We start from the raw sequence: 72,089 nt of genomic DNA on the forward strand, positions 1-72,089 counted from the left end.
GCAATGTTTCTCTGCTTTGATATATTTATGGTGGTTATTTCAGTTATTCGAAAAGGTATATCAAATCTATTTGTTATTATTGCTAATAGTATCATGCCTCTTGATTTGACATTTACAAGTAATGCATGACATAGAAATATTATTTCCATTCCGCCGGAGGCATCTACAAAGGATAATCTCGCTATAAAAGTCGACTCTTTAAAATATAGTCTTGAAAGCTTGTTCTTGTTTAAGATTTTGCTTTGATTGTGCTTCAACATACATTTATATGACCGTTTGATTCTCAATACTATAATAACATGTTTTACTTTGTCTTCTAATTTTTTTCAATCTCTAACGCTCTTTTTATAGAATAAATTTATGTACCCTAAGATTTTTCTTAACTTGAAAAATAATTTAACTCATATGATAAATTTAAAAAATAATTAAATTGGATTCTCTTGCTAAATAATTAATTGAAATATTTAATTATTTGGTCTTAAAATAAAAAAATAATTTATTTTATGTTGATTCAGATTTTTAATATTAGTTAATCTCTTATTTTGAAGATTTAATCTTAATTATAATTTCATCCACCATAATTTTTTTTTCAAAGAGTAAAAAGATCGATCGTACATTCCACTTTTAGATTTTATGTTTGCAGAATCATTAGTGGTATTGTCTCTTACCATCCATTTTTATTTCTATTTCTCACACATTTATAGTTTTAAATATTTTCTTAGTTATTGTTTAATAATTGGGTATATTTTTCAACATTACACAAAAGATTGATTAAAAATTATATTATTTGAGTAGGAAATAGTTCAAATATTAATATAAAAATATATTATAGGGATAGTTTTTCTCAATTTTAACGCTTTATGCAATCCATTTAATATTACTTTTATTTTCTCTTAGTATTGGATATTATGGAGTGGTAATGCATTGTCAATATGAAGGATTCTTATGAAATTGATTTTATTAAACCTTCCTACATATTTTTAATAAGAATTTAATAGATAAGATTTATTAATTTTAAAATATTAAATATTATAACATTAACATATAAGGTCTTGTAGTCCAAAATATTATGTTATTTTAGTTATGTTCTTTCCTATGAGTTCTTCTATTTAATATTTTAGGACTATTTTGGTCTATCAATATTGTATTCGTGCTTTTATAATAATATATGCTCTCCTTTTTCTAAATGAATTTGGATAATATAATACATTCTCAAATTAAATTAGTAATAGAATTATAATACGTTTTCAAATTAAATTAGTAATAGAAAATTTTAAGAAGTATTCCCTAAAAGTATTAGGATTACATGACTAAAAATATGCCTCTATCCCGAAAGTAATTATACTAATAGAAAATCTAACGTGCTCCTAAAGGTGTTAGGTTTACATGCTAACATGTAGTATTATATGTCGATGTTCTAAATTAATTATGCTAATAGAATTCCTAAAGGTAATCATGTAGGATTTCTAACTTGTAGTATTATTCAGTTATATCTTTTTATTGTGAGTTATTATGCTTAATATTATAAGGTTATTTTTGTAAACCAACATTATATTCATACTTTTATAATAATATAGATAGATAGATATAGATATAGATATAGATATATTCTCAAGCCTTTACCATATAATATTTTGTCACGACCCAAAATCCAACTAGTCGTGATGGCACCTAACCCATCCCGTTAGGTAAGCCAGTTTCCAACTAACCAATTTCAATAATAATTATTAAAGCAATTTAAGTGAATAAAGATCTTGATCTTACACAATCCCTAAGAACTGGCAGTACAAATCATGAGCTTCTAAGAATAGAGTATACAAAGCGGAAAAGAAATAAATACATAGTCTGTTTGAAACAGAGCTTTTATAATTTAAGGCTACCATAAACAAGAGGCAGCTAAAACAGGAACGCATGTACCTCTTCAAATCCCGCAACCATCGAACACAACAACAACATCAGTCAACATCTGTACGTAATGTGTAGAAGTGTAGTATCAGTACAACCGACCCCATGTACTAAGTAAGTAACAAACCTAGCCTTAGTTTGAAAGTAGTGATGAGCTTCTACCAAGGTCAGAGTCCAACTTCCATAACCAACAATAGTTCATAACAATATTAAACAAGTAATGCCAGAAGTAACTCAAAGAATAAATGCTCAGCTAAATCATGACTTCTGAAAAAGTTCTGCCTTTTAAGTACATCAATGAAAACCCAAACCGTTTACCGAAGTTATCAAAAATATGAATAAGTTTTAAAACAATAATGTTTTAAAAAATCCTTTCAATAATAAATAAAATATCTCATTTTCTTTCCCAGAAAACCAGTGTAAAATAAATGCATCACTATGCCCATCTGTCAACATGTGTGAGAAATCATGAATAATGTGATACCGTACATCATGAGAAAAACATATCTCTATGCATATATGTCATGTGTGCATGTCAATGCAATGTATCTTAGATATTGCACTCATGTACTCATACTCTCAGAGTACTCAATCTCATTGTCTCGCATTCTCTCTCATTGTGCTCAGCACACTCAATCACTCAGCGCTATACAATACCTGCTGCGGCGTGCAACCCGATCCCTGACTGCACTCACTCGGGGTATGTACAGACTCATGAGGGGCTTCTACAGCCGAAGCGCTATAAGCACGGACAACTCACGTGCTGCATGGACAACTCACATGCCATAATATAAATATCTGGATCCGCATGGCCAACTCACGTGCAAAAATAATATAAGGATCCGCACGACCAACTCACGTGCTGCACGGCCAACTCACGTGCAATAAGAAGCCAATAAGGCCTGCTGCAGGCGGGCAACCCCGATCGATAAAATATCCTCACAATCAGGCCCTCGGCCTCCCTCAGTCATCAATCTCTCCAGTCTCCCTCACGGGTTCACAATGTCATGAGAATAGCCCAACATGATGATATGATGTATCAATAAATAACAACAGAGTCTGAGATATGATATGCAATGAAATGAATATGACTGAGTATGAAATTTGAATTTAAAAAAATAATCCACAACAATATGACCTCCGTGGGTCCCAATAATACTGGCACATTAGCCTCAACATGATTTTTAATATGCTTTTCAGCTCAATTTCTTTAACACATAAAACTGCATGGAAAATGCCAAGATTATTTAACTACAAAATTTCACAGAAATAATTATGTCACAATTTTTATAGTGCACGCCCACACGCCCGTCACCTAGCATGTGCGTCACCTCCCAATGATTCACATAATACATATATTGAGGGTTTATACCCTCAGCTCCAACCATACTAATTTCACTCAAATCCGACTCCAAATCGGTATTCAAACTTGAAACATTCGTTTTGTGACATTATAGAAATTTCCTTCTATTTCTATTGAAGATTCAATAATCTTACACCAAAACTGAAGATTAATTCATGGAATATAATAAAAACGGAGCTAAGAATAATTACCCCGAGTTGTGTGGAAAATTTCCTCTCCAAAATAGCCCAAAGCGAGCTCCAAAATGTCCAAAATGAGAAACAATCTCGGAACCCTCGTTTTAAACACTGCCCAGGCATTTCTGCACTTGCGGTGCCTGGGCTCGCACCTGCGCATCCGCATTTGTGGAACAAATTGCGCGCTTGCGAAAACATCTGGCCCTCTAAAATCTCGCATCTGATTTGCCATTCTTGCATATGCAGGCTCGAAAATGCGCATTCCCCTTCGCACCTGTGGTCGCTTCACGCCAGCCCCAGTCCGCTTCTGCGCCAACACCTTCGCATCTGCGGCCTCGCAGATGCGGAAAATTCCTCGCACCTGCGAGCACTGCCTAGTTCCACACTTGGCCGCTTCTTCGACTGATCTCGCGCACATACGGCTTCGCACCTGCGATCAAAATCTTCGCAGGTGCTATCACACCAGTAGGCAACAGTTTCAGCATTTCCTTAAGTCCAAATTTGATCCGTTAACCGCCCGAAACTCACTCGAGTCCCCCGGGACCTCAACCAAATATATCAACAAGTCCATAACATAACACAGACCTACTCGAGGCCTCAAATAACACCTAACAACATCGAAATGACAAATTACATCTCAATTCAAAATCATTGAACTTTGAAACTTCAAATTCTATAACTTGCGCCGAAACACATCAAATCATGTCCGATTGACCTTAAATTTTGCACACAAGTCACATTTCACATTACAGACCTATTCCAATTTCTAGAATCGGATTCCGACCCCGACATCAAAAAGTCAACCCCCCGGTCAAACTTTCCAAAAATTTAACTTTCGGCAATTCAATCCAAATTCTACTACGGACCTCCAAATAATTTTCCGGACATGCTCCTAAGTCCAAAATCACCATACGGAACTATTGGAATCATGAAAGTTCGAATCCGAGGTCGTTTACATATAAATTCGCATCCGATCACTATTTTAACTTAAGCTTTAAACCTTGGAACTAAGTATTCCAATTCCTTCAAAAACCTCATTGGACTCGAACCAATTGCCCCGGCAATTCACACAACAACTGTAAAGTATAATTTGAGAAGTAAATGGGGAAACAGGGTTGTAATACTCAAAATGACTGGCCTGGTCGTTAGATTCTCCCCCACTTAAACATACGTTCGTCCTCGAACGTGCCAAGAGTTATTTCCAAGCCATCAAATCCCTGTTCCATCTTACCACACACGTACCCGGGGGTAAACCCACGTCACCCTATCCCACATAGGCTTGACTACACAATGCAACTGAAAATCATTAATTTAACCTTAGCCCATAAATCTTGGAGTTTAATTTCCAACCTTTAAAATTTCTTTCAAGACACAAATCTTACATTTACACACCGTAAAAGTCTGAACAAGTTGCATCGAGCTATAACTATAACCACAGATATAATCAACCAACATATTACACAACTCGTATGCTCGTAGCACCATTCCTGATCGCAGTGACTACTCCAAAACCAACCACATACTAGTATTAAACCCATATCGAACCAAACCTCATCAAAAAACCTTCGTACACTGTTGATAATAAAAGAAACACGCGAAATTTCATGACCACTTACCAGATCAACAAGGCACAGAGCCCTCTCGCCCCAACCAGAACCATTATCCCTTTCTGAGCTAACTTTCAATATTATACTCTCGAATATACCAAAATCAAACCTAATAATACCCATTCTAGGTCCAATGACCTTATATTACTAAGCACAAATGTTCCATAGACATGCCTCACCAATATAACTCAGAGCCACAACTCGTGCCATCCGTGCACCAATACGCAACAATTCAAATGTACCCAATCATGGAAAATGACTCAAATGAGAGAACTGCCTCGCCAGATTAACAAGTACCTCCACAACGAAATGCTGAAAATTCATCATATACCGTAGAACCATCACCCGATTCTAACACGAGGTTCATGTTATATACTCTGAGCCACCCTGCTCCAAATTAATAACGACGGAGAGGCAAATGACAAAAATACCACACAAAACCTGAAAGGACATAACCATTACGCTATCGATCATGCAATACACCAAGTACTCATCACATTCAAATTCCGCTATAAAGCTCAAATAGAACCGCACCATTTGTGCACATAACCAATGAATCACAACTCCTCGTAGCATAAAGGAGTAACTCACAGATCATTTGAGAACACGAATAAGTTCAACATCAACCGAATGACATATTCCTCAATAATAGCAGTATGGAGCCAAGCATTCCGGCTCGGTGTAGAATACTCATCTTAATTGGGCCTACCTATGGACCCCCAAATCAACTCGGGTTACCCACAAATAGATAAAAATCCCTCCGAAAATCCATAATGATTGAATCATAACACATTTCATCATCTGGCTAGCTCCGACCATAACTTCATAGTCCACAACCATGAAACTATCTGCTCCTGGGAACTCCAAATCTCCAAATCCATAGAACACGCGAATCCCCATATTTGATTCTATCTCCACCGCCCGAATGCCTAACATCTCTCTTATACACAATCATCCCACGAGAAACACTTTAGAAGTTCTTTCGTACCAATTGACAAAATTTGAATATCAGCAGTTTATCAACAATGTGAGTACCGCAATACTAATTTATACATCCGTAAGTCAAAATACAATGCGCCTTCTGAAGTCCGCCCCTTTCTCATACAACACCAAGTAGTAATAGTATTCATCTATTTATTTGAAACTGTCCATGCTGTCCAACATTCGTTACCTTCTCTTCAAGACTGTACTGCCACCTTGTACATGAAAATCTAGCTTTCGTACAACACATAACATCTATCTTGCCATCATGTGAAAAGCACAAGAATCTTATTATCAACTTTGAGTCACCGATAATTTACATACCATTGTTGTTAGAAACCTTTCTCTTCCTTCTTTTCAGGAGGAAATCACAATACACAACACGTTCTCCACACCGGTAGAAACCATCAAGAATACTTTGGAATCCATTTGCACATAATCAAGCCCTTAAAACTAAATTCCTCTAACTCGACCAAGCCACGCAGGTCGCCAAGTCCAGGTGTTTTGCAACAAAGCACCTGTAGAAAACCCCCACATCATAAGCACCCAAAGAACCGATCATATCCATTACCATACTGATCCAACCTACTACCCTGTTGTCCTATTATCTCTGAGTCACTTCCGAATTTGTCTTCAGATTGATACTTCTTCTTGCTAAAATACCACAATCTTTAACCACAACTTTCCCTACAAACCTTAGCATAGAACCACAACACCCTACGACCCATAAGCTGTATTCTTCTTAAGCACCTTCAAAAATACCACAACTATAACACTCACTCTGAGAATACCTTATGTGAATTTGAAATTGTTATTCTTACCTTCCTTATACAAAAATGTAGAGTCCATAGTCATATAGAGTTTCCGCAAGTCCAGTCACCATCAAACGCAAATCTTGGATTTTATCCCTACGCAAGTCCAGAAACATTCTCAATTGCTATATATAATTCTCAAACCCACTGGAATTTTCTCGGGAGTCACCCACTTTGCTCAAATCTAATTGCACCGCCCAAATGGGCCCAAAGACACGTGCCCCATTAACATCATAACACTCAAATAAGTAACTCTACTTTAACACCACATATCAAATTCATACTCCGTGCGCACTACATCATTCACCAATAACAACTCACTCATCCCGCGAATTTCATTTACTCATACATGCAATATAATCCTTACCAGGAATTTCCTTATTCGAGTCATCCTCGATCTCAACTTCTGCAAGTCATAACTAACCCACAAGTATGCCTTAGACCAAAACTAAAATTTAATATATAACCATGAAATTAAGCCGTTTGCAGCAGGCTCCCCCACTTGGCTCAAAGCCATAAATCATTTCATTCAATAAATCATAACACCCATACCGTATTACTGCCATGATACTACAGTGAGCTCAACGAAAATGTTTCTCAAGCTCATGCAACACCAACCATAAAATACCTCAATCATCCGCTAAGCATGAAATTATTTCTCTTGACATTCAATTCAATTTTCTCAACCAAATTCAAATTCAAATATCAACACATATCCTCTGCTGGTAGAAAAGAAACACTCCACTCAACATTATAAGGAACACACCTACGTAGATTACTCTGCAGGAGATAACCCACCTGCTCAGCCTCAAATTGGCATCTTTTTATACCCTTTCGTAACCTTAATTACTATACAACCACTTAATCTTTTTGAGTCCAAACTCATTAACAAGACATGAGAATTTAATTTGTCCCACAATTTAACAACGTGTAAGATCCTTCAAAATATTCATTACTCGAGACTGTTCGTCACATCAAATCGAAAATCAAGCACCCAATGGCCTTTTTCTTTACATTTCAAGGAAACACTTCTCGTTATATTCCAATCGTCTTAACATATCCCGCGGTTACATCATACCTATCACACCGTATTCCACCGCTCATCGAGCCACAAATTCCACTGTACGGTCATTACCAAACATATAAGTCCAATTGTACGAGTTACAACTGAAGCTACCGAGCTTAAGCTACGGTCTAAATCTGGCCTCAAGTCCTCCAGACTTGCACATCACCAGAACACATAATACACATCTCCAACATCGTTCATGGAATCACAAGCCGGCGATGCACAACTGATACTGAGCGCTCATATGCGCATACGAATATGTGGAAGGAATTCAAAGAGTTATATTTCAAGCTGAATCAATCTCGCACGATAAGTAAAGAAAGATGGAAAGTATATATATCCTAAATGCCCTGTAGCCTCTCGAAGATAAGTATGAACGTCATCATACTGATCTGTAAGACTCTACTAGACACTTGCTCATGACTTGTAGAACCTATGAACCTAGAGCTCTGATACCACCTTGTCACGACCCAAAATTCAACTAGTCGTGATGGCACCTAACCCATCCCGTTAGGTAAGCCAATTTTCAACTAACCAATTTCAATAATAATTATTAAAGCAATTTAAGTGAATAAAGATCCTGATCTTATACAATTCCCAAGAACTGGTAGTACAAATCATGAGTTCTAAGAATAGAGTATACAAAGCGGAAATGAAATAAATACATAGTCTGTTTGAAACAGAGCTTTTATAATTTAAGGCTACCATGAACACGAGGCAGCTAAAACAGGAACGCAGGTACCTCTTCAAATCCCGCAACCATCGAACACAGCAACAACATCAGTCAACATCTGCACGCAATATGCAGAAGTGTAGTATCAGTACAACTGACCCCATGTACTAAGTAAGTAACAAACCTAGCCTTAGGTTGAAAGTAGTGACGAGCTTCTACCAAGGTCAGAGTCCAACTTCCATAACCAACAATAGTTCATAACAATATTAAACAAGTAATGCGAGAAGTAACTCAAAGAATAAATGCTCAGCTAAATCATGACTTCTGAAAATCGTTCTGCCTTTTAAGTACATCAATGAAAACCCAAACCATTTACCGAAGTTACCAAAAATATGAATAAGTTTGAAAATAATAATTTTTCCAAAATTCCTTTCAATAATAAATAAAATATCTCATTTTCTTTCCCAGATAACCAGTGTAAAACAAATGCATCACTATGCCCATTTGTCAACATGTGTGAGAAATCATAAATAATGTGATATCGTATAGCATGAGGAAAACACATCTCTATGCATATATGTCATGTGTGTATGTCAATGCAATGTATCTCAGAGATTGCACTCATGTACTCACACTCTCAGAGTACTCAATCTTATTGTCTCGCATTCTCTCTCACTGTGCTCAACACACTCAATCACTCAGCGCTATACAATACTTGTTGCGGCGTGCATCCCGATCCCTGTTTATAGTCGACTGCGCTCACTGGGGGTGTGTACAGATTCATGAGGGGCTCCTACAGCCCAAGCGCTATAAGCACAGACAGCTCACGTGTTGCACGGACAACTCACGTGCCACAATATAAATATCTGGATCCGCACGACCAACTCACGTGATGCACAACCAACTCACATGCAATAATAATATAAGGATCCACACGGCCAACTCATGCGCTGCACGGCCAACTCACGTGCAATAAGATGCCAATAAGGCCTGCTGCAGGCGGGCAACCCCGATCCATAAAATATCCTAACAATCAGGCCCTCGGCCTCCCTCGGTCATCAATCTCTCTAGTCTCTCTCTCATGGGCTCACAATGTCATGAGAATAGCCCAAAATGATGATATGATGTATCAATAAATAACAATAGAGGCTTAGATATGATATGCAATGAAATAAATATGACTGAGTATGAATTTTCAATTTAAACAATTAATCCACAGCAATATGACCTCCATGGGTCCCAATAATACTGGCACATAGCCTCAACATGATTTTTAATATGCATTTCAGCTCAATTTCTTTAACACATAAAACTACATGGAAAATGCCAAGATTATTTAACTACAAAATTCCACAGAAATAATTATGTCACAATTTCTATAGTGCACGCCCATACGCCCGTTACCTAACATGTTTGTCACCTTCCAACGATTTACATAATACATATATTCAGGGTTCATACCTTCAGCTCCAAGATTAGAAGAGTTACTTACCTCGAACATACAAAATTCAATGTCGAGCAAGCTAAGCAATACTCCAAAAATTCCATTCTGCGCGTATCAACTTCCAAAAGGCTCGAATCTAGTCACAATAATTTGACTTAGTTCACACAATTTATAAGAATTAATTCCATATCAAAACGCTAATATTTTCCATAAAATCCGGAACTACGCCCCAAAAATCACCCATGGGGCCCACATATTGAAATCCGATGAAACTCGCAAAATTCGACATCCCATCCAATTACAAGTTCAACCATACTAATTTCACTCAAATCCGACTCCAAATCGGTATTCAAACTTGAAACATTCATTTCGTGACATTGTAGAAATTTCATTCTATTTCTCTTGAAGATTCAATAATCTTACACCAAAACTGAAGATTAATTCATGGAATATAATAACAACGAAGTTAAGAATAATTACTCCGAGTTGTGTGGAAAATTTTCTCTCCAAAATAGCCCAAAGCGAGCTCCAAAATGTCCAAAATGAGAAACAATCTCGGAACCCTCGTTTTAAACACTGCCCAGGAATTTCCGCACTTGCGGTGCCTGGGCTCGCACCTGCGCATCCGCATTTGCGAAACAAATTGCGCGCCTGCGGAAACATCTGGCCCTCTAAAATCTCGCATCTGATTTGCCATTCTCGCATCTGCAGGCTCGGAAATGCGCATTCCCCTTCGCACCTGCGGTCGCCTCACGCCAGCCCCAGTCCGTATCTGTGCCAACACCTTCGCATCTGCGGCCTCACAGATGCAGCAAATTCCTCGCACCTGCGAGCACTGCCTAGTTCCACACTTGGCCGCTTCTTCGACTGATCTCGCGCACATGCAGCTTCGCACCTGCGGTCATAATATTCGCAGGTGCGATCACACTAGTAGGCAGCAGTTCCAGCATTTCCTTAAGTCCAAATTTGATCCGTTAACCGTTCGAAACTCACCCGAGGCCCCCGGGACCTCAACCAATTGTATCAACAAGTCCCATAACAAAACACGGACCTACTCGAGACCTCAAATCACACCTAACAACATCGAAACGACGAATTACACCTCAATTCGAAATCATTGAATTTTAAAACTTCAAATTCTATAACTTGAGCCGAAACACATCAAATCACGTCCGATTGACCTCAAATTTTGCACACAAGACACATTTCACATTACAGACCTATTTCAATTTCCAGAATCGGATTCCGACTCCGACATCAAAAAGTCAACTCCCGGTCAAACTTCCCAAAAATTTAATTTTCGGCAATTCAAGCCAAATTCCATTACGGACCTCCAAATAATATTTCGGACACGCTCCTAAGTCCAAAATAACCATACAAAGCTATTGGAATCATCAAAATTCGAATCCTAGGTCGTTTACACATAAGTCCGCATCCGATCACTATTTTAACTTAAGCTTTAAACTTTGGAACTAAGGTTCCAATTCTTTCAAAATCCTCACTAGACCCGGACCAATTGCCCCGACAATTCACACAACAACTGTAAAGTACAATTTGAGAAGTAAATGGGGGAAATAGGGTTGTAATACTCAAAACGACTGACCGGGTCGTTACATCTTTTCTCTTATTTTTCAAAATTCCCTCTTCCTCAAACACTATATTTGCATATCTAGAGCTTATTAGCCGGAATTAAGAGAACATCAAGAAAGGCAAAGCAAATAAAAAGAAAATTCAAGGAAGTAAAATGTCTTCTATTTCATCTTAAAATTGAATTACATATTGTTCATTGTTCATTGCAAAACAGTCAGACGCTTCCACCTTAAAAGAAAAAGGATTACATAATCAAACTAATCGTTCTTCTTGTAGAAAGAACGTAAACGAATATCATCTGAATTATGAAAAAAGAGCCATGTTAATACAGTAATGTTTGGTTTTTTCCCTAAAAGAAAAAATTGCCTAGGTTGTGTCAACTTTGACGGATTTTTACCAAGTCACGGTACCCTATTTCCCCATTTGCTATATGTGGGATGTTACGAAAAGATACGAGATTAAAACTAATTAATGCCCTCAGGGAAATATTGGTTCTGTTAAGTGATCTTCGGTGGGGGTAGTTAGTAGAAAGTACGAAACATGAGAACAAAAATCTATTGTGATCGAGCTATTTTATGAGCTGCTCCCTGCTGCCAATATTCTCTTCCGTAAATATTAACTAAATCTGTTTCAAATATTTTGCAAATATTTACTACTTGCTTCATATTTTCAAAATTCACCTATTGATTTAATTAATTAGTTAATTGTTAATTAAGTGAGACGTCTAAGAGAAATAAATAATAATTTAAACAAATACTTTTATGATTAGTAAGACAATACATTAAAAGTCCTTTTTACACAAGTGTACACAAATCTTAAAAGACAGATAATATAAACCGGATATAATGGTTACAAGATGCAGCAATAACAGTAATAAATGAAGATTTTGTATTTCAATCTTGACGCAACAGTGTTAGGATCAAAATAATTAGGTGTCGTATGAAAGCTAATAAAGCAAAGCTTAAACGATGACAAATCAGACAACAAAAGAGAAATATACCAAAAGAGACACAAATATTTAACGTGGTTCGGTCAATTGACCTACATCCACATGCAGAGATGAACAATCCACTATATAAAAGAGAGTACAAAATATCGAGAGAACAACGTCACAGAGAGGCACACACAAGTGGCAGCTAACACTTGTCCAAAAAATTCTCCCTTAAACAAGACTCTCAAATACCTTATTGATACATTGTGGATGCTATTAAATGAGAAGGAAGGATCCTCAATTTGTAAAAGTCCAAAATCTTTTCCTCCTAGAAAAAGGACTAGCTAATATGAAAAAAATTATATTTTCTTTTTCGTAAAAGATAAAATCAATTATGGTAAATATATTGTCATTCCTTCATGAGATAGGAAAACCAAACATGGTAAGAAAATTAGGACATACACCTAACAATTCCCCCCCTTGACCTGAATTTTCCGATAAAATAAACTTGATCCACGTTCTTCACATAATCTTCAGCAAGTCGCTTTACGAAATCTCTACCATAAAGTTTGTCTCAACGTGAGTAGCACCCTGTCAAATTTTTCAAACAAAAATCATGATTACCGTCAAAGAGGTTGCGCCTAGAACTAACCGCCTAGATGAACCTGTCTTGAATATCGCTCTGATACCACTTGTTAGGATCAAAATAATCAGGTGTCATGTAGAAACTAATAAAGTAAACCTTGAACGACGATAAATCAGATAGCAAAAGAGAAATATACCAAAAGAGACAAAAATATTTAAGGTGGTTCAGTCAATTGACCTACATCCACATGCGCTGATGAGCAATTCACTATATAAAAGAGAGTATAAAATATCAAGAGAACAATCTCATAAAGAGGCACACACAAGTGGCATGCTAATACTTATCCCAAAAATTCTTCTCCTAAACAAGACTCTCAAATGCCTTATGGCTACATTGTGGATGCTACTAAATGAAAAGGAAGGATTCTCAATTTATAAAAGTCCAAAACCTTTTCCTCCTAAAAAAAGGACTAGCCAAATATGGAAGTGTTGACGGCCAATTTTGACCCTCCCTTTTAAAATTAATCTACTCATTCTTAATAATTTACAATGAATGTTTTGAAAATATTTTCTATCAATAAATACCTATTTCTACAAATTAATTTAGTATTAGTTTTTGAAATTAATCATTTGTTATTAGTATTATGTAATTACCAATATATTTACTATTTTAGGATTATTAAAATAATTTCTATGCATAAGTTCTATAATTAATTCAATAAATTACTTCTTAAAATAGTTAATTAGTTTACTATTTCAATAATTTAAAATTAATTTCCTAGTGAAGTATTTTTATAAATAATCAATTAATTACAGTAATTAGTAGTATTTGACAATTATAATTTCTACTATATTTTATTAAAAATAATTAATTTTATTTAAATTAATTTCAAAAGGGTAAAAGACTAAAAGGTTACGATTGCAATTCTTTTATTAATTACAAGGTGGCTACTATTTAAATAATTTTTAGCCCAAATACAAGGCCAAATTCGGACATGACCTAGTCCAAACACCCATCTCATTTGCCACATTGGTGATCTGCGACACCCTCTCTTAGCCAATGAGAGCGCGCCACATCACTCACCTCTCTTACTTATAGAACAAATACAAAGTCATCTGGGCCGTTCATTTTTTGATCAATGGCCCATTGTTTTCAACTCCATTTTCTCTTTAATTATTAAATACTCAGACCATTTAATCCTAACCGTTGGATTACAGGAATCCAACGGACACCGAAATTCTTCCCCAAAAATCTTTAATCCCTAATTTATCGGTTCTATCTCTCACTCTTAACCTAGAGACCAACCAGTCTAACACCCCAAACCCTAATCATTCACTCAAAGACCACTGCCGCCTCCTTTCCCCTTTCCTCTCTATTCCCTCAACTCCCATCACCCTAATCATTCAAGAAAACCTTACATAGATTCGTGCAAGGTCTTAAATCGCCCAAAAAATGTTCCTTCTGCCTTCATAACCCAGGATTCTCACTGAATCCTTACTCATTTCGCCTTTGAAATTCAAAACCCTAAATCCGAAAAACCCTAGCCTGGAGATAAAACTTTAAATCAACTTTGGCTTTTCAAATCCATGGCATGTATGGCCTTCCATTTTGTCTCTACACTACGAAGCTCATCATTCCTCTCCTTTTTCGCCTTTCGATTTCGAAAGCCCTATTTGAAGAGGTCATACAAAATGGTGAAATTTCAACTCGCGAGACCTCCTCCTTTGTCTTTTCAAATCAAAGGCGAGTCTGTGATGTTAGCTAGCCTCAATGTTGATATTCAACACCTAGAGGTCAAATGCAATGACCTCTGGGTATTGGGGTTCTGACCAGCAGTCCCTCACACCTCATCGATTAGATTCTCTCTTCTTAGGTAAATTCCTAAATGATTTTCCCTCTGTTTCTTTCTGATTTCACTCAATCTTGCTATCATCATCAATCTTTCGTCACTTTCCACTATTATTTTGAATCTGTTGAAACCCTAGAGCCTTAATGGAACTATAAATAGAGCCTTTAATGTTCTCACCAAACATACAACGAACAACACGAATCAACCACCTAACACTAAAGAGAAATACACATACACAAGCACTAATAAGTTTAGGATTCCAAGCCTTAGGTCTTCTTACTATTTTCTTTTCTTTTGCTGAGTACTATCGCTGGTCTAAAATTGGGGTTCCTGGGGTTTTAAGCAAGTGAAAAGAGTTCTCGTTTGGTCTGCTGCTCCAAAAAATGGTCAGCACATCTCTCATTCTTCTCTATTGTTCGTTCTCTTTGAATGCTACATGCATGTTAGCTAGAGTCTGCATAATTGCTATATGATGTTCAGTATGTTTAATGTTTATGTTCTGTTAGTTTATTATCTTCTTGTGATTAGTTATCTTGCTATGATATTTCATCAATGATTGATTAAATCATTAACTGATTCCTACAGATCTCAGTTCCTGAGTTTTCATTAGTCTACATGTTTAAGTTATTATATGTTCATGTTCACATGAACCTCATAGCATTTATTTGCTCTATATGAGTACCATTCTTATTGCTACTACACCTTTGTCTGTTAATGCTTTATATACACTGTCTTCACATTTCTTCCAATCGAGTCTTGTCCATATACTATCACACACAATGGCATGCGAGGGTTATCTTTTACACCCCTCTGAACCTTTTTACAAAACTCTTTAGCTTCAGAGAATGGCTTTTTCAGGTCAACTGACATAACTTCTCGCAGCCTTCAGTCCAATTCAAAAGTAGGAAACACTCCACTCTAGTAAAATAGGTCATACTGCATAAACCTTAGGTGAGTCGATCCCTGGTACCGACACATAATTAGGAAAGCCACCCTGATGTCAACGGGTTGTGCACCCAACGACAAAATTTATGTGGAATGACAAACAAACATGATAAGACACTTAAGGATCCGAAGAAAACACTTACCCGAATATCTTTCTTTTACCCACCTCAGAAAATGGAAATCAACCAAAACATCCCTGAAATCAGCATGGTAATAGGAGCACCTCATAAGTTGAAACAGTGGTGGAAGAATATTCGTCGGGAACACAGAAACGAGGTTTGGACGCACCTAGAGGCATTGACTGCATTGATAAACATCTGAGCAGACAAAGTGCTCACTCACCTGTTGATAGAATTTTGGGATCCGGCTAAGGTGATGTTCAAATTTGCCGACTGTGAGCTGGTACCGACATCAGAAGAAGTCACAAGTTTCATAGAGCTACCGTTCAAAGGAAAAAAGCCAGTATTGCCAGCTACTATTCCCGGTTATTGGTTTTTGGATGATTTGGGTTTTAACAACATCAAAAGCCTCAAAAGTATTGAGGACGGATAGGTGAGCCTCGACCAGATGTTCGACAGGTTTGGGCACCGTGAAAGCTACTAATGGTATTCAGGGGAGTTTCAATGTGACCAGGCGATGTGGGAGAGTCTCAGGCCTATCACTTTCGCAATGGAACTATTAGGATTATTGGTCTTCCCATGATGAAGGGGCCGTATCAACATTAACCTGCTACCGGTGGTCCTGGCAACCTTCCGTGGCAATCTTCAAGCTACTTTGGTGCTGATGGTGTTAGCTAAGATGTTGAGAGCTTTATCTGCATGTGCACGAGAGTATGATTTCTTTAAGGGTTGTAACTTTCTGCTTTAGATCTGGGCTACTGAACATTACTTCCAGCGAAAGGCCACCATCGACTACTTCATGGGTGTCAGCAATATGATCCGCAACCACAATGAAAGAATGAGACACTGGATCTCCCCACATGGGCAAGAAGAATGAAGGAAAACACTGACCAATCTGACAGGAGAGTGGATCAACTGGAAACTCTCTTGGTTAGGTGGAAGGTCAATCTTGAGGACTCCTTAGAAATACTTCATTGAGTTTATCGGACTGGAAAACATTTAACCATACTCACCCTTACGGGTCCTCGGACAATTTGGGATGATCCAAGACGTGCCTCTGTGGACAAGGACGACGTTGTACGAGGATGTGTACAATGTCCAGATTCCAATTCCTAAGATAAGGAGACTGCAAGAAGAGTGGAATGACCTGGTGACAATGCCTATGGGTCAAAACTCATGGTGTACTCCTGAGTGTTACATCTGGATTAACGAAGAAGAAGAACTGGCCCGCCCATGCAGATAGGGTATAGCCTGGATAGAGGACGCAGTGGTTGCTTTATAGATTTATCATGAGATCCTGCCGCATTATCTTATGACCACATCAATGTATTGTCAGGTGGTCCTATGATCCATTGAACACATGTTGTGACCGGTTGAAGAAGATGATCGGGTAGTGGAGTGCATCCAGATATAGTCCAGTAGAGAGCCAAAAGAAGATCCAGAGGAGGAGTCTAAATTCAACGATGATGATGAGGAATTTGAGGAAGACCTAGAGGAGGATCCGGAAGAGGATCCAGAAGAAGAAAAGGACATAGGAAATGACTCAGGGGATGGTTATTAGAGTTGGTTGATTTCTCCTCTTTCCTACTTTGTACCTTTACCCCTAGTTTTCTCTTTTACTTTCCAAAAGGGAAATTTGTCCAAGCCCATGCGAGTTCTATCAAATAATGATGTAACCCTTGTTCTCACTTATATCAGTCAATATTATCAATGAAAAAAAATTTCTTCGGATCTAAATGTGTCAAGTCTAAATGTATGTCAAATATCCGCGAATTAGGCCTACCTCCAGCAATGAAGGTTCCCGCAAATTCTAGGAACGCGCTAGCTATAATACACAAATTATCTGCTTTGTGTGATTTTCTGCTCGCATAAATGAAGAAACTAACTCTTGTTCCTTTTCTTTTATTTCTTCTTGATTTTCTTTTGCTTTATTATTAACCCCAAAAAGAAAATAAAGTTGGTTTTTGTCGACCAAAACTAGTGGAACCACCATACAATCTAAGGTCAAAGGGAAGGATGTCAGTCACAGAAGACCCAACTGAACAAGCTCTGGTCATAGCCGACAGCCCGAGGCGATCGGCGGAAGAAGACAAGACTAGAAATGATGAACACTTGGCCAGGATGGCCCAGGAAATGGAATCCTTAAGGAAGGAGGTACAACATATCAGAGAACTGGCGCACCTCGTTGTGACAACACTTCCTCAGTCACCTAGATTCCCTTATCTGGATTCACTTCCAGATCACTTTCCTTCCACATCAAGCCAAAACAACAACACCCTAACTTCAACTCCCACCACTCAAGTCATACCTCTAGTAATCCCCGCTAACCCACCAAATCCCCCTATTCACACTCCTTATGTACCACAATACACTCAGACATCACAGAACCTGCCTATTACCACTAATGCAACTTCCCCTCCTCGTAATGGAGTCACTGTCACCACTAACTAGCACATACCCGTGGCACATGCTGCCACCCATGAGCAGTACGTTCCCCCTGTATATGCCTTTTCTGAACTTACCTTTACAACACCTGTCACAGTCAGGGTGCCTTATGAGATTGATCAATACGCCGAGATGGAGAGAGAAGCCAAACGTAAGGAAGAAGAGTCAGTATCTGAGCAGTTGCAAGTTGAGAAGGTAAATGAAGTGTCTCCAAGTTGCCCGGGGAAGTGAAAATTTGGGCTATGAGGACGAGTGTATTCATCCAGATGTAGATATGCCAGCAGGGTGCACACCCCCAAAGTTCGATATCTTCGATGGGGCGGGGAACCCTCACGCACATTTGAGGGCATATTGTGACAAGTTATTCTGAGTGGGAAGGAACGAGAAGCTAAGGAAGAAATTATTTATAAGAAGTTTAACGGGAGAAGCACTCACCTGGTATGCCCGACATTATCCGCGAAATTGGAGAGCTTGGCAAGATATGGCAGAGGACTTCATGAATCATTTTCGATTCAATATAGAGATCACTCCTTCTCGGTTCGCACTAGTGAACCTGCAGAAAACACCATCTGAGTTGTTCCAAGAATATGCACGACGATGGAGGGCAGAGGCTGCCAGGGAACAACCTACGTTGGATGATGGTGAACTAACCAAGTATTTTATTAGAGCCCAGGAGGGAATATACTTTGAAAAGATGATGGGTCAAAAGTTCCCCGAGCTGGTCAAGATGGGAGATTTCTTAGAAGAGGGCATAAAATCTGGTAAAGTACAATCCATGGGAGCACTGCAAGCGGCTAGCAAGGCCATCTAGTCACGGTCAATCGGTAGCAGAAAGAAGAAGAAAGAGGAGGTCGCAACAGTCGCCCCTTACTACTAAACCAACCTACCTCACAGAAGCACCTCTTATTCCCCAAACAACCACTCACCACCACCCACTTACGCTCTAGTCTATAATACCCAACCATATTACCATCCTAAACCACAATACAACCCTCCTCAAGCCAACAACAACCAAAACCCTTAACAGCAATATACTCATGTCCAAACCACTATTCATCAGAACCAACCTGCTTATGCACCACATCCCCATCCCAACTTTGAAGAGAGGGGTCCTAGACCTTATACCCTGATTGCGGAGCCTCTGGTCCAATTATTCGAAAGGTTGAGAAGAGAAGGATTGATACACCCAATCGAGGGAAGGGTTCCTAAACATCCTTCCAAATATTTTGATGCCACTAAAAGATGCGTGAAATCATTCCAATGTACCTGGGCACGATACTGAAGATTGTTTCAAGTTGAAAAATGAAATTGAAACCCTGATCAAGAGCGAGTCCATTTAGTGAACTCCAGCACCACCTAATGTGAATCGAAACCCACTGCCAAATCATCGAAACTAGGGAGCTAACATGATCACATTAGACGAATAATATGACCTGAAGGGAATAATTGTCACTATAGGGAATGCAGAAGACACAATGATCCCTTCTCAAAAGGCTCTGATCATTACAGTACAACTAAATTCTATAGTGACGGTTCAAACCTATCCGCATCAACCTGCCGATGCAAATCGATACGAAGAAGATCGGGAGTACAAAACCATCCCATGGATATACCAGCAAGAGGGAAAGGCCAAAATGACATAATCTGACGCAACCCATGGTATGACTAGGTTTGGGAGATGTTACGCCCCTAAAGATGTCAATCGAGGAAACTCGGGGAGAGAACAAATTCCAAGAAGGAACGTAACAGACCCAGAAGCCGCTGAGTTTTGGAAAAGAATGTCAAGAAAAGAGTATTCTATGGAAGACCAATTGAAGAAAACTCCACCACAGATATCTATCATGGATCTATTAATGAGCTATGATAGTCATAAGGACGCCTTGTTGAAAGTACTAAGTGGGGTAAGTGTACCAAGTAACATCACTCGCTAGGCGTTGGCCGCAACAATTGGGAAAATGGCCGAAGCAATCATGATCACTTTCAGAAGAGACGAACTTCCTCTCGAAGGCGCAAGTCACAACAAGGATATCCATATCACTGTCAAATGCGGGGACAAAGTGATATCCCGAGTGCTGGTCGATGGAGGATCAGGAGTCAACATTTGTCTGCTCTCTACCTTGGGGGAGTTAGGAATTCATTTGAGAGAAGTCAAGGAAAGCCACGTAAGGGTAAGATCCTTTGATGGTTCGCAAAAGGATGTTATTGAAGAAATTTATCTAGCTTTGCAAATCGGGCCAGTCGATTTTTTGGTGTTGTTCCAAGTGATGGACATCTCCTCTTCCTACAACTTGCTACTGGGGAGGCCCTGGATACATATTTCAGGGGCCGTGCCGTCTACTTTGTACCAATTCTTAAAATTTGAGTGGGGATGCCAAGAGATTATGGTTCACGGCGACTGGGGTCCCTCTGCCTATTTGGAATATGCTGTCCCATTCATTGAAAGGCTAGACAGAGTTGCCTTCCACGATGTGGAAATCATGAAGACTACTAAGATGGAGAAGACTGAAACAATTTGGGAATACAACCGCCGTATAGATCCAAGATGGCCATGGGGGAGATGATGAAATATGGATACAGGCCAAGAACAGGGTTGGGAGCCAAGTCAGATGGAATCACAGAGCCAATTGAATATAATGGGCAGAAAGGAAAGGATGACATACGATATCAGCCTCCGGAAGGGAAAGCTCGCACCGTTAGCTCCGGGAAAAAGGTTTTTGTGCCAGAGCATATTGCAAGTCCGGGATAGAGTTTAGTGCCCAAAGATGATATTATCAACGGGATGGGAAAGTTGTTCGTTAATATGATTGAAGAATGTTGTGAAGAACTGACATCAAGACACCGACTATAAGAGATTCCAGGGGAAGAGCTATAGAATTGGACCGCCAGTCCATCTTTGGTTCGCTGGTAGTCTTGGTAGTATGGAACTGTAAAAATTTTCTTTTGAAAAGAGTACGGTCAATTGAGGCATGTGCTGTGTCTGTACCTTTTGTCATTTGCCTCTTGTGAACGCTTGAGACGTTCCCCTTTTGATGAAATAAAAAAGAATCATTTCCTAAATATTGCAACTTTGTTTTACTGCTTTATTTATACTTAGCTTTTCTTTTTAGTAATCAAACCGATAAAAAACTGCGTTCCACGATTATGACATGTAACGAAACCGTTGAGCACAATGACCCAGATTCGCGGAATATGACGAGAGTATGATGCCAGACAACCTCGCGTAGGACATCAAACATATGAAGAATCAGAAAAAGCCCAATCTCGAATAAACCAAAGTGGTCAATCTTGGAAGCGAAGAAGATGTAAAAGAAACCAGAATCAGCATTCACCTAGAAGCCGAGCACAGAAGGGAAAATGGTTAAGCTCTTCCGATAGTATGTCAACATGTTCGCATGATCCTATGATGACATGCTAGGATTAAGCACCGATATTGTATCGCATCGACTACCCACTGAACCTACCAGACCGCCGGTCAAGTACAAGCCCAGGAAGTTCAAACGTGATTTAAGTCTGAAGATAAAAGAAGAAGTGATCAAATAGATAGAAGCCAATGTAGTAAGGGTCACCAACTATCCAAACTGGTTGGAAAACACTGTCCCAGTGTCCAAGAAAGACGGAAAGATCAGAATATGTGTGGACTACCGGAATCTCAACAAAGCTAGTCCAAAGGACGATTTCCCCTGCCAAATATCCACATCCTCATCGACAATTGCGCGAAGCATGAACTGCAGTCATTTGTGGATTGTTTTGCTCGATACCATCAAATCTTAATGTATGAGGAAGACGCAGAGAAGACAACTTTCACCACGCCTTAGGGAGTGTACTGTTACAGAGTTATGCCGTTCGGTCTCAAGAACGCCAGTGCCACCCATACGAGGGCCATGACGACCCTCTTTCACGATATGATCCATAAGGATATTGAAGTGTATGTGAATGATGTCATCATAAAGTCTCGAAAGAGTTCAGAGCACTTGGACTACTTGAGGAAATTTTTCAAACGCTTGTGAAGGTACAATTTGAAGTTGAACCCAGCAAAGTGTGTGTTCGGAGTCCTCGCTGGGAAATTATTAGGTTTCATTGTAAGTAGGAAGGGTATAGAACTGGATCCATCAAAAGTCAAGGCCATCCGGGAATTACCGCCACCAAAGAGGAAGAAAGATGTCATGAGTTTCCTGGGAAGATTGAATTACATAAGTCGTTTCATAGCCTAGTCCACGGTAATATGTGAACCCATTTTCAAGCTACTAAAGAAGGATGCTACCACGAAATGGACGGTGTAGTGCCAGAAAGCCTTCGATAGATTTAAAGAATATCTTTCAAATCTGCCAGTGCTGGTTCCCCCGAACTAGGGAAACCATTATTGCTCTATTTGTTAGTATTGGACAACGCCTTCGGCTGTGTGTTGGGGCAGCATGACGAAACCGGGAGAAAGGAGCATGCTATTTACTACTTAAGCAATAAATTCACACCATGCGAGGCCAAGTATACCCTGATAAAACACACTTGTTGTGTTCTGACTTAGATTGCTCTGAAGCTAAGGTATTACATGTTGGCATACACTACGCATCTAATATCTCCGCTCAACCCGCTCAAGTACATTTTTCAGAAGCCAATGCCTACCGGGAAGCTAGCTAAATGGAAAATTTTCCTCAACGAATTTTACATTATATACATAACTCAGAAGGCTATCAAAGGACAAGCTGTAGCCGAACATCTTGTTGAGAATCTAGTGGATGGAGATAACAAACTATTTGCCAAGTATTTCCTCGATGAAGAAGTACTATTTTTCGGGGAGGATATTGAAGAATCATACCCTAGGTGGAGAATATTTTTCGATGGAGCAGCAAACTTCAAAGGAGTCGGGATTGGGGCAGTCTTGTTTTTAGAATCTAGACAACACTATCCAGCATCGAGAAAGATAAGATTTCCTTGTACTAATAATATGGCTAAATACAAAGCATGCATCCTTGGAATCAAAATGGCAGTTGACATGAACATCAAAGAACCTTTGGTCACAGGAGATTCCGATTTGTTGATACACCAAGTCCAAAGAGAAAGGTCCACCAAGAATGTCAAGATACTGCCATACCAGCGCTGTGTGAATGAACTGTGCAAGAAGTTTCCAAAGATTGAGTTCAATCACGTCTCCAGAATTCAGAGCGAGTTTGCTGACGCCCTTGCAACCATATCATCTATGATTCAGCATCTAGACAAGAACTACATCGACCCTATCGAGGTAGAGATCATAGATCAACATGCCTATTGCTTCCATGTGAATGAAGAACCAGATAGTAAACCATGGTATCACGACATCATGAAATTCCTTGCGACCCAGGAGTACCCAGAGAATGCTACTAATGCTCAAAAGCGAGCCTTCAGGAGGTTAGCAAACCACTTTTTACTCAATAGGGAGGTCTTGTACATGAGGACCCCAGACTTAGGTTTGCTGTGATGTGTAGACGCCGCTGAAGCAACCAGAATATTGGAAGAAATACATGCAGGGTTGTGCGGACCCCACATGAACAGGTTCACATTACCCAAGAAGATTTTGAGAGTTGGATAATTTTGGATGACTATGGAAAGAGACAGTATCTGCTACGTGCAGAAGTGTCACCAGTGCTAGATTCACGGAGATTTCATCCAGGTTCCACCCAATGAGTTAAATGTAATGGGTTCACCCTGGTCGTTCACTGCTTGGGGCATGGACGTGATTGGCCCCATAGAGCCTGCAACATCAAACATACATCATTTTCTTGGTAGCTATCGACTATTTCACCAAATGGGTCGAGGCATCTACTTAAAAGGTCATCACAAAGAAAGTAGTGGCGGATTTTGTCCGAAACAACATAGTCTGCAGATTTGGGATACCGGAGTCTATCATCACTGACAATGCCGCTAACCTCACCAGTGATCTCATGAGAGAAATCTGCGAGACGTTCAGAATCGTCCACCATAATTCCACAGCCTATCGACCGCAAATGAATGGGGCAGTCGAGGCAGACAACAAGAATATTAACAGGATTCTACGAAAGATAGTAGACAATCACAGACAATGGCATGAGAAGTTACCTTTCACTTTACTAGGTTATTAGACTACCATGAGAACATCCACTGGGGAAATGCCGTACATGTTGGTATACGACACTGAAGCGGTGACACCCGCAGTGGTCGAAATATCATCCTTAAGAGTCATTCAAGAGGCAAAATTGGACGATGTAGAGTAGATACGGATCAGGCAGAAACAACTCATTCTCATTGACGAGAGAAGAATGGATGCAGTATGTCATGGCCAGCTATATCAGAACAAGATGGCCAGTGCATTTAACAAAAGAGTGAAGCCTCGCTAATTCACACCGGGGCAGTTGGTTCTTAAGAAAATCTTTCCCTATCAAGATGAAGCCAAAGGAAAGTTTGCACCAAACTGGAAAGATCCTTATGTGGTTCACCGAGCACTTTAGAGTGGAGCTCTAATCTTGGTAGAAATGGATAGAAGAGTCAATACGAATCCTATCAACTCAAATACAATCAAGAGGTACTATGTTTGAAGACAAATAGAGTCAGGTTTTTTTTTGATGTAGCAGAACTATGTTCAACCTGACTTCCCACCGAGGGATACGTAGGCAACCCACGTAGGATTCGGTTTCTCTCCCCCTTTCTCTTGTAATAGAAAAACCAAATATCATTTTTGTATGTTTTTCAGGAACTACGCCTACTTGATTTCCTCAGAAAGGAATATGTAGGAAATACTCATCGGATTCAGTCGTCTTTTGTAATTGAACTACATTTTTGCCTGATTCCACTTGGATATGTAGGTTGTTTGAGATAGACTCGACCATTTTCATTCTTAATATCATCATTTTACAACTGTTGTAATCGAACTACGCTTTGACCTGATTCCATTTGGATACGTAAGCTGCCTGAGTCAGGCTCGGTCATCTTCATCATCTTTTATCATCTTCCCACGAAAGGGTTCGGTCATAACCTTAGAAAAGCCTTTGTAATGCATTAGTTCTAATTAGGATGTAGTCGAAACAACAAGTATCCGTGTTGTCAGAGGCATCATGGAAGATCGACATCAACATGACGGAGTTTTCAAGAAAATACGCTCACTTGTGGAGAACCTTTCGTAATATATCATAATCTGGAACGATTGCATTTGCCTTAAAAGAAATAAGTATTTTCAAAATGTTTTCTAGAATATATATAAATATATATATATATATGCGCATGTATGTGTGTGTGTATACAGTAATTTGTTCCATCTACCGAACTTCGTGGCGCAATTATGTCAAAGGTTGGGGCAAACCAACGCTGTGGTCGACACAAACCAACTTCCCCCATATTAAGAACTTTTCTTTGAGTGCAGGGTAAACAGGGAATAAGGAAGCACTAGGACCACACTGGGGCAAATGACGGATCTGCCACTTGCCTAAGATTATCTCTCCTCCTTTTTACCTAAAATTCTTTTGTAAAGCGAAAGCTAATTCTTGAATCCTTTATAGGTGCCTCGGAATCAGACAGCTGATACGAAAATTTGTACATAGCAAATCAGAGCATCTTGTACAAAATGGACCGTCGGTTTCATCAATGAAAGTTCTGTATATATCAAATCGTATGCTCACCTAATTGGAGCATCTGATACAAAACGGACCGTCAGCTTCATCAATGGAAGTCCTGTATATAGCGAACTGCCTGCTCAATCAATAGGAGCGCCCTGTACAAATCGAACTTCAGCTTCACCAATCAACGTCCTGTATATAGCAAACCGTTAGTTCAATCAATCAGAGTGCCTAGTACAAATCAAACGACGCCTTCGCAAACTGGAGCCTTGTATATAGCAAACTGCAAACTTCGCCAACAAAAGCAATTTGCAGCACCGCTCCATCAATCACGGACACCGGAATAGACAATCGCAAACCTAGTCACCAATGTTCTACCAACCGATGGCCACAACCTAGCTTCGCAGTCAAGAGTATCTCTTGGGCATGCTTTTGTTTCATTTTCTATTACTTTGAATGTTTTTACATTTTGTTCTTGCAGCTTTAAGCATTGTTACGATTTTAATCAATCACTCAAGTGTGGAGACTACTTTACATTTCAGTGCAAAGCTCTCCCAACAAGCAGAGAGACACTTTACAAATCAAGCTCTCCCGACAAGCGGAGACATTTCTCTGTGCAAAGCTCACTAAACAAGCGGAGACGCACTTTACTAATCAAGCTCTCCCAACAAGCGGAGACAATTTTCAAATGCTCGGACAACTGCGGAATGATACACAGTCCGACTAACAAATCAAGTTAGTATCAAGTATCCCATCATCCCAATCCCAAATAATGGCTCGCCGACAGCTAAACATCATCATTCCTGCATCATTTGCATCATATTTTAAATATTATGTATTATAATATATTAGTATGTGTGTATTTTATTTGTTTTGTAGGAACAAATACCGCAGCGTGGAACATTTTCTTAGCAACAGACCAAACTACAATGCTATGGGGACAACTAACCCAGTAGCGGGCCTAAGATCCCAATTCAAGATGATCAATGTTCTCAAAATTTCGAATCATTCAAATAAGGCCGCAAAATTCAAGCTACCATGAGTGACTAATCTTTCGTCTCTTCGTATCATCGTAATACGATACTGGGGCAATTACTGCGAGTGCTGCTTCCCCAAAGTCCCTACTCTAGAACTACTTGAGGCCTGATTCTCATTAAGTTTGAGGTATGTAAGCAATTCAAAGCTAGAATTCGGCCCAATACTCCCGAATCTTTCTAGATTCTTCCTCAATTCAATTTTGCAATTCACAATTCCCATTTTCTGTAATACCTGCCTAAAATTCGGGACAAAATTGGCTTTGGTTCAATTTCTTTGCCCAAAATCTCTTTCATCGTCTCCGGTCAAAGAGGGACAACTATTGACGATCAATTTTGACCATCCTTTTTAAATTAATTTACTTATTCTTAACAAGTTATAATGAATGTTTTGAAAATATTTTCTATCAATAAATACATATTTCTACAAATTAATTCACTATTAGTTTTTGAAATTAATCTTTTGGTATTAGTATTATGTAATTACAAATATATTTACTATTTTAGGATTTTTAAAATAATTTATATGCGTAAGTTCTATAATTAATTCAATAAATTACTTCTTAAAATAGTTCATTAGTTTACTATTTCAATAACTCAAAATTAATGTCCTAGTGAAGTATTTTTACAAATAATCAATTAATTGCAATAATTTGTAGTAATTAACAATTATAATTTTTACTACATTTTATTAAAAATAATTAAGTTTATTTAAATTAATTTCAAAAGGGTAAAAGACTAAAAGGCTATGATTGCAATTCTTTTATTAATTAGAAGGTGGCTAACATTTAAATAATTTTTAGCCCAAATACAAGGCCCAATTCGGACCTCACCCAGTCCAAACACCCATCTCATTTGCCACCAGAGTGATCCGCGACACCCTCTCTTAGCCAATGAGAGCGCGCCAAGTCACTCGCCTCTCTCACTCACAAAACAAACACAAAGTCATCGGGGTCGTTCATTTTTTGATCAATGGCCCACGATTTTCACTCCATTTTCTCTTTAATTATTAAACACTCAGACCATTTAACCCTAACCATTGGATTACAAGAATCCAACGGACACCGAAATTTTTCCCCAAAAATATTTAATCCCTGATTTATCAGGACCATTGATCTAATGATCCAACGACCCAGGTTGTATCTCTCACTCTCAACCTAGAGACCAACCGGTCTAACACCCCAAACCCTAATCATTCACTCAAAGACCATTCCCGCCTCCTATCCCCTTTCCTCTCTATTCCCTCAACTCTCATCACCCTAATCAGTCAAGAAAACATTGCACGAATTCGTGCAAGGTCTCAAATCGCCCAGAAAATGTTCCTTCTGCCTTCATTACCCAGGATTCTCGCTGAATCCTTACTCATTTCGCCTTTGAAATTCAAATCCCTAAATCCGAAAAACCCTAGCTTGGATATGAAACTTCAAATCAACCGTTGCTTTCCAAATCCATGGCATGCATGGCCTTCTATTCTGTCTCTGCACTACGAAGCTCATCGTTCCTTTCCTTTTTCGCCATTCGATTTCAAAAGCCCTATTTGAAGTGGTCATACCAAATGGTGAAATTTCAACTCGATAGAACTCCTCCTCTGTCTTTCCAAATCAAAGGCGAGTCTGGGACGTTAGCTGACCTCAATGTTGATATTCAACACCCAAAGGTCAAATGCAATGACCTATGGGTATTAGGGTTCTGACCACCGGTCCCTCGCACTTCATCGATTACCTTCTCTCTTCTTAGGTAAATCCCTAAACGATTTCCCCTCTGTTTCTTTCTGATTTCACTCAATCTTGCTATCATCATCAATCTTTCATCACTTTCCACCAAATAGAGCCTTTAATATTCTCACCAAACACACAACGAACAACACGAACCAACCACCTAACACTGAAGAGAAACACACATACACACACACACACACACACACACACACACACACAAGCACTATGAAGTTTAGGATTCCAAGCCTTAGGTCTTCTTATTGTTTTCTTTTCTTTTGCTGAGTACTATCACTGGTCTAAACATGGGGTTCCTGGTGTTTTAAGCAATTGAAAAGAGCTCTCATTTGGTCTGCTGCTCTCAAAAAGGTCAGCACATTTCTCATTATTCTCTTTTGTTTGTTCTCTTTGAATGTTACAAGCATGCTAGGATTATGAGTATTACAATTGCTATATGATGTTCAGTATGTTAATGTTTATGTTCTGTTAGTTTGATATTTATTTGTGATTAGTTGTCTTGATATGAGTCTTTAATTAATGATTGATTAAATCATTAATTGATTCCTACTGATCTCAGTTCCTGAGTTTCCAATAGTCTACATGTTTAAGTTATTATATGTTCATGTTTACATGAACCTCATAGCTTTTATTGTCCTGCAGTAACCTTTATCCTTGCCTGTTGCATCTCTCTAGTTTGTAAGTTTTTGAAGTTGAACTTATTATCTGGTAACCATGATTAAGTTAATCTGAAGGTGTTAAGTTTGTATCTTCTATCCTTTAAACCTTAAGCAGGAACTCTAAGTGTTTATATGCTATCTTCTCTACTTATGTCTGTTAGACTGTTTCTGAGTTGCCACTAGGGTCTTTTATTTTTTTAGTTGCTTATTGCTTCTATTTAACCTAATCTTGTTTGAACTAAACCTCTCCTTTCTTCTCTCAATAATCCTATTGTTCACATTTGTTAAGGTTAAGTTATCTCTCCCCATAATGTGATAATGATCCTGTTTCTTTCTCTTTGTTATAAGACTGATAATTTGTTATACTGAACTTAACTATTTTCTTGATTAATAAACACCCTCAGTTGCATGCTTACTTGGTATCATATATCTTATCTCTTTTCTTTATGGTCATCATGTATCTTTGAAAAGCTGGTATGCATTTTATCTTTTAAAGGGACCTAGTTACTCTGCCCTAGTTAAGTAATAACTTGTAAAAAAATAAGCATGATCATCTTTGTATTCATGTACTAACCCAAACTTAAGTTTGAATTGAACATGTTCTAATGCAATACCTTCCCTTTATCTGTAATTCTTTCCCCTCATGACATGCTTAATCTAATTCTATAAATGTGTAAGGTTTCCCTTGTCCACATAAGATCATTACTGCATTTTAAGTGTTTAAGTTAACTACTACATGTTCTTACTTAGTTCCTGATTATATATCTTGTCCAGAACTGCCTTAATCCTTTCTCTCTTGACAATTTAAAAACCAAATCTAATCCCTAAAGTCTCATAAGGATCCTTGCTGATGTTATCTGAACTTGATGATTTGTTAGGAGTATGATTCTGTAGAAATCCTTAGGGATTCCATGTTGTAGTCTGTAAATTGCATACCTATTAAAAGGCTTGATAATTTCCTAGATGTCTTTGACAACCTCTGTAAATGGTTAGTCATGACTGTATTGCCTGAATTTCCATACACGATTCTCTTTAAAAGTGTTAATATAGTCGTACTAACCTATGTATGTGCTGAAAGCAAAGTCAATCAGCTCACACTAGGTTTTCTATACACAAGAAACCTCTATATATGCTGAGTTGTTATTGTATAGCTTTACCTTCCCTTGGAGTATTGATTTACTCTAAATTTTGACTTTTGTAACATGTTTATGATGTTTTTGATTCTCACCTGGATGTGTTTCAGAATCAGATATTTAGAATTCATGTGATATATGTTTGTTTTGTAATCCAGTATAGACTATATGTTCTTATGTTAGGAGGGAAAGTATATATTTTATGGTAGGTAATGCTATAATATTTAATTTACATTGGAAGGGCCTCATTGGTATTTAAACCCGTAAGGAACACATGTTGTTAGTGTTTAAGGGTATTTGGGAGTGGAATTCAACTCTAGGTTGGGCTGCCCTCCTCAGCACAAGCAATACCCTGGGCCTTGAGTTCCTTGAAAACTTTGAAGTGTCGGGGGATCCAAAGGGAGTATCGACCTTGAATGGAGCTTTCTTCTTAGCCCTTAATTCATTTATGCATTTAGTTCTTTGGGGGTTTAATATTTAATGACAACGAAAGATTTTCGATGTGAATTATTTGCTAAGTAGAACCACCACATTAGTATAATTTTCCATAATATTGATTATTCTTTGTTTCAATTATTTGTCTATATTCATGTTATGTATATTTGAATATGCTGAGAATGTGGAGTATATTTCTAATGACCTTCATTATTCGTTTGGGCATGTGTACATTTGGGCCTGCTGAGTTCCTAAGGAACTCAGGCCCAAACCAGCTTTGGTGCATCTTTGAAGACGTCCAGTCTGCTATAGCCGTGCCCCTCAAATCGTTGGGCCTACCTTATTGAGGTCCAATTATCAGAGTCGAGTCCTCTCTCCCTTACCTCTTTCATTACTGCTCATTATTTCCATAGCTTAGCTTACTACTTTCATTATATTTTTCGCTTACTGCCTTTGTTGTTTTATCTAATTTTGTTCTCGTATATTTAACACTCATATATTAGATTATGTACTTTACTTTCATGCTCTAGTATTACATAAATCATAGACAAACCTTAACTAATATAGGACTTAAAAGGAAATAGCTAGTAATTAATCTTCACCTCCTGTTAATTATAATTTGCTCATCTTGTATACTCACTTTTCTTAAATATTATAAAGATCAGGCCTTTAATAAAACACAACAGCTCATTTTAAAAAGGAAATTAGGAAAGAATCGCTGAATTTTACTAACATGGAATGAAATCAATTTTCTCATAAATGCAGTAAGGTACTGCAGTCTCAAATGAATTTTCAAAGATTCGCTTCTTCAGTGTTTTTAAAACCAAGGTATATTTAAAATCACTTTCCTACAAACATCTCTTAAAATTACTCTAGCATCTATCTTTTAAAGTACTTACTTTCATGACTTAATAATTACAAGCCTTTAAATATATACCACTTTCAAACTCTCCTAACCTTCAATAACTCTTTTATAATCCTACACCCCTTCTAAGTCTTACATATACTCCTTTTAACATGTAATAATCCATGCCTTAGTAATAATTAAGCATAGTATAAATAACTGATTTATTAAAATTAGTCTAAATCTTATAGATCTACCTCAGGTATATTTTAAGGGGTGCCTAACACCTTATCCTTAGAAGAACAAAAGTCCTTACCCATAATCTCACTGGTCTGCAGACCTATAATGAATATAACTTAGTAATTAAATTGGTACCCCTAGTATAACTTTAAATATTAGGTGGCGACTCTCTTTTATCAACAACAGAGAAACCACAAGTTGAATCATGTCATGACTAGTGTAAAATAGGGTGCAACAGGAAGAATTATATTATTATTTTATAAAAGATAAAATCAATTATGGTAAATATATTTATTGAAGAAGATGAATGCGATAAGGATAAGTTCATACGAGATAAGCATCATTAGATAGCATTGTAGAGTTTGTATTCAACTCAACGTAATAGTCATATGTTTTGTAGAACTCTATGTCACTGTAGGAGTTATCTACTTAGCATACTTAGCCTAGTTTTTCAATGTACTATGACTTGTATAAATACAGTCGATTGTGGCTTTGTAATACAATGTGAAAATACTCGATTGCTCAATACAATCTTCTCTCAATCTTTTGATTTTCTACATGGTATTAGAGCTCTCGAAAGCTGCGCTGCCTACAACAGAAACCAGATCGAACGTGGCTGTAACAACACCCTCAACCTCCTTGTCTCTATCACCTGCTTCCCTGCACCATCTCATTGAATCTTGTCCAGTCAAGTTGAAGCCATCAAACTATTTAATCTGGAGGACAAAAATACTCCAATTGTTCAGATAATAAAGGTGACTAAATCTGATCAAGGAAAGCAAGCCAGACATAAGCAGTTCATCCACCCCTGATGGAATTGATAAGGAAATTGACAAAGGTGTTGATGACACTGACTGGGAGGAAAAGGATATGCTCCTGAGGAGTTGGATATCTTCTATAATGACTGAGGAAAGCATGTAGCTCATTGTGGGATGTTCAATTACTAAAGAGATGTGGGAAGTATGGAGGAAGCATATACATGCAACTAAGAATAAGAAATTCCAGCTTAAGTAGCAGTTGCGGAACATCAAGCTAGGAACCAAAAAACTTGATGAATATCTGAAGGAATTCAAAGTCATATGTGATGGTCTTTCAGCCATACACAAGCATGTTGATGAAGACAGCAAGGTGATCAACTTTGCTAGAGGACTTGGTCCAAGGTAAAAGACTTTTAGGACAGTCATGTTGGGAAAAGCTCCATATCCCACCTTAAACCAGTTTGTTAACTCTCATAGAGGATTTGACATGAGAGAGGATAAAGAAGAGGTGACTCAGTAGGGATACAACATGGATTTTATTTCTCAAAGATGAAGAGAACGTAGGGGTTACTCTAAAAAAAAAGGAAACTCAAACTTCTCCTCAAGAGGAAGAGATTTTAGACCTGCATGACAAGGCAACAACCAGACTAATCAGGCTACTCACAATACTGGAAACTCAAATCAACCAAAGAGCAAGAAAAATTATCAAATATGTGAATGGAACAATCACACAGCCTTGAAGTGCTTCTACAGGTGGGACTATTCCTACCAGACTACAAAAGACATGCCATAGGCCTTTTTTGCTGTTAATCTACAGAATACACCAGCTAAGGATGAGACTATGTATGTTGACTCTGGTGCAAGCAGTCACATAAAAAATTCAACAGGTAATCTGTTAAATCTTCAAACTTACAATGTCCCTGATAAGATAATAGTTGGCAATGGCTCAAAACTTTACATCACACATATTGGCAATACAACAAAATCTGGACTTAAAGTAAAGGAAATTTTTATTGTCTCGAAGATTAAAAAAAACTTGCTATCAGTTTGTAAGCTTGCAAAGGACAATTCTTGCATACTTGTGTTTGATGAATTTGATTATGATGTAAAGGACAAGAGCTGAGGGAGACTTCTGGTCAAGGGATCTAAGAAGAATGACCTATATGCACTGGAGGACAATAATGTTTATACTCTATCTGTATCAAAGGAGTGGAAGAATACAAATAGTATTTGGCATACTAGATTAGGACATTCTAGTTTGAAGTCTTTAAAGATTCTTAGTAGTAATAAGTGTACTGATGTCAAGTACTGGAATAAAGTTCCTACCGTTTGTGTTAGCTGTCAGTTATGGAAAGGATGTAAGCTTCCATTTGAGTTGAGAAATAAAATTAAAAAAGAGCCTTTGCTTAAAATTTATTGTGATCTTTGGGGTCCAGCACATATTGAATCATCTCAACACATGACACACTATGTGATATTTATTGATGACTGTACAAGATATACATGGTTCTATAAAAAGGAAATCTAAATTCTATGATATTTTTGGTAAGTTTTAGAAGATGGTTGAGAAATAATTCACCAAGGCTATTAAAACTTTTTAATGTGATGGAGGTGGTGAATTCAATAGAACTGAGTTTGTTGAGTATCTAGATAATTATGGGATTGCTAGACATATCTCATGTCCTCATACACCTAAGAAGAATGGAGTCTCTGAAAGGAAACATGTGCATATAGTAGAAGTAGGCATGGACTTATTTTTTCATGCAAAGTTGCCACAGTTCCTTTGGGTTGAAGCCTTCTTGATAGTTGTGTTCTTAATTAACAAAATGCCCCCATCAATGTTAAAAATAAAGTCTTCATTCTTTAAGCTCTTTGGAGAACATCCAGATTATAATAGTTTGAAAAGTATTTGAATGCAGGTGTTTTCCCTACTTGAAAGGAAAAACTAAATTCTTTCCATAGACCTATCCTAGTGTGTTTAGTGGATACAATAGCTTTCATAAAGGGTATAGGTGTTATCATCCATCTTCTAGAAGAGTGTTTGTGTCACGACCCGAAATTCCCACCTTCGTACCGTGATGGCGCCTAACATTTCACTTGCTAGGCAAGCCAACATTAGAATAATATTATCTATTTTTAAAATAATTGTTAAATTTATTAATAACAAAGAATAAATGAGGAAGTAAAGTCTGAAGCACACTCTGTAGAGGCTGCTCATGCTCCTCTCGACTGCTTGAGTAAATCAAGATATCATCAATGAATACAACTACAAAAGAATCCAAATAGGGCTTGAACACCCGATTCATCAAATCCATAAACGTTGCTGGGGCATTTGTCAACCCAAATGACATCACTAAAAATTCGTAATTCCCATATCGAGTCCGAAAAGCTGTCTTAGGGACATCTGATGCCCTAATCTTCAACTATTGGTAACCAGACCTCAAATCGATATTCGAAAATACCTTGGCACCATGAAGATGATCAAATAAGTCATCAATTCTTGGTAACTGATATTTATTTTTGATAGTAGCCTTGTTGAATTGCCGATAATCTATACACATTCGGATTGAACAATGTTTCTTCTTTAGACACTTGGTCTAATGAATCCCTGATAAAGCAAGTCTTGTAACTGCTTCTTCAATTCTTTCAACTCTGGCGGGGCCATACGGTATGGTGGAATAGAAATGGGCTGAGTGCCCGGAGCCAAATCAATACAGAAGTCAATATCTCTGTCGGGGGGCATCCCCGGCAAATCTGGAAGAAATACTTCTGGAAATTCACGAACAACTGGTATTGAGTCCATAGAAGGAACAAATCCGCACTGGGATCGCGAATATAAGCCAAATAGGATAAACACCTTTTCTCTACCATACGTCGAGCTTTCATATAAGAAATCACTCTGCTGGAGGAATGACCAAGAGTTCCTTTCCACTCTAATCGAGGTAACCCCGGCATAGCTAGGGTCACTGTCTTGGCATGACAATCCAATAAAGCATGATAAGGGGACAACCAATTCATACTCAAGATGACATCAAAATCTACCATATCAAGAAGTAGAAGATCCACACTAGTCTCAAGATTATCAATAGTAACCACACACGAACGATAGACATGATCTACTACCATAGAGTCTCCCACCGGTATAGATACACACAGAAGCACTCAGAGAATTACAAGGCACAACCAAATATGAAGCAAAATAGGAGGACACATAGGAATAAGTAGATCCTGGATCAAATAGAACTGAATGCATCTATGAAAAACTGGAATAATACATGTGATCACAACATCAGATGACTCGGCCTCAGGCCTAGCTGGAAAAGCATAAAATCGGGGCTGGGCCCCACCTCTCTGAACTGTGTCTCTAGAACGTCCTCTAACTGGCTGGCCTCCACCTCTAATGGTCTAACCTCTACCTCTAATAGCCTGACTTCTACCTCTAATGGCCTGACCTCCACCTCTAACTGCCTGACCCCTACCTCTAGCTGGCAGAGCAGGCGGTGAAGCAACCGGTGCCGATATGATGGCACAAGAATCCTGCCGAGATCTGTTACTCGCCATCCTAGGGCAATACCTCCTGATGTGACCAATGTTCCCATACTCATAACACCCATCCTGATGCCGTGGCTACTGAAGATGAAGCTGACCCAAATGGGCCAGATAACCATTGTAGTAACTCTGGAGTGGTGGTGCACTGATAGGAGCTGAATGTGCACTAAATGTTGGCTTCCCATAGTAAGGCATAATAGGACCATGACTCCCTAAAGCATTGTGAGATGCATGAAGTGCTGAATGAAACGATCTGGAAGGATGACCCCTACAAAAATTACCCTTGCCTCCAGACAAGGCACCACTGAAACCACCGAACTGACGAGGCCTATTATCAGACCTCTTCCCCCTCTCTTGTGCAAGAAACATCCCGATCCTCCTCACAACATTAGTAGCCACCTGAAAAGAAATCTCACTTCCAGTCTCCTTGCCCATCTGAAGCCTGATAGGGTGAGTGAGTCTCTCAATAAAACTACTCACTCTCTCTCCCTCAGTAGGTAGTAAAAGGAGAGTACGATGGGCCAAATCCACAAAATGGAACTCATACTTAGTAATAGTCATACTGACCTGCTGTAGACGCTCAAATTGCTTGCGAAATTCCTCTCTCAGTGTGATAGGAAGGAACTTCTCCAGGAATAGCTGAGAGAACTGCTCCTAGGTAAGTGCAGGCGATTCAACTGGTCTAGTCAATGTATAATCCCTCCACCACCTCCTGGTCCGGAGAAGGAGTAGTGGGAGTTTGTGCTCCTCCCCCAGCCTGTGAGATGGCTGATGCCACTGGAAATGTACCAATCGGGGCCATTCCCTCCATAAGAGTCACCAAACGGACTACAGCGTCCTGAAGCACTAGAGTAGCTATGAATATTTTCGGGACCAGAATTGGTCCAGTTGGTACATTATGAATTGGAACCTCCTCTTGGAGGTCTATGTGAGGTTCTACAATAGGTGCAGCTGCTCGAGCTCTGGACTGAGCTCTACCTCGGATTCTAGCACGACCTCGGCCTCGACCTCGACCTCTACCCCTGACCATAGTTGCCACGGGAGGCTCTGGTCCCTGTACATCGGTAGAGGTATTATGTGTTCTCATCATCTACGAGAGAATAAGAGTAGAATGGTTCAATTATCAATGATAGAATAAAACCGTACGACATAATAAGAAAGAAGTGATATTGTTCCTAAACTTTATAGCCTCTGAGAGATAAGTACAGACGTTTCCGTACCGATCTTTCAGACTCTACTAAGCTTGCTTGTGACTCGTGAGACCTATGCAACCTTGTGCTCTGATATCAACTGTCACAACCTGAAATTCTCACCTTCGGACCGTGATGACGCCTAACATATCACTTTCTAGGCAAGCCAACGTTAGAATAGTATTATCTATTTTTAAAATAATTTTTAAATTTATTAATAACAAAGAACAAATGAGGAGGTAAAGTCTGAAGCACACTCCGAAGATGTTGCTCATGCTCCTCTCGGCTGCTGGAGTAAATCAAGATATCATCAATGAATACAACTACAAAAGAATCCAAATAGGGCTTGAACACCCGATTCATCAAATCCATAAATGTTGTTGGGTATTTGTCAACCCAAATGACATCACTTGAAATTCGTAATGCCCATATCGAGTTTGAAAAGCTGTCTTAGGGACATCGGATGCCCTAATCTTCAACTGATGGTAACCAGACCTCAAATCAATCTTCGAAAATACCTTGGCACCCTGATGCTGATCAAATAAGTCATCAATTCTTGGCAACATATATTTATTTTTGATAGTGGCCTTGTTCAACTGTCGATAATCTATACACATTCGCATTGAACCATCTTTCTTCTTTACAAATAATATTGGTGCACCCCAGGGCGAGACATTGGGTCTAATGAATCCCTGATCAAGCAAGTCTTGTAACTGCTCCTTCAATTCATTCAACTCTGGTGGGGCCATACGGATTGGTGGAATAGAAATGGGCTGAGTGCCTGGAGCCAAATCAATACAGAAGTCAATATCTCTGTCGGGGGGCATCCCCGGCAAATCTGCAAGAAATACTTCTGGAAATTCACGAACAACTAGTACTGTGTCCATAGAAGGAACATCCGTACTGAGATCGCGAATATAAGCCAAATAGGCTAGACACCCTTTCTCTACCATACGCCGAGCTTTCATATAAGAAATAACCCTGCTGGCAAAATGACCAGGAGTTTCTTTCCACTCTAACCGAGGTAACCCTGACATAGCTAGGGTCATTATCTTGGCATGACAATCCAATATAGCATGATAAGGGGACAGTCAATCCATACCAAAGATGAAATCAAAATCTACTATATCAAGAGGTAGAAGATCCACACAAGTGTCAAGATTACCAATAGTAACCACACATGAATGATAGAAATGATCTACTACCACAGAGTCTCCTACCGGTGTAGAAACACACACAGAAGTACTTAGAGATCACAAGGCATAACCAAATATGAAGCAAAATAGGAGGACACATATGAATAAGTAGATCCTGGATCAAATAGAACTAAAGCATCTCTATGTCTAACTGTAATAATACCTGTGATCACAGCATCAGATAACTTGGCCTCAGGCCTAGCTGGAAAAGCATAAAATTGGGGCTGGGCCCCACCACTCTGAACTGCGTCTCTAGGACGACCTCTAACTGGATGGCCTCCACCTCTAACTGGATGGCCTCCACCTCTAATAGCCTGACCTCTACCTCTAATGGCCTGACTGTTTGTCTCAAGTCATGTGGTCTTTGATGAGAACACCCTACCATATATTCAACTAGATGCAACCCAAGATAGTTCAGGTGATTCTACTCATCTTTCTACCTTTTATGAGTTTTTCTCCAGGTTGCAGGATAATTCTAAATCAGATGTGGACCATTCTACTTCAGGGGAAGTGTTGAATGTACCACCAACTAGTGATCAACCCACTTTCTCTACTTTCTCTCCTGCAGCAACAACAACAAGTGAAGAACTAACAAGTGATCAACCTATTTTCTCTCATGCAGCAGCAACAACAACTCCTGTACCAATTGGCACATATGGTCACATTGTTGCAATAACTCCTAGTCTTCCCTTGACCATAACTGGCACTCTTACTGAGTTAGAGTTCAGTGGAACAAATACAATTGAAGCTTCTCCTGAACCTCAATCCATGGGAATAAGTAAAGAATCAAAGAACTTAACTCATGACATTGCACTTTCTAAACCTAATATTTTTTCAGTATATGATCCATAAGGAATTCAGCTTGAAGTTGGTTTGTCTCACTAGTTCAATCCTGAAGCTAATCAGGATGAACAAACTATACCAACACCAGAAGAACCTACTGCTAAGTCAGAACCAACACATCACACATCTAATGCACAGAATCATCACATGGTGACAAGGCTAAAATCAAAAACCATGCCAGTAAGGCACATGTGTCTGGTTGCAGCTAAGGAGCCACAAACAATGAATAGGGCACTCAATCCCCAAAATGGCTTGTAGCTATGTAAGAGGAGATAAATATACTTCATCAAAATAAGACATGGACACTGGTGCCTAAGGCAATTGGTATGAACATAGTTGGCTTTAGGTGGGTCTTCAAAACCAAGCTAAAGGCAGATGGATCCATTGACAGGTAAAAGACAAGACTAGTTGTCAAGGGACATTCACAACTTGAAGGAGTAGATTTCAAAGAAACATTCAGTCGAGTTGTTAAAACAATCACTATAAGAGTAGTTCTCTCAGTAGTTGTGAGTATCCACAGGTGCATCAAGCAACTATATGTAAAGAATGTATTTCTACATGGATATCTACATGAGGAGGTGTATATGGTCAACCACCAGATTTTAAAGATCCTAGATATCCTGACAGTGTGTGCCTTCTAAAGAAAGCACTATATAGGCTTAATCAGGCACCTAGAGCCCGGTTTGACAGGTTCAACTTACATCTGCTTCACCTTGGTTTTAAGTGTAGTAAGGCAGACTCCTCACTATTTATACTACATTGTAAAAGATACACAATCCTACTTCTTCTGTATGTTGATGATATAATTATCACTGATAGTAACACTGCATTGTTTTCATAAATCATTGGTGAACTATAGAAAAAGTTTGGTAGAAGGATCTTAGCCCCCTACATTTCTTCTTAGGCATTGAGGTCACCTACTTTAGTGGAGGCATTCATCTAAATCAGAGTAAGTATGCTGTAAAATTTCTCGCCAAGGCTAACATAGTACTTGCTAAATCAATAAGCACACCTCTAGTACAAAAAGTGTGGTTTATCGGAAGTTGTAGGTGATCTAGTGAGGGTTAAGTATTGTAGACTCCCAAGAATACTCATGTATAATGAACCATCCACTAGATCACCTACAACATGGTAATAAGTGATGTTTGGAGTTTGGTCTAAGGATCTTATCTCAATCACCATTCAGGTTATATGGTTTCTCGGATGCAGACTGGGGAGGATGCCCTACTACTAGAAGATCAACTACAGATTATAATATATATCTTGGAGTTAACTGTATATCTTGGACATCCAAGAAACAACATACAGTAGCAAGGTCTACTGCACAAGCTGAGTATAGAGAACTAGCCTCAGCGACAGCTGAAATGACATGGATAACATACATTCTCAATGACATTGGGATCCGTTTAAAGACTGCACAAATACTGTTATGTGATAACTTGAGTGCACTATATGTGAAGTCAATCCAATAATGCATGCCAGAACAAAGTATGTTGAGATGGACTATCATTTTATTAGGTAAAAAGTTGTTAGTGGTCAACTTGTTACAAGGTCTATTAGATCAAAGGACCAGCTAGCTGACATTCATACAAAGGCACTGGCTAAGAAGATGTTTGTAGTTTTTCGAAGCAAGCTAGGTGTTGTAATTCCACCTCTCACTAGCTTGAGGGGAAGTGTTGAAGAAGTTGAATGTGATAAAAATAAGTTCATACGAGATCAACATAATTAGATAGTATTGTAAAGTTTGTATTCAACTCAATGTAATAGTCATACATCTTGTACAACTCTAAGTCATTGTAGGAGTTATCTACTAATTATCATACTTAGCCTAGTTTTTCAGCTTACTATGACTTGTATAAATACAATCAATTGTGGCTTAGTACTACAATATGAAAACACTCAATTGCTCAATACAATCTTCTCTCAATCTTGTGATTTTCTACAATATTGCCCTTCGTTCAAGAGATAGAAAAATCAAATATGGTAACAAAATCAGGACAAACACCTAACAAACGGGTAGCTAGTGACTTTTATTGCTTGGACTGAATAAACTACGAGACTCTCATTTTTGCAATTAATGATTTAAATGGAAAAAGTTGTGTTATGTTTTTTTTCAAATTTCTACGCAATTGTCTAATGACAATTTTTAGGACAAAATAATTAGGCATGATGGTGCAAGTTTCTTATTAAGATAGTTAAGCAAGCTAACACATTATGATTATGCATACGCCATTCTCCTTATTTGTTTTTGAAATATCTTAAAAAGGATGGGTTTCACTCTAAACAATAACACAAAAATAAGTGATTTGTATTATTATTTTTCTCATCTAACTTTTTGTTCTTTTACATGTTCCTTTATCCAAATCATAGGATTTTATGGAGGCCAATGATGTCTAAACATTTATCTTCTCCCTTTATTGTAGCTGCTATGTCTTATATTCTCACTTTGTTTAGACTATAGTATCTTTAAATTGCAAGAATAAATCAATTCGAAATTCCTAATGTTTTCTTAGAGCCTCGAGTCAGATTCCTGCATATAATTAATGCATCTTCTCATTCCAACAAAGTAAACACCCCTAATTTATCATCTTATACTATCTGCTCCACTGAAAATTCGCCAAAGATTTCACTGTTTTTTTCTTAAGAAAAACTTTAAATATTTGTTAAAACCAAAACTGCGTGCACACGTATTATCCCCTAGGGAATCATAGAATACAAGCGACTGATGATTATATCAAACTGTTTAGATGACACAGTATAAGTTGATCTACTTTAATTTCTTAAGGGGTCGTTAGGTACGAGGTACAAATACAAATAGTGGTGGGATAAAAATTTAATACCACCTTAATACTTTGTTTGGTTAGCAAACCTATGATAAGTAATCCCGGAATTAAAATTAATACCGGGATAATGTATACCTTGTAGGGGTGGGGTAATTAATGCCGGTATAACTTATACCTTCTTCTTAGAAATTATGCAAATGTCATTTTTAATACAACATACCAAACAGTGGATAAAAAAACTATCCCAGCATAACTTATCCCAGCATAACTTATCCCATCATAACCTATATTCAAACCAAACGACCCCAAAGTGTTTAGATGTTATTGGACTTAATCATAAAATCAGATACCGAGTGATCTTCTAATGGACAAAGTGCATCTTTGAGGAATATAACAACCAATGGAATATGTTCCAAGAATGAAAAAGAAAATCTACAGAAAAATGTGAAAGGGAAAAGAAAGATAAACTAGTGAAAAAGAGTATTTTTGTTGTAAAAGAATTGAAGATTGTTCATCTGGAAGCTTTTAATACCATCAACAAATTATGTGATTAATCATGTTTAGAGGAATAATCCAACAATAATTCTACTGAGTGTACTCCATGATAGCTTTTGGCATATATCCTCATAATAAGTTCAAATCTAGCTAGGCTCTACAGAATAAGGAACAGAATTTGCATAAAATATTAATTAATATATATTAGTAATGAATTGTATCAAACACCTCATTTAAAAGATTAATCGTTTGAGAAGATCCACTTTTATTTATTTATTTTGGGTTTACAATAATCACAATTCTATTTTTAATTTTTTAAATGGAGAGATTTTCGAGGAGGAATTAATATTTTTTTGACTGCTTTTACAGTTTATTACTAACACAAGTCATTTTCTTGATTGTCTGCATCAAGTCATATGTATAAGAAAGGCATAAATTAAAACCAGCTGTCACCAATGTGCATCTATGTGAGAAGTAAGTATCCAACAAATGGCAATTCCGGAGGAAAATGCCACTAAAACTGAATAAAAAGAAAAACAGCTAATGAGGAATGTCTTAAATGCACATTACTTTTATTAATAATAATTTTACCTGGTTAAGATGCTCCTTCTATTTCTTCTTTTATCTTAGTCTTTTCTTTGCAACAGCTTCAAGTCATATGGAAATATATGGTCCACTAGTTAAGGGCAAAAATTACTCCTGCTTAGTATTTAAGATATATGTCTTTTATACATATATTATCACGTAATTATAGTTAAATAATATGTATTTTGACTTTAATTATTAGTTGCCAAGACAAAATACTCTAGTTTGATGCAAATATCTAATGCGGGTAAGTATTTACTTCCTACTATCCCCGCCCCACCCTTTTTCCCTTTTTCTTTTCCTTTTCAAAATTATTTTGCATCCTCCCAACAACTATTATCCAACCAAATTCATCCTCCTTAAATGATTTATGCTTGATGTGAAAATACGGGGGAGAGGGGGGGTGAATTATAGATTTTTTTTTTGTAATCTAAGTAATTGACTAGTTTACCAATTAGTCTACTACAAATAAGAACAGAATAAGAGTAAAGCAGAAATAAAGTACTGGAATTAAAGACACCGGGATTTTTATATTAGTTCGGATTCAATGTGAATCCTACGTCCAGTCCCTTTGAGTTGAAAGGGTGTTCTCTTTCGGTATTTGAAGTTTCTCGATTACAAGAGAATTGATGTAGCTTTACACCAACAACTTAGTCACTATGTCTTCTTGATGCAATGCCTCACCAGTGTTTATCTCTTTTTCTTCTCTCACTAATTACATAGCAGATCTAAAGAGAACTACAATGCTTGTATGGAGTAGAACAAAAAGAGTGATATTGGTTCGTTCAAAGTATGTTTTTCCAAGGCTAGTGCAGTAGGTATTTATACTTCGTGAGGCCTTCGTGTCTTGTAAATCTTTCAAGAGATTGCAAACCCAAGGGAGTTGTTCTTAGAAGAAATCGTAGATTGATTCTTTACAAGAATAATTCTTCTGTTGATTTGCCTTGACTCGTGGGCTTGATTTATTTCTTCCTTTAATGAGAGAATATTTTCGTTTCCAAATCCCTTAATTTATGCTTCGATTGACGTCTTTATGTGGAAGAATCTTCAGCGGATGATTTCGTGCCCTTGACCTTATTTAATTGAGATCCTTCCTATAATATCCTCCTTGATTGATTTTGCGAGCTTCCTCGATTGATTTTTCCGCTTCTCTTTCCTTTTTCGTTTTGATTCTTTTATGCCTCCATTCCATTGCTCAAAAACATTATTCCTGCACATAAGGAGTAATTCATTATTTTGCATCATTAAAATTAACTTAGATCTAACAATATCCCTCTTTTTGATAGATGACAAAATAACAATGAAAATACTTCCCTGTTGATCAGTTGACTTGAGTGTATTGTAGTCGACTCCCCCTCAATCTACGTTTTCTTGTTAGATATGTCTAGTCGGCTCCCCCTCAAATGAACATTCTGTTGTGCCTTAGTTGTAGTCGACTCCCCCTCAATTGTGTACTGTATGATGTACCTGCAAGTTGAACATCTGCAGGAACACAAAACACAGAACATGGAATACATAGAAACGTAGGCCCTTAAGCCTTGATTACTATTTCTCCCCCTTTGTCATCAACAAAAAAAAAAAAAATAAAGCAGGCAGGAAAGAAGTATTTGTCCTAATAGTACAACCCATGACTGAACCATCAGTCGCAAAAGAAAGCAAAAAATATTATCTTAAACAACCAAGCACCAACGACGTAGAAGTAAGTAAGGGTGTTGCAAATTTCCTCTTTGAGGCGATCAAAGCTAGCATTTACTATGACAGAGATCCTATCAATTATGTCGTGCATCTCTTGAAAGGCCTTTACTTCTTTTTCTACAGTCTTGAGAATCTGCACTCGAATCTTAGACATGTTAGAACCTGTCTCCTTTTCCATTCCATGGACATCTTCAATTTTACTTTGCATAGAGGTTATGGAGTCCTTGATGACAGACAATTTTTCGTTGATGGAGACTAGTTTTTCTAAGAGGTTAGGATCACTTGCACTTGGGTGAGACCCAAAAGCTTTTGCTTTGGAGTCGGAGGGGACATTCTTGGTTTCACCTTCTTGTTTCTTGACCCAAGCTCCCTTTACAGAAATATAGCCCATGCTAGCAAATCCCCTGGAGTTGTAAGACTTGGTGACAGTGATATAAGGATAGTTGACAAGGGATATATTGTTGGCTTCTAGCAGATGGGTGATGACCATACCATAGGGAAAACTTGTGGTATCATCGGCATTCTCTATGATAAAATTGATGACCCAAGAAGATAACTTAACCTTGTGTTTAGCCAGAAGACAGTAAACTAGGTAGGTATCATGCTAGGAAAAGGGAAAGAATGATCATGTTCTTAGAAGAAGAGTGGTTGCCACAATATGTGCTAAGACACAAGTTTCTAAACAGTCATCATTGGGCCCTAGCTGACTAGGAAGGAAGTCATAGGGTGATTTAGCCATACACCTTTTAGCTTGATCAAAATAGATTTCAAAATCCTCAGGCCATGTATTCTTAAAAAGCATAGAAAAACCAGAACAACTACATTGAAAAATAGAATCAAACAGAGCACAGTCCAGTACAATATGTTTGCAAGAACTAAGGTTTCTAACTTTTCAGGTTTGCTAGAGCGAAGATTAGCATAGAATATTCTAACAAGGGGTTCATATACCTTTGGAGGAGGCAAGCAGAGAAAGTTTTTTCAACCCTGGAAGTCGAAGAGCTCCTTCATTTTGCAGTTGAGACTATCCATGACATTTAAATCAACAACTCTCCCATGGACGATAGGCTTGTCTTTGAAGGCAATGAAGGAATCCTTGTTAAGTGTGTCCTAGAAATTTAGATCAAACTCGAGAGATTAGTTTTGGGCTTTTTGGGAGTGAAAGTTTCAAAGAGATATGCCATGGGTCATTTTCCTATAGCTTTTTCGTTGAGATTGCCCGCATCATCTGAGAGGTCTTGAGACGAGGCAAAATCTTTAGAGTGGTCTGATCCTAGATTGATTGGTTCAAGAGGTTGAGAGGAGGGTTTTGCTCTAGAGCGGGTGCTTTTGCAGGTTGAAGCAGAGGAGGTTTTGGAGTTTTTCGCCATGGTGGGGTTTGGAACAGAGGAATAGAGATGCAAATAATGTGAGGAGGACTGATGATATATGGACTTAAAAGGACGAGAAATGGTGGTTGAGTACAGACCAAAAGGCGTCACAGATTATAATTGGCCAGTCTCTGAAAAGGTATGAAAGGATGTGAAAAAGGAAAAGTAACAGACACACAATTAATGTAACTTTCACACATAAGGAAATATTCTGATTAAGAGACGGTAAAATTAAAAATATCACAAAGGCCCTAAAATTATGAATTAATAGAAATAATGACAAGAGAGTCTCGTAATGCACAAAATCTGTCTTCAAGCAAAGGTTTTGTAAAAATATCTGCTAATTGATCAGTGGAATATACAAACAATAATTCTATGTTGCCTTTAAGAACATGATCTCTAATAAATATATGCTTAATATCTATATGCTTAGCTCTAGAATGATGCACATGAGTTTTTGACAGACAAATAACACTAGAATTATCACAGAATATTTGAACAAGTTTAAAAGATAATTCAGAGTCACTAATTGATGAGACATCCAGAGTAATTGAGAACAACATTGTCCAATTGCAATGTACTCTGCTTTAGTTATGGAAAGACCTACTAACCCCTGTTTCTTACTGTTCTAGGAGATTAGTGCCTTTTCCGGTAATTAACAAGTCCCACGTGTATTTTTCCTGTCTTCTTTGTCACCTGCAAGATCAGCATCTGAAAACCATCATGTTTAAAATTGTTAGAGCGAGGATACTGAAGTACATAAGAAGTGGTTCCAATGAGATAGCGAATTATTCGCTTTACTGCGGTTAAGTGAGACTCCTTAGGAGCTGACTGAAACCTGGCACATTTACAAACCCTAAACATGATATCTTGTCGACTAGCCGTTATATATAATAGAGATCCAATCATTCCACTATACATGGTTTCGTCTACTAATTTCCCTGTTCATCCCTGTCTAAACTTGTAGAGGGACTCATAGGAGTTCCAATTGATTTGGCATTGCTCATTCCAAATTTTTTAATCAATTCCTTCGTATACTTGGTTTCTCATATGAATATTCCACTTTCTGACTGAGGGATTTGAAGTCCAGGGAATAATGTCAGCTCTCCCATCACACTCATTTCGAACTCACTTTGCATGAGATTTGATAAATCCTTGCGCAAAAGAAGATTAGTACTACCAAATATGATATCACCTACATAAATTTGAATAATGATATTACCTTCTCTAGATATTTTGATAAATAAAGTAGAATCCACCTTACCTCTAATGAACCCATGATTAGTTAAAAGGGAACTCAATCTTTCATACCAAGCTCGAGGAGCTTGTTTGAGTCCATAGAGAGCTTTAGCTAACTTATACACATGGTAAGGAAATTGCGAGTTTTCAAAGCTAGGAGGTTGTTTTACATATACCTCATCATCAACGAAACCGTTTAGAAAAGAACTTTTGACATCCATTTGAAATAGTTTAAAACCTTTAAAATATGCATAGGTAAACATTATATGAATTGATTCTAACCGTGCTGCTGGTGCAAATATTTCGTCATAGTCGACTCCTTCCTGCGGTGAGTAGCCTTGAGCTACTAGTCTGGCTTTGTTTCTCACTACATTTCCTTCTTCATTTAGCTTGTTTCTGAATACCCACTTCATTCCGATTACAGTAGCATTTGCTGGCTTAGGTATTAATTCCCAACCTTGATTTTTGTCAAATTGATCAAGTTCGTCCTGCATAGCTTGTATCCAGCTAGAGTCCTTTAGGGCTTCATCAACTTTCTTTGGTTCAACTTGAGAAATGAGTGCAATATTTGCTTTCTTTTTTAGAGATCCTCTAGTTTTCATCCCTTTGTTTGGATCCCCTATGATGAACTTTTGAGGATATTTAGGCTCGTTTTTCCATTCCTTCGGTCGGGTTCCAACTGTAGAAGTAGTTGACTCCTTTTGTGGTTCATTAGAATTTCTCACAGGTTCACTAGTCGACTCCGTGACTGTAATTGTGTTATCAATCGACTTTTGTGGCTTGTTTGTCTGTGATACTTCTTGGCTGATATCTTCATCACCTGCAATGATTCCTTTCTCGACCATAGTGTTATTTTATTCATATATAACATGTAATGATTCTTCTACGGATAAAGTATGTTTGTTGTAAACTCTAAATGATCTACTATTAATTGAATAACCAAGAAAAATACCTTCATCACTCCTTGGATTACATTTTCTAAGGTCATCCTTACCATTGTTGTGAATGAAACACTTACTTTCGAACGGATGAAAGTAGCCTATATTAGGCCTCTTATCTTTCCATAATTCATATGGAGTCTTCTTCAAAATAGGTCTTATGAGACATCTATTAAGAATATGACATGTTGTACTTACTGCTTCTGCCCAAAAATAATTTGGCAATGAATGTTCTAATATCATATTCTGGCCATATCTTGTAGAGTTCGATTCTTGCGCTCAATTACGCCACTCTGTTGGGGTGATCTTGGAGATTAGAAGTTGTGGGTATAACCTTGGTCGTTATAGAATTCTTCAAAGGACCTGCTTTCAAATTCTCCTCCATGGTCGCTTTAGATGGTTGTGATAAGATACCCCTTTTCTCTTTCAATTCTTTTGCAGAAAATCTCAATATTTTTCAATGCTTCATCTTTATGAGATAAAAAAATTACCCATGTAAAATGTGAGTAGTCATCAACAATAACAAAAGCATATCATTTACCTTTAATGCTGGCAGTTCTAGTGGGTCCAAATAAGTCCATATGAAGAAATTACAAAGGCTTGGTAGTGGACGCAATGTCGTTGGTTTTGAAAGAGTTTCTAGTTCGTTTACCAAAATGACATGCATCAACATGATTTCTAGAAAAATTGAGTTTGGGAAGACCAATAACTAAATCATGCTTGGAGAGTTTTTGAATTAGATGCATGCTTGCATGACCAAGTTTTTTATGCCAAAGCCATGGATCATCATATATGGATGCGAAACAAATATGACTATCTAGATTTTCAATGCCATCAAGGATATAAACATTTCCATACCTTTTTCTGGAAGAATGATTTTACATGTCTCATCTTCAATGGCGCATAATGTTTTCTTGAATTTTACTTCGTATCTCGAATCGAATAGCTGACTTATACTCAAGAGATTGTAGTTGAGTCCATCTACAATATATACCTCTGTGATATCAAAATTATTGCCGAATGGAACTGTGCCAGTACCAACTATCATTCATTTTGAATCATTACAAAATTTGATGTGTTTCCTCCATTTATTTTTGTGAGTTTTTTGAATAGATATTTGTCACCCATCATGTGAATAGAACACGCACTGTCTAAATACCATTTTTCTTTGCAGCTCTTTCTGTGGTGTTCCTGAAAAATCGAATTATCACATTCTTTTAGGTACCCAAGTTTGCTTGGGTCCTTGTTGGTTAGTTCTACAGGAGTCAGGATTGTTTTTGGGTTTCTAAATCCATCCTAAAACATTAGATTTATGAAATCTGCAAAAGGAATATTTATGTCCAACTTTGTTATAGTAATGACACACATGGGTTGATCTAGTTTTCGATCTACCACTTGTGTTAGTACTTGTAGACTCAGTTCTACCCCGTCCTTTTCCAGTTGACTTGTAAGTCACATGGTTAGACTTGACAGAACTATGACTGGTGGATTTGCGCATGCCATTCAGTTGCATTTTCAATTCCTGAACCTCATCTTGAAGCATATCTCTTTCGATTTCACAAATTTCAAGTTTAAGTTTCAAGTCCTTATTTTCCCTGTAGAGTCTCTTTAATTCATTAAGCATTTTTTGAGACTCCTTTAGGGTAAGGTCAAGGATATCCTGCAATTCATTACATCTATCATAGTTATAGGGTCTTAGATCGCTTGCTTCACCTCGTGCCATGAAGCAGTTTTTAGTGTTTTCTTTGCATTCATCGTCTGATGTATCTTTATCAGTCCAACAGCCAAAAAAATTGTTCATATCATTTTCCAAAATAGTCATGAAGCACAGATTTGCTATTTATTCATGTTCTAAGCTATTTTCATCACTCCATCTTCTGAAAGATTTGTTTTCATTGAATCCTCTGGAGACTTTTCTTTTAAGGTCTAGGCATTCAGCTTGAACATGGCCCTACCTTCCACACTCATAGCACTTTTCTCTCATTCTTGTCTTGTTCATTGTATTGCCTGGTTTGTCTAGATGAAATCCTTTCCATTTTTGTGTTTCTATACCTTCTCATCAACCCATTCATGTTTCTTGATATCATGGCAATTTCTTCTTTAAGAGCTTCTGGATCATCATCAATATCATTTTCAGGTCCTTCAGTTGTAGTTTTGAAAGCAACTGTTTTCTTCTTTTCTTCCTGACTTGTTTTCTTGAGATGGGTATTCTCAAATGATATAAGATCTCCTTGTAGTTCGTCCTATGAATGTTTGTTTAGATCTTGAGATTCAAGTGCAACTACTTTAGTATGCCATGTGGTAGGCAAACTCCTAAAGATTTTTTGAATTTGATCACCACTTGAGTAGGGATTACTAAAGACTTTGAGATCGCCAATGATTTTGCTGAATCTTGCAAACATTTCCTTAATGGATTCTCCTTCTTTCATTTGGAAGAGTTCATAATTATGAACCAACATGTTTATCCGAGTTTTTTTTCACTTTGCTGGTTCTTTCATAAGTAACTTCTAGTTTGTCCCACATTTCTTTGGCGGTATCACAGCTTGAAAGTTTTTCATACTCTTCTCCACTTATAGCATTATAGAGCAAGTTTTTTGCCTTAGTATTAACCTGAACAACAACCATTTGCTCGTCTGTGTATTCATCTATATCTTCAAGATCAGTGGGTGGTTGAGCTACTACTGGCAGTAGATAGTTCCCCTTTTTGATGACACGCCATACTTTGACATCATTGGCTTTCGCATAAATTTTCATGCGTACTTTCCAGTGGCAGAAATATTTTCCATTGAAGTATGGTGGCCTTACTTGCGATGTCCCTTTGTGAAAGAGTGCTCCAATTGTCACTTGGTTTGACATGATCTTTTCTCATTGATGTAAAGCAAAAGATAAAAAGTGTGAGACCTACTCTGATACCAATTAAAAGTACACGATGAAGGTGAACTGTCAATTTTTCTTTTTTGTAATATAAGTAGTTGACTAGTTTACCAATTAGTCGACTACAGATAAGAAAGTAAAGCAGAAATAAAGTGTAGGAATTAAAAACACCAGGATTTTTATGCTGGTTCGGATTCAATGTGAATCCTACGTCCAGCCCCCTTGAGTTTCAAGGGTGCTCTCTTTCAGTATTTGAAGTTTCTCGATTATAAGAGAGTTGATGTATCTTTACACCAACAACTTAGTCACTATGTCTTCTTGATAAAATGCCTCACCAGTGTTTATCTCTTTTTCTTCTCTCACTAATTATACATCATATCTAAAGAGAACTACAATGCCTATTTGGAGTAGAACAAAAAGAGTTATATTGGTTCGTTCAAAATATGTTTTTCCAAGGCTAGTACAGTATGTATTTATACTTCATGAGGCCTTTATGTCTTGTAAATCTTTTGAGATATTGCAAACCCAAGGGACTTGTTCTCAGAAGGAATCGTAGATTGATTCTTTCCAAGAATAATTCTTCTGTTGATTTTCGTTGTCTCATGGGCTTGATTCATTTCTTCCTTTAATGAGAGAATATTTCCATTGTCAAATTCCTTGATTTATAGGTAATTTGTCTTACTTATAAGTAAATTTTGCTTATAAGCTATCTTAACTTTATATTATTTTCTATAATCAAACACTAAAATATATTTTTTTAGGCAATGGTGAAGCCAGAAATTTCTCTAAGAGTGTTGAAATTTAAAAGAAGTAAAAAAACCATTCCGCCAAAGATTGTTCAATATATGTTATATACCTCTAAACCTAATATTTTACTTATATATGTAGTGTAATATTTCAACGAATGGTGGTCAATTGACCACTGTGATGACCCGATAGGTCAATTTCAATTTTATCCTTCATTTCGGTGTTTTGAGACCTCGAATAGATCCATTTAGCCTTCCTCAATTTACATGCGCAGTCCGTATCTTTTTCCGAAAAAGTTTTATGTGAAAAATTGATGAAAATATAAAATTTTGCCTTAAAACTCATTTGAGTTGACTACGGTTAATATTTTATGTAAATGGACCTGGATCAATATTTTGACTATCCTGGTGGGTCCGTATCGTGATTTGGGACTTGAGCGTATGCCCGAAATCGAATTCGGAAATCCCTAACTTGATTTAACGTAATTTGTTGAAAACTAGTAATTTGAAGGCTAAAAGAATTTCTAAGTTTGACTGTAGGTTGACTTTATTGCTACCGGGTTTGAATTTTGGTTCCGAAATTTGGTATAAGTTCATTTCAGTATTTATGACGTTTTTGTTAAATTTGGTGCAAAACGGGTTGATTTGATGTGATTCGGGCGCCCGGTTGTAAAGTTTCATGTTCTTGAATTTCTTTGAAAATATCATTCATTTTGATGTTTGATTTGTAATTCTAGGTATTATTTTGGTATTTTGATCACGCGAGCAAGTTCGTATGATGTTGTTACACTTTTTGTACATGTTTGGTTTGGAGCCTGAGGGGCTCAGGTGAGTTTTGGATAGGCTACAGAGTGATTTTTAAACTTATAAGAATGTTGGTGCATCAGGTCTGCAGTTGTCGCATTTGCGAGAACCTGTTCGCAAATGCGAGCCTTGCAAATGCAAGGTCAGGATTGCATATGCGATGTTGGTGGGGGCTGGGTAAACTTCTCTTTTGTGAAGTTAAGTCCGCTGATGCGATGGTGAGCAAGTTCGCATTTGTAAACTTTTGTGTCGCATTTATGACTAAAGAAAACCTGGGGCATACTCGTATTAGCGAGTTGATTGTTCACATTGGCGGACATCCCATGTTCGCATTTGCGACAAAAGCAGGCTGAGTGACTTTTTTCGCTTTTGCAATCATCGTAGTTGCGAACTATGTTTCGTAATTGCGATAACTACCGATGGGTAATAGAGGGAAAATAAGGGATTTAGCTCATTTCTCACAAACTCTCAACACTAAACACCCTAGAGGCGATTTTCTAAGAGGATTTTCTTCCCAAAAACATTGGTAAGCAACTTTAATCTATTTTTTTTCAATTACCCATTACTTTCCAAGTATTTTCAACATTAAATTTAGAATTTTCATGGTAGAAATTAGGGATTTGGGTAGAATTGGGGGTTTTGTTTTTGTAAAGTTGTGATTTAGACCTCAAATTGAGGTCGGATTTCAAACCTAATCACATAATTGGGCTCGGGGGTGAATGGGTAATCGGGTTTTGATCTAAATCTAGGGTTTTGACAAAGCAAGCTCGAGGTTGACTTTTGTTGACTTTTTGGAAAAAGTGTAAAGATCGTAACTGTATGTATTGTAATTGATTTCTCTAGTATTGTTTGTTTATATTAAGTCGATTTTGATTAGATTCGATTGGATTGGAGGCAAATTTTAGAGGAAAGGCCCCGGTCGAGCTTTGGTTTGATTGCGGAGCGAGGTAAGTATTGGGTCTAACCTTGATTTGAGGGAATTAGGAACCCTTGAACTATATGTTATGTGAATTACATGTGTAACGACGCATATGCGAGGTGACGAGTGTATATGCACCGTCAAAGTAATTGTTTCCATGCTTTCCCGTATTTTATTAATATCTTATTCCATGTCTTAACTGTTACATGCTTTAATTGCTTTCTATGTCGTAACTTGTTACTTCTCATCTATTTACTTCTGTATTGAAATGTTGTTTCTCCCATGATTAATTGCTACTTGCCTTAATTGTCTTACTTGTATACTTTAACTCATATATTTGGCTTGTCTTGTTGCTTTGTGTTAATTGTAGCATTCCTTGATTTGGTACGGGGTTCCCTATTGCTTTGCTTTCATATTCTTTAATCGTAGAGATTCTCGTGAATTGAGTTGTCGAATTGATTATGTTTATGGATCGGGTTGCACACCGTAACGGGTGAAATACGGGAAGATTGATATTTATATGGTGGGATCGGGTTGCACGTCGCAACGGATTTTATATGTGATTTGATATGGTGAAATAAGGGAGGATTATGATATTGATTCTGATTATATGGAGGGATCGGGTTGCGTGCCGCAACAGATTGTGTGTGTTGTATGCATTGTTGTATTGTGCTAGCTTCGAGTACTTTCATATGATCTTCTGAGGGATGATATTTATGGATTCATTGATTTCGAGGATTGAGTTGTTTTCGTTAGTTTACTGCTTCACCGTTATTTCTTGTTTTCCTTTCCTATTATTATTATTATTTTATTGCGTATAGGTTATTATAAGTGATCCGCCTTAGCCTCGTCGCTACTTCGTCAAGGTTAGGCTCGACACTTACAAAGTAGATGGGGTCGGTTGTACCATACTACACTCTGTACTACTTGTGTAGATTTTGGAGTCAGTCCTAGCAGCAGTCAATAGATTGCTCAGATTGATTGCTTGACGGACACTTTAGGTACAACTGCACAGCATTCGTAGCCCTGAAGTCCCCTTTTCATACCACTCTAGTTGTTTACTATATTTCAAACAGTTATGCTTTCATTTAGAATTTTATTTGTAATGCTTTAGTCGCTCGTGCACTTCTGACATCTGTTATGGGATTGTATCAAGATATCGTTGTTATTTTTGTTTACTCACTCTATTTCAGTATTATTTCAATTATTTCAGTTTCTTGGTATCATTTAATTGGATTTTGTTAAAAATGGTTAAAAACTATTTCTAACGTTGGCTTGCCTAACAAGTAAAATGGTAGGCGCCATCACGGTCCCAATGATGGGAATTCCGTGTCGTGATAAGTTGGTATCAGAGCCCTAGGTTGCCTAGGTCTCCTGAGTCACGAGAAACCTTAGTAGAGTCCAGAGGATCATTACGGAGGCGTATGTACTTATCTTTCAGAGGCTATGGAGTTAAGGAAAAGTTTCACTTTTTCCTTCTCTATCGTGCGATTTTATTCTATCATTGATTATTGGACCATTATATTCTTGTTCTCTCACAGATGGCGAGAACACGCACAATATCTATAGTCGGACAGGGGCTGGAGCCCCCTGTGGAAGCTACTACCAGGGGCAGAGGCCGAGGTCGAGGTCGAGCCAGATCTCATCCTAGAGCTTAAGTATCAGCACCCGCAGTGGAGCCTCATATTGATCATGAGGATGAGGTTCCACCTCAAATTGTACCCGTCAGACAAGCTCAGGTCCCGGAGGGGTTCATAGCCACTCTAGTGCTTCAGGACGCTCTAGTCCATTTGGTGGGCCTTATGGTGAGTGTGGCCAAACTGGTAGATTCCAGGTGGCACCAATCATCTCTCGGGCTGGGGGAGGAGCAAAAACTCCCGCTACTCATACCCTAGGCGGCTCCTTAGTGTCAGGCTCCAGAAGCCCCGCCAGTTAGGGTGGTTCAGTCGGTTGTTGCAGCACAGGCCGGTGATAGGCCTGCTATGTCTTCTGAGGCTTTGTTGAGGTTGGATAAGTTTACCAAGCACTTTCCCGTTTATTTTATTGGTGCACCTTCTGAGGACCCACAGGATTATCTTGACCGCTGCCACAAGGTGTTGCGGAATATGGGTATAATTGAGACCAATGCGGTCAATTTTGCAGTATTTCAGATGACTGGTTCAACCAATAGATGGTGGAGATATTATATGTTGACTAGACCAGCTGGGTTGCCTGCACTTAACTGGGATCAGTTTTCACAGCTATTTCTAGAGAATCTCATCCCTGTCACTCTAAGAGAGAATTACCGTAGGCAGTTTGAGCGTCTTCAGCAGGGTAGTATGACTGGTATCCAGTACGAGACTCGATTTGTGGACCTAGCTCACCGTGCCATTATCTTGCTCCCTACTGAGAGGGAGAGAGTGAGGAGATTTATTGATAGGATCACTTTCACTATCAGGTTACAGATGGCCAAGGAGATTGGAGATGATATTACTTTCTATAGGGCTGTAGATATTGCTAGACGGATAGATATGGCTCATGCTCAGGAGAGAGGGATGGTGTCTAATAAGAGGCCACATCATTCCGGTAGTTTAAGTGGTGCCCCATCTAGAGGCAAGGGTACTTTTGGAAGGGGCCATACTCCCAGGCCATTTCAGTCAGCGCTTCAGGCATCTCACACTACTTCAGGGAGTCATGGTCCTTATGTACTTCATTTTGGGCAGCTAGCCTACAATGCACCATCATCTCCTATCAGTGCGCCTCAGATTTAGAGCTATCATCGTGGTTATCAGGCCCGTTCGGGTCAGCTTCAGCTACAGCAGCCACAACAGTAGGATGTGTGTTTTGAGTGTGGAGGTACTGGTCACATCAGGAGGTTCTGTCCGAGATTGTTGGGTGACATGCCACAGTAGAGTTCTTATGCCATGGTTCCAGAACCGGTTGCTCCACCGCACACGCATCCAGCTAGAGGCAGGGGCCATGCATCCAGAGTTGGAGGTCACGCCGTTAGATGTGGAGGCCAGCCAACTAAAGGCCGTCCTAGAGACGTAGGTCAGAGTGGTGGGGCTCAGCCTCAATTTTATGCTTTCCCAGCTAGGCTTGAGGCTAAGTCATCTGACGCCGTTATCACATGTATTATTCCAGTTTTCCATAGAGATATTTCAGTTCTACTTGATATGGGCTCTACTTATTCATACGTGTCATCATATTTTGCTTCTTATCTAGTTGTGCCTCGTGATTCTTTGTATGTGTCCACGCCTGTGGGAGATTCTATTGTTGTAGATTGTGTTTATTTCTCGTGTGTGATTACTATTGGGAGTTTTGAGACTAGCGTAGATCTTCTACTTCTTGATATGGTAGATTTTGATGTCATCTTGGGTATAGATTTACTTTCACCTTATCATGCTATATTGGATTGTTATGCCAATACAGTGACCTTAGCTATGCCAGGGTTGCCTCAATTAGAGTAGAGAGGGACTCCTGGCCATTTTACCAGCAGGGTTATTTCTTATGTGAAGGCTCAACGTATGGTCGAGAAGGTATCCCTAGCTTATTTGGCCTATGTTCATGATTCGAGTGTGAAGGTTCCTTCCATAGATTCAATACCTGTTGTGCGTGAGTTTCCAGAGGTGTTTCCTGCAGATCTGTCGGGGATTCCACCTGACAGAGATATTAATTTCTATATTGATTTGGCTCAGGGCAATCAACCCATTTCTATTCTACCATATAGTATGGCCCCGCCGGAGTTAAGGGAATTGAAGGAGTAGTTGCAAGATTTTCTTGATAAGGGATTCATTAGACCTAGTGTGTCACCCTGGGGTGCGCCCGTGTTGTTCGTGAAGAAGAAAGATGGGTCGATGAGGATGTGTATAGACTATCGGTAGTTAAACAAGGTCACTATCAAGAACAAGTATACGTTGTCGAGGATTGATGACTTATTTGATTAGCTTCAAGGTTCCAAAGTGTTTTTGAAGATTGATTTGAGGTATGACTACCATTAGTTGAAGATTAGGGCATCTGATGTCCCTAAGACAACTTTTCGGACTCGGTATAGGCATTATGAGTTCCTTGTGATGTAATTTGGGTTGACAAATTCCCCAACAATATTTATGGATTTGATTAACCAAGTATTCAAGAACTATTTAGATTTTTTTGTGATCATATTCATTGATAATATTTTGATCTACTCCCGCAGCCGAGAGGAGCATGAGCAGCATATTCAGATTATACTGCAGACTCCGAGAGATAGTTAGTTATATGCCAAGTTTTAAAGTGTGAGTTTTTGTTAGACTGCGTCGCCTTTTTGGGGCATGTTGTATGGGTAGGGGGCATAAAAGTGGATCCAAAGAAGATTGAGGTAGTTCAGAACTGGCCTAGACCTACTTCAGCTACAGAGATCCGGAGTTTCCTGGGTTTGGCGGGTTATTATCGCTGGTTTGTGAAGTGGTTTTCATCCATAGCAGCCCCATTGATTAGATTGATCCAGAAGGGTTCCCCATTCAGATGGTCGGATGAGTGTGAGCTGTTCTTTCAGAAGCTCAAGACTACTTTGATTAAGGCGCCAATATTGGTGTTGCCCACAGGTTCAGGATCCTACACGGTGTATTGTGATGCATCTCGTATTGGGCTCGATGCAATATTGATGCAGGATGGCAGGGTAATTGCATAAGCATCGCGGAAGTTGAAGGTTCATGAGAAGAATTACCTTGTTCATGACTTAGAGTTGGCAGCCATTGTTCATGCGTTGAAGATTTGGAGGCACTATATTTACGGTGTGTCGTGTGAGGTATTCACGAATCATCGGAGTCTACAGTATTTGTTCAAGTAGAAGGATCTCAACTTGAGGCAGAGGAGGTGGTTGGAGCTTTTGAAAGACTATGATATCACCATTTTGTATCATCCCGAGTAAGCTAATGTGGTGGCCGATGCCTTGAGTAGAAAGGTTATGAGTATGAGTAGCCTTGCGTATATTCAGTTGGTAAGAGGTCACTTGCATCAGATGTTCAGGCTTTGGCCAATCCATTCATGAGGTTAGATGTTTTGGAGCCCAGTCGTGTTCTAGCTTGCACAATCTCTCGTTCTTCTTTGTATGAGCGCATCAGAGAACGTCAGTATGATGACCCCCATTTGCTTATCCTTAAGAACACAGTGTGGTACGGTGGTGCCAAGCATGTTACCGTTGGTGATGATAGGGTTTAGCGGATGTAGGGTCGGATTTGTGTGCTCAATGTGGATGGGCTTCGTGAGTTGATTCTTGAGGAGGCTCACAGTTCCCGCAATTCTATTCAACCGGGTGCTGCCAAGATGTATCAGGACTTGCAGCAACATTATTGGTGGAGGAGGATGAAGAAAGATATAGTTGCATATGTAGCTCGGTGTCTGAATTGTTAGCAAGTAAAGTACGAGCATCAGAGGCTGGAGATTCCTGAGTGGAAGTGGGAGCGTATCATTATAGATTTTGTTGTTGGACTCTCACAGATTCAGAAGAAGTTTGATGCGGTATTGGTCATTGTGGACAGGTTGACCAAATAGGCACATTTCAATCTAGTGACAGCTACCTATTCTTCAGAGCGGTTAGCTGAGATCTACATCCGTGAGATCATCTGTCTTTACGATGTGCCCTTGTCCATCATTTCTGATCAAGGTACGTGGTGCACCTCGCACTTCTGGAGGGATGTACAACATGAATTAGGCACGCGGGTTGAGTTGATACATCATTTAACCCCAGACGGACAGACAGTCTGAGCGCACTATTTATATATTGGATGATATGCTTCGCGCTTGTGTTATGGATTTTGGGGGTTCTTGGGATCAGTTCTTTCTGCTTGTGAAGTTTGCCTACAACAACAGCTACCAGTCGAGAATTCAGATGGCTCCCTATGAGGCATTATATGGGAGGCGGTACCGTTCGCCAGTTGGATGGTTCGAGCCGGGAGAGGCTCGGTTGTTAGGTAACGATTTGGTTTAGGATGCCTTGTAAAAAGTCAAGATTATTCATGATCAACTTCGCACAACTCAGTCTAGGTAGAAGAGTTATGCCAACCGTATAGTTCATGATATTGCATTCATAGTTGGAGAGAGGGTAATGCTACGGGTTTCACCCATGAAGGGTGCGATGAGGTTCGAAAAGAAGGGCAAGTTGAGAACTAGGTATGTCGGACCCTTTGAGATTCTTGAGAGAGTGGGTGAGATGGAATATAAGCTCGCATTGCCACCTAGTGTATCAGCAATCCATCCGGTGTTCCATGTGTCCATGCTCCGGAAGTATCACAGTGATCTGTCCCATGTGTTAGGTTTCAACTCAATCCAACTGGACAAGGATTTGACTTATGAGGAGGAGCCAATGGTTATTATAGCCCGAAATGTTCGGCAGTTAAGGTCTAAGAGTTATCCTTCAGTTCGAGTGCAGTGGAGAGGTCTGCCGATCAAGGCAGCCACGTGGGAGTCTGAGTCAGACATGCGGAGTAGATATCCACACCTTTTCACCAGTCCAGGTACCTTTCTATGTCCGTTCGAGGACGAACGTTTGTTATAGAGGTGGAGAATGTGATGACCCGACATGTCAATTTTAGTTTTACCCTTCATTTTGGTGTTTCGAGACCCCGAATAGCTCCGTTTATCCTTTCTCAATTTGCGTGCACGGTCCGTGTCTTTTTTCAGAAAAATTTTATGTGAAAAATTGATAAAAATGTGAAATTTTGCCTTAAAATTCATTTGAGTTGATTACGGTCAACGTTTTGTGTAAACAGACCCGGATTAGTATTTTGACAGTCCCGGTGAATCCGCATCGTGCTTTGGGACTTGGGCGTTTGCCCGGAATTGAATTCAAAAGTCCCTAACTTGATTTAACGTAATTTGTTGAAAACTAGTAATTTGAAGGCTAAAAGAATTCCTAAGTTTGACCATAGGATGACTTTGTTGCTACCGGGTTTGGATTTCGATTTCGGAACTTGGTATAGGTTCGTTTCAGTATTTATAAATTGTTTACAAAATTTGGTGCAAAACAGAGTTGATTTGACGTGATTCAGACGTCCGGTTGTAAAGTTTCATGTTCTTGAGTTTCTTTGAAAATATCATTCATTTTGATGTCCGTTTTGTAGTTCTAGGTGTTATTTTAGTATTTTGATCGCGCGAGCACGTTCGTATGATGTTATTACACTTTTGTGCATATTTTGTTTGGAAAAAGAGGAAAAAAATGGGATTTAGCTTTTTCTCACAAACTCTCAACCCTAAACACCCTAGAAGCGATTTTCTAAGAGGATTTTCTTCACAAAAACATTGGTAAGCAACTTTAATCTATTTTTGTCAATTACCCATTACTTTCCAAGTAATTTCAACATTAAATCTAGGATTTTCATGGTAGAAATTAGGGATTTGGGTAGAATTGAGAGTTTTTGTATAGTTGGGATTTCAACCTCAAATTGAGGTCGGATTTCAAAACTAATCACATAATCGGGCTTGGGGATGAATGGATAATCGGGTTTTGGTCCGAATCTCGGGTTTTGACCAAGCGGACATGGAGTTGACTTTTGTTGACTTTTTGGAAAAGGTGTACTTTATGTATTGTAATTGATTTTCCTAGCATGTTTGGTTGATATTAAGTCGATTTTGGTTAGATTCTATTGGTTTGGAGGTGAATTTTAGAGAAAAGGCCCCGGTTGAGCTTTTATTTGTTTGCGGAACGAGGTAAGTGTTGGATCTAACCTTGATTTGAGGGAATTAGGAACCGTTGAACTATATATTATGTGAATAACATGTGTAACGGCGTATATGCGAGGTGACGAGTGTATATGCGTCGTCAAAGTAATTGTTTCTACGTTTTCCCGTATTTCATTAATTATCTTATTTTATGTTTTAACTGTTACATGCTTTAATTAATTTCTACTCTGTAACTTGTTACTTTTCATCTATTTACTTTTGTATTGAAATGTTGTTTCTCCCATGATTCCATGATTAATTGCTACTTGTCTTAATTGTCTTACTTGTTTACTTTAACTCATATATTTGGCATGTCTTGTTGCTTTGTGCTAATTGTAGCATTCACTGATTTGGTACGGGGTGCCTAATTACTTTGTTTTCATATTCTTTAATCGTAGAGATTCTCGTGAATTGAGTTGTTAAATTGATTACATTTATTGATTTCGTTTATGGATCAGGTTGCACGCCGCAATGGGTGGAATAAGGAAGGATTGATATTGGTATGGTGGGATCGGGTTGCGCGCCGCAACATATTTTATATGTGATTTTGATATGGTGGAATAAGGGATGATTATGATATTGATTCTGATTATATGGTGGGATCGGGTTGCGTGCCGCAACGGATTTTATATGTGATTCTTGATATTGATATGGTGAAATAAGGGAGGATTGTGTTTGTACGGTGGGATCGGGCTGCGTGCCCACAACGGATTATGTGTGTTATATCCATTGTTGTATTGTGCTAGCTTCTAGTACTTTCATATGATCTTCTAAGGGATGATATTTCTGGATTCTCTGATTTCGAGGATTGAGTTATTTTTATTAGTTTACTACTTCACCGTTATTTTCTATTATTATTATTATTATTATTATTATTATTATTATTATTGTTATTGTTATTGTTATTGTTATTGTTATTGTTATTGTTATTATTATTACTATGATTATTATTATTATTATTATTATTATTACTATTATTACTACTATTATTACTATTATTATTATTATTACTATTATTACTATTATTATTACTATTATTATTATTACTATTATTACTACTATTATTATTACTATTATTATTACTACTATTATTATTATTATTACTATTACTATTATTACTATTACTATTATTATTATTACTATTATTACAATTATTACTATTATTACTATTATTACTATTACTATTACTATTATTGCTATTATGATTATTATTATTATTATTATTTATTATTATTATTATTAAAATACTACGTATATGTTATTGTAAGTGACCCGTCTTAGCCTCGTCACTACTTTGTCGAGGTTAGGATTGACACTTACAAAGACTTGAGGTACATCTGCACGACGTACGCATCCCTAAAGTTCCCTTTTCATACCAATCTAGTTGTTAACTCTATTTAAGACAGTTATACTTTCATTCAGACTATTATTTGTAGTACTCTAGTCGCTCGTGCACTTGTGACACTAGTTTTGGAATTGTATCTAGATATCACTGTTATTTTGGTTTACTCACTCTATTTTAGTTATTTCAATTTGTTGGTATCATTTAATTGGATTTTGTTAAAAATGGCTAAAAACTATTTCTAACGTTGGCTTGCCTAACAAGTGAAATATTAGGTGACATCACGGTCCTAAAGGTGGAAATTCCGGATTGTAACAACCACCCTCACCTGAGGGTAGCTTCGCCCCTATTTTTAGGAAAGTATAATTCATTAAGAAAAACAAAATAAATATATTTCATTAAAAATAACTTTCGTCATATTAAACACACCCAATTGATAAGGTAAATGTAATAGTACTCAAGACTAAGGGAGGAAGAAATTAGAGGTGCAAGAAAGGGTCCCCCGCCTTCCAACCCTAAAGTTAATAAATGCTCTTACAAAAATATAGAAACTCACACTAACCTATTTGCTATCTGCATGGTGCCTAGTGTTGGCGTGACAATATTCAATTTGCATCACTTGGGACCACCCCCCCTTACATCTACAAATTTATTTGTTTCTATTTGTATATGGATTTTCCAGACCTTTTCCGTTCACCAATATTAATTCTCTTATCTTTATCATATCCTCCCCCACCCACCCCACCCCTTGCCCCCCCCAAAAAAAACCAAAGAAGATAATTCCCCTCTATTTTTCTTCTTCACTTCCCTATTTATACCGCCTCTTCGCTATCTCTTCTCTTATAACCTTAGGTCTTCTTCTTTTCTCCTCCCTTCTTGTTCCCTATTATTAGGGTTTTGTTGGAATAATGTTTCTACCGTACACCACTATCAGTTGAAGCTGCCAGCATGATCTAAACTTACCTCTTGTAATTAATTAAGTTTGAGGGAAGATTAGATCATGTGGTAGCTTCACCCGTTAGTTGGTACTACGAAAATACCCTTATTATTAATATTCCTCGTAAAACCCTAATTTCTTGAATACTGTTGTATTGCTCTTCCCACCATATAATTATAGATGCAGGTTATTTCCTCGGGATGAAGAAAAAAGGGTAATGTTCTAATCTAGTTTCTTGGATTTTCTTAGTATGAATTTCATCTGGAATGATTTCTTATTTTTTATCGTCACTTGAAAAGAATTTATACCTGTTAATCCAACATCTATCCTGCCAAATATTATGTTAGAATGGTATATTTTACTAATCGATGCCATTCTTCGTAGTATACCTGAAAAATTGGGACGTATTTTTGGTTCTCGTTTGATTATCGATTCTTGCTCTTGTTTTTTCAATTCTTCTCAAATACTTTTGAATGCTTTCGTATTTTTAGAATTTAGTAGAAGAGAATACCAATGGTTTTGTTGGTGTTGGTATTTTGATTCTGAGCTATCAATCTCATGATTATTGTGAAGATTCCTAAATATGCTTCGAGGGGTGAGCCTCAATAAAACCAGGATTTTCTCCGTACTGTTTCCTCTGCTAATTTTGTTGCCGCAGAAAATGGACCGAATTTTGATATTTCACGTTTTTATTTTTATTTTTGAGGCTGCCGTTTGTTTTAGTACTGATGATTTTGACATGACCTTATTCTTCTTCCATCTTCTTTTAACCTAAGGTTGCTTCCCTGCTTATTCACCGTTGTTCTAAAGTAAAGTGAATTATGGATCTTTTGTTTCCAATATACATTAAGTGTTCTTCAAACTTACTAAAGTAAAGATTTTCCTTGAGCTGCTAAAATCAAGGAGAAAGGAAGGTGGAAATGTTGGAGATCTAATTTGCATAATGACATCATACTTTGAACATTTAAATATCATGGTTTTCTCGACTGTGAAATGAAATGATTTTATCCTACATTCTTTAAAATATGGAAGAGACACGGAGACCTTTAATTATGAGAACCAGTACGGTATAACACCACAAACGATCATTTAATTCCTCTTTATGGTTTATTATTTCTTTATTTTGGACGAAATGATGCTAAACGATTACAATGACCAAGTGCAATGGACACCTTAAAGGGGAAGGAAAAAAAGAAGAAGGAAGAAATATATATTAAACATTAATATTACTCAATTACTTAAACACTAGAACTTTTTTCTCTTCTGGAAATTCCTGATGTAAAATAGGATTGAGGGAGACAAGTTAGGGAGTAGGAACTAATTCCTCATTTTTTTAAAAATATTTGTGGATCAGAAATATATATATATATATATATATATATATATATATATATATACTTGTTTTTCCATAGTTTCAGTTCATCCCATGTGTTGTTACAAGTGTTTGTCTTATGCTCCTACATCGTGAGATCATATTTGTGTCAACAATAAACCAAAAAATGGAAGGGCTAGCTGTTTCAACTCCCAGTGGATCTGAGTGAGTACAAAAATGAAACAGCAGACTTGTCTTACGTATAGATTCTATTGTCCTAAGCATCTAGCATATCTGACTCTGCAATTATAATCAAATTATATCTTTCTGTTTATTTCTTTTGGCATCACTAAAGAGCGACAGCCCCACATTTTTGTGACACCAATTTCTTCTTTTCAATTTGAAAAGAAGGCAAAAACATTTTTTGTCGTTTAGATTAACAAATAACTCCGCTATGAGCTTGTTCATATTGCCTGACGCAAACTTGAACAAAGGATCAGAGTTGTAATAGGTTGACAGTCAATCTAAATTTAGTGCTTATTTTTATTTTTGTTATACTTAATAATGGACTGAGATGAGTTCAAATGGGCCGAAATTAAAAAATAACCAGATTTACAATGGTAATTGAAAAATAGCCACAGTTTCAAAAGTAATCGAAATTTAGCCACTTTTCATGTAAAGATAAATTTGAACGAAAACACTATTCAAAATCCGAAAAATATTCCAGCATAATATACTGGAACTATACTGGAGTTCCAGTATAATATACCGGTCCAGCATAATATGCTGGAAGTGCATACGTAGGTGCTCCAATCTCCAGTATATTATGCTGGAACTTTTCGCGTGTTGGAGTTCCTGCATAATATGCTGGAAGTTCATACACAAGTGCACCAATCTCCAGTATATTATGCTGGACCGGTCCGTTTTGCAACAAAATAGTGGCTATCTTTCAATGACTTTGCAAACGCTAGCTATTTTTCAATTACCAGTCCGAAAATTGGCTAGCCCGTGCTATTTTTACGTTAAAATAGAGCAATATGACCAATAAAGATTCACATTGCTGACCACAACTTGCTTGTGATTTATCCGCAATTGTTATTGTTGCTGTAATACTAACAAATCATCCCCTCCCACCTCATACTTCAAAGGGATGTTTAGAGCAAGATTAATGAAGAGCCAAAGAAAAAAGTTACCATTCGCTACACAAAATGTCTATACGTTTCCATCAAGATTTTCTTTGTGTGGAATCATAATAGACAGCTTGGAATACAACAAATTTTCTATTAAAAAAAGATGCATGCATGTGAAATCACAGAGGCCCTTTTTTGATTAGTAGATACAACCCACAAAAGTTATGCCCTTTTTTGATTAGTAGATACAACCCACAAAAGTTATCTCCCTCACCCCCCACTCACTCCATTGTGTTTTTTTTCTTTCTCTGATGGTGAAATGAAACTGTTTTGTATACATATGCATTATGCACAATTCAGTTGAGCAAGACTTTTAAGTTTGTCTTGTTTTTCTAGTTAGGAAGGTTCATATTTGGGCAAGAATCTTGAGAGCTTTCTTATACTTAGTAAAAGAAAAGATATGCATATAAAAGTTATTTGATTCTTTCCTTAATTACTTCTCCAATATGATTCTTGGTTTGGTTATTTATTTACTCTTGATGGAAATAAGAAGAAAAAATCAGTTTACTTCTAGGGTTTTGTTGCATTCTACAAATGGAATGGTCCCCTGAAGTGACATCCAGCTAGGCATTTCAATTCATCAGTTACTCCAAGAACTCAATATTAAGGGACTGAAAGAGACGTAGTGAAGCAAATGTTCATATAGTTGAGGCTGAAGAAAAAGGGGAACATTATAGAACCATAACAAGAATAATACAATTAAAAAGTGGAAGGATGAGTAAGCTCCAAAAGTTAATTTATTCTAAGATGATGCGTTCTATTTGTTTAATGTTGGGTTTACATAGAGTTTAATAGCAATTTGGAGCATCGATTTATTAATTTCTGAACATCTTTTATGCTACGGAGTAGTCAGGTAAATGAAAATTTAAAAAGAAAAAAAGGAAGGATAAACATACTCCTTTTGGCCAAAAATAAATTTGTGTGAGATATAGAGTTGCATGTATATTTTTTATCTAACAAGAGACAAAGAAAGCCGAATCACATAGTACTTATTAATGCAACAGTCAAATTATTAGAATTCGTGGGTATCTCAAAAGGAAATATTCCTTATTTTTATCTATTTATTACTCCTATTCCTTATTTTCTCTCATCCGGAATAGTAAAACTAATCGTTACAAATTAATCGTAAGAAACTAGCCGTTGAAGCAACATCTATATAAACATGGTTACCTAAAGATACAACTTTCTCAAACTTTTTCTTGTTCCTATGCATGACACTTTTGTGAACAATGACATAGATTTTTGAACTCTCCTTTTTTTTTCGCCTCTTTCTTCTACGCTGGGTTTCTTTCTGAATTTTCTACTAGTTAATTATGTTCCCAATTTATAACGGAAAGAACTTGTTGAATCCTGGGGGATACGCCTAAATTTATTCATCAGTACTGTATGGCGGAAATATCCTTAAGGAAAGTGTCCTTGACAAGCCTCAAGCTTTGCTAATCCTATTATCCAACAATAACAACAATAAATAAAAATAATAGTGTAATCCCACAAGTGGGGTCTGGAGAGGATGAAGTATTGTACGCAGACCTTACCCCTACATTACGAAGGTAGAGACGGTGTTTCCGATATACCGTCGGCTAAAAAAAATAAATAAAAAAGAAGCAAAAACAACAAGTAGTAACAACAACAAGCAAATGTGATAGATTTATCATAGCAAAAGAAACAACATATAGTAAAACAAATCTGCGGATAAGGAGATCTCAACCTAGCTTCTCACATCTTGTCCTCCACATAGGGCCACTCCCATCTTGTCGCGAATATCAACATTCCTTATCTTATCTAACCTGGTATGCCCACACATTAATCTCAGCATCCTCATTTATGTTACTTTCATCTTCTGGACATGGGTGTTCTTAACAGGCAATACTTTGTCCCATACAACATCGTAGATCTAATCACCACTCTATAGAATTTACCTTTAAGTTTTGGTGACACCTTCTTATCACACAAAAACCCAGAAGCGAGCCTCCATTTCATCTATCCTGCTCTAATACGATGTGTGACATCCTCGTCAATCTCACAATTACCTTGGATAATAGATCTGAGGTACTTGAAACTCTCCTTCTTGGGGATGACTTGTGAATCCAGCCTCACTTCCACGTCCGATGCATGAGTCACGTCACTGAAATTGCATTTCATGTACTTTGTTTTAGTCCTGCTCATCTTGAAATCTTTATAATCTAGGGCCTGTCTCCAAACCTCCAGCCTTAATACCACCTCGTGTCTCGTCAATTAGTACTATGTCATCCGTAAATAACACGCACCATGACACCTCCTTGAATGTGCTGGGTCAGAATGTCCATCACCAAGGCCACTGATCCTTGATGCAAGCCCATCCCGACAGGGAAGTATTCCGAATCTCCTCTCACTGTCTAACCCGCGTCTTAATACCATCATACATATCTTGGAGCTAATCCTATTTTTCATAATCAAAATTTTTTCCAACACTAATTTAGGTAGAAAAAATTAAAATGTACCTCAACATTCCTTTATTTGAACTAAGAAGGGGTACCCTCGCCAAACGATAAAAATGACAAGATTTAACGGCCACAAGGTCAAAGACTATGTAATTGTTTTGCTTAGATTCTTTTAATTGGGATACCCCAAGACGACAAAAATGTCTTGAAAACCAAAGTCGTTACAAATGTTGGACTGCAGATAAAGGTTATTTTTTCTCGACGGGATCTTGTGTTACTTATTTTAGTTTTCTATACATAAATTATATATTGATTATAAATATATTGTACATGGATTATACATATTATAAAACATATACCGTCTATTTTTAGTTTAAATGGTTGAGTGAGAGGCTATTTAGGTTATATATATACATCGATTATAAATACATTGTACATGGATTATACATTTTTTTTGCTGGGCACAGTTGTATTCAAAAAGGATCAGTGAGGGGGGCTAGGCCTAACTTCATAAAATACAACTTGGTGATTTCATCACCCAAAACAAACAACAGAAAAAAAAAGAAACTAGAGGAGAAATATACAGAAGGGGGTTCTCCCTCTGGGAAGATCGAAGGATACAACTCTAGCTGACAAACAAATTAGCTTTGTCGAATTTGGTTCTGATACTTGGCATTTGCCACTTATCCAAGAGGAAATAGCCTTTAGCACATGTAGGAAGTTGTTGATATGAGTTTATAGTCATGATATTACCCGAGGTAGAGGACAGACTGCAACTTGGTTGCCTTCTCTATAACAATGCTTAGCTCTTACGTTGTCCTGTTGAATAGTCTGCAGCATTCTATCAATCGTTTATTTGATTTTCAGATTATTGGTGTCCCTATTTATTAACATGTTTGCAATCACTATAGAATCGTGTTCGAGGATAAAATTAGTGTAGCCTTGTAGCTTGCACCATTTCATTCCAAACTTAGCAGCTAGAGCCTCCGTAGTATTATTGTTATCACACTGGACAACCTTCGAGAAGGCCATAATAAGATCACTGTTGCTATTCCTTACGATGCCTCCTATACCTGCTTTGTTGTTTTCTCTGATGTAACTACCATCGGTATTAACTTTGATACATCCATGATTTGGTGTCGACCACAACACTTGACTCTAGCTTTGCATTGGTTTCAACTTTTCAATTCTTTGGCAGAAATCTGGACAAGGGAGGTGGTTGTCCCAGATTGGTATAATCTTCGAAATGGCACCTTTGATATTCCAGATAGCTTGATGTACAATTTTGTTGGGTTGGAACTTCTTCTGATTACCATATTTGTACGATGTCCATTGTTTTCATAGTTCCCAGCATATTGTTAAAGGAGCTATTTGAAGAATTAAGTTATGGACCCTATTCTTTGAGCTTGTTTTCCACCATCTCTTAAAGGTGCCCACCACCAGCTCTATTTGATGCCTTATTCCCAGTGGATTGCCAATTATATTCCATGTTATTTTTGTTGCCTCGCTTCCATTGAATACATGTTCCATAGTCTCCACCTGCGACAAACAACAACAAGAACATCTAGAAACAATGTTAGTGCCAAGTTTACCAATAATATCATCAAACGGTAGTCGCCTTTTGAGTAACCTCTAGGATAGGAAGGAGATTTTAAAAGGTATAGACTTTTTCCAAATCTTACTAATGAAGTTATTCTTCTGTTTTTTCATTCGCACTAAGTGCCAAGCCGATTTATTATTGAAATTACCATCTTCAGCTAAATTCCATATTGAAAAGTCCTTAAGATTTCTGTTACCAATATCCACCTTAGTAACAGTATCCACAGGTGAGGAGGGATAGTGGCTGCCAATTTGTTGGTGTCCCATCTTGGGAGATTTAGCCGGGCCCTGAACTACCTTGGCCAAAGCACCTTTGTCCGTCCAGTTATTCCACCAGAAACTAGAGTTGCCTGCTTGAATTTTCCAAATGATATTTGGCTCAGCTTTGCTCCTTGCCTTCGTCAAATCTCTCCAAATGTGAGAGTCAGATGGGGTAGGACCTTTGGTAACTAAGTGAGCTCTTTTCCAATATTTAGCATTAGGGAAAGTGGCCAAGAGGGATGGTTGAGTCTTGAATCTCCACCATCTTTTTAGAGAGAGCGTTTCAGTGATATCTTTCATTCTCCTGATCCCCACACCCCCTCATCTTTAGGTAGGCAGAGATTATTCCATGAGGACCAGTGATAGTTATTTTTTCCTTCAAAAGACCCCTATAAGAAATTGTTGAAGTATTTTTTCATAAGCTGGATGATGCCTTTGGGAGGGTTCATAGCAGATAAAATGTAGGTAGTGAAGGATTGGAGGATATATTTGATTAAGGTTATCTTCCCTCCGTAGGAAAGCATCTTCCCTTGCCGACCTTGTGTCTTTTCACAATTTTGGCTAGCATGCCATCAAAGATACTAATTTTCTTCCTGCTATTGTAGATTGGACATCCGAGATAATTGAAAGGGAATGGCTTGTCCATATAACCAGAATTTCTTCTGATTCTATTAATTCTACTAGCATAGGTGTTCGGAGCAGTAACAAAGAAACTCTTGTCGTTGTTCACTTTTTGACATGATATTTTTTTATACCTTCTTATCCGACTCTTAATGAGTTTTATTGACTGCTTATCACCTCTAGTGAATATCATTATATCATCGGCATAAGAAAGGTGAGTAATGATAGGCCCTCTATGGTCCATGGATAATGGGGTGAAGTTGTTGTGAGTTGTAAGATTGTTTAAGGACCTGGACAGTACCTCAGCTCCAATAATGAACAAAGAAGGAGATAGCGGGTTACCTTATTTGAGACCTTGCGAGGATATGAAAAAGCCTTTTCTGGACCGATTAATAATGATAGAGTATCACACATCACTAACCAATCTCCAAATTATATCAATCCAAGCTTCTGAAAAGCCAATTTTTCTCATGACGGCCATTAGAAAATTTCAGGACATTCAATCGTAGGCTTTAGCCATATCCACATTGATAACCACATTACCCCCATTATTGTTCTGCCTTACGTTGTGGACAATTTCTTGTGCTAAATGCACATTGTCAGTAATCATCCTGCCCTTG

The 72,089-nt window shown here is 37.9% G+C and overlaps 3 protein-coding genes across 3 annotated transcripts; 2 read left to right on the top strand and 1 right to left on the bottom strand.

Annotated features, from left to right (window-relative positions):
* The first annotated feature begins 16,102 nt into the window (after nt 1–16,102).
* Nucleotides 16,103–18,723, top strand: LOC138898764 (uncharacterized). Its single transcript, XM_070184860.1, has 3 exons — nt 16,103–16,204; nt 17,462–17,600; nt 18,590–18,723. The coding sequence occupies exons 1-3, from the start codon at nt 16,103–16,105 to the stop codon at nt 18,721–18,723; spliced, it is 375 nt and encodes a 124-aa protein (XP_070040961.1).
* Nucleotides 18,724–18,973: 250 nt separating this feature from the next.
* Nucleotides 18,974–19,303, top strand: LOC138898765 (uncharacterized). Its single transcript, XM_070184861.1, has one exon. The coding sequence runs from the start codon at nt 18,974–18,976 to the stop codon at nt 19,301–19,303; it is 330 nt and encodes a 109-aa protein (XP_070040962.1).
* Nucleotides 19,304–50,063: 30,760 nt separating this feature from the next.
* LOC138898766 (uncharacterized) lies at nt 50,064–51,623 on the bottom strand. The gene is made up of 4 exons (XM_070184863.1): nt 51,225–51,623; nt 50,741–51,010; nt 50,175–50,427; nt 50,064–50,086 (listed from the first exon to the last, which is right to left on the bottom strand). The coding sequence occupies exons 1-4, from the start codon at nt 51,621–51,623 to the stop codon at nt 50,064–50,066; spliced, it is 945 nt and encodes a 314-aa protein (XP_070040964.1).
* Nucleotides 51,624–72,089: the final 20,466 nt, after the last annotated feature.

This window comes from Nicotiana tomentosiformis, chromosome 9 (genome assembly GCF_000390325.3).
Source record: "Nicotiana tomentosiformis chromosome 9, ASM39032v3, whole genome shotgun sequence".
Classification (NCBI taxonomy): domain Eukaryota; kingdom Viridiplantae; phylum Streptophyta; class Magnoliopsida; order Solanales; family Solanaceae; genus Nicotiana; species Nicotiana tomentosiformis.

What these genes read in the sequence shown, in the direction of transcription:
- LOC138898764 (XM_070184860.1), top strand. Translation starts at nt 16,103, where the DNA reads ATGGAAATCAACCAAAACATCCCTGAAATCAGCATGGTAATAGGAGCA. An exon ending in GTCGGGAACACAGAAACGAG is followed by an intron (nt 16,205 to 17,461) that starts GTTTGGACGCAC and finishes ATCCAGATATAG; the next exon opens with TCCAGTAGAGAGCCAAAAGA. An exon ending in AGGAAATGACTCAGGGGATG is followed by an intron (nt 17,601 to 18,589) that starts GTTATTAGAGTT and finishes CACCTGTCACAG; the next exon opens with TCAGGGTGCCTTATGAGATT.
- LOC138898765 (XM_070184861.1), top strand. Translation starts at nt 18,974, where the DNA reads ATGGCAGAGGACTTCATGAATCATTTTCGATTCAATATAGAGATCACT.
- LOC138898766 (XM_070184863.1), bottom strand. Translation starts at nt 51,623, where the DNA reads ATGTCAAACCAAGTGACAATTGGAGCACTCTTTCACAAAGGGACATCG. An exon ending in AAAAAAACTCGGATAAACAT is followed by an intron (nt 51,011 to 51,224) that starts GTTGGTTCATAA and finishes AAACATTCATAG; the next exon opens with GACGAACTACAAGGAGATCT. An exon ending in AAGACAAGAATGAGAGAAAA is followed by an intron (nt 50,428 to 50,740) that starts GTGCTATGAGTG and finishes AATGAATTGCAG; the next exon opens with GATATCCTTGACCTTACCCT.